Source organism: Strongylocentrotus purpuratus, unplaced genomic scaffold (genome assembly GCF_000002235.5).
Source record: "Strongylocentrotus purpuratus isolate Spur 01 unplaced genomic scaffold, Spur_5.0 spur5_scaffold_3, whole genome shotgun sequence".
Classification (NCBI taxonomy): domain Eukaryota; kingdom Metazoa; phylum Echinodermata; class Echinoidea; order Camarodonta; family Strongylocentrotidae; genus Strongylocentrotus; species Strongylocentrotus purpuratus.
Genome location: NW_022145609.1, coordinates 20943945 through 21016033, shown reverse-complemented (window position 1 = coordinate 21016033; position 72089 = coordinate 20943945). Strand labels below are relative to the sequence as shown.

The 72089-nt window shown below is 37.0% G+C and overlaps 1 protein-coding gene across 1 annotated transcript; it reads right to left on the bottom strand.

Annotated features, from left to right (window-relative positions):
* Window positions 1-21613: 21613 nt before the first annotated feature.
* On the bottom strand, window positions 21614-39783 carry LOC752246. Its single transcript, XM_030996773.1, has 5 exons — window positions 39721-39783; window positions 26336-26386; window positions 25447-25479; window positions 24603-24650; window positions 21614-24073 (listed from the first exon to the last, which is right to left on the bottom strand). Exons 1-5 carry the CDS (start codon window positions 39749-39751, stop codon window positions 23907-23909), a joined length of 330 nt encoding a protein of 109 aa, XP_030852633.1. The 5' UTR covers window positions 39752-39783; the 3' UTR covers window positions 21614-23906.
* Between the last annotated feature and the right edge of the window lie 32306 nt (window positions 39784-72089).

The following is a 72089-nucleotide window of genomic DNA, read 5'->3' as shown; positions in this document are numbered from 1 at the left end:
TGATTTCACTATAATCTTTTAATGGTTACACTGTAGTATGGACATACTGTAATTCTCTTTGGGGCTCCACTGTGGTATGAACATTCTGTAAAATATCTATGTGTTTCCACTGTGGTAGGAACTATATGTAATCCTCTCTGGGCTCCACTGTGGTATGGACATTCTGTATCTATCTATGGGGCTCTACTGCGGTATGGACACACTGTAATTCTCTCTAGGACTCAACTGTGGTATGAACACACAGTAATTCTCTCTAGGGATCTACTGCGGTATGGACACACTGTAATTCTCTCTAGGACTCAACTGTGGTATGCACACACAGTAATTCTCTCTAGGGATCCACTGTGGTATGAACACACTGTAATTCTCTCTAGGACTCAACTGTGGTATAAACACATAGTAATTCTCTCTAGGGATCCACTGTGGTATGAACACACTGTAATTCTCTCTAGGACTTAACTGTGGTATGAACACATAGTAATTCTCTCTAGGGATCCACTGTGGTATGGACACATTTAATTCTCTCTGGGGCTCCATTGTGGTATGAACATTCTGTAATTCCCTTTTTGGCTCCACACTGGTATGGATATTATGTAATTCTCTCTGGGGCTACACTGTGGTATGAACACACCGTAGTTATTTGGGGCTCTACTGTGGTATGGTAATTCTGTAATTCTCTCTGGGGTTACACTGTGGAATGAACATTCTGTTATTAGCTCAAGGTCTCCACTGTGGTATATGGACACACTGTAATTCTCTTTGGGGCTCCACTGTGGTATGGACATTCTGTAAAATATCTATGTGTTTCCACTGTGGTATGGACACACTGTAATTCTCTCTGGGGCTCCACTGCGGTATAACCGCAGAATGTGCCCCTCCCCACCCTGAGGACATTTAAAACCTGATTTCCTTTCTTCTATTGTTTAAATTTATTTTTTCATTATTATTATTTTTTTTTTTTTTTACTTGATCGCTTGCTTTCTTGTTAGATTCTTTATGGCTAAATGGGAGCACCCGAGAAATCCGATAAAAGCATGTTAAAAAGATTCTTCAATATAAATTAAGAAAAAGGATTTTGTCATAATAATTACATTTATCATACTTCCTGCAAAGTTTCTATTTAAAGCTGAAAGAAAAAGGGAAGAAAAACATTCTTGACAAAGACATCAAATATAGACCAACTCAAGAGTATGCCCATTAAACGGAGCCCCCTCCCTTTGTTGGGAATAATATATAGGAACCAAATGACGCTTCGAAGATTCTTTGCATCCGTATTTATTTGAAAGCTAGATCTTTGCAAAAAAGAAAATGCGGTTTTTTTTCTCATAAAAATTCAATCATTTTCTTTATTTTGGGAACTTCATTGAAAAATGGTTCCTGTTCAAATTTCATCATTATTTAATAACTCCACAGTTTGCAGTCTGTATTCAAATGGTCGTCGTCATATTTCAGTGAACTATTTCCTTGTGCATTTAAGAACACAAGTTATGCTAACCAAAAAAATGATAATGAAGTTATAGCCTGGATCGCCGAAAGGGAGACTGTGATGATGCAAACCGCAATAGTTACCATGGCAACATTTCATCCCTAACCATATACATCCACCCGCACAAATAAATCACATAGCTGAAGCAGGTTAATGTTTCAAGTTGTATGTCTGTAAGATAGCCTACTGGGTTAAGTTACTACTTACATGATATTCTAATTGATTTTTTAGAATACACACTGATCTATAAACATGTTAACAAAGCATATAAATGCCATATATGACAGTGAATTTCATATTATACGGCGTCCTATGGCGGGTGGCGGCTTGAGAAACATGAGGTAGTACCAGCTTCGATCTCTCTGTGTAAATGTAGTCTACTCAATCATGTTATAAAAAATGCTGGGCATTTCATCGGGATACGAATTGCCATTGCAATGCAAGTCCGCTGTTCTGAATAATAACAATAATAATAGTGGGTTATTGTATAGCGCTCATGTCTGTCAGACGACACTCCTGCCGCTCCCGATTATTACCCGGCTTTAGCACGGCTGCCGTCACGGGGCTCTAGCATTTCAAGGAATTAATCCCTGCCAGGTACCCATTAACATCACCTGGGTAGAGTGTGGCAAATGTAGATCAATGTCTTGCCATATGACATTCGTGCCGCGGCGGGACTCGAATCACGGACCTTGTAATCGACAGTCCGGTGACATATCCACTCGACCACCACACCTCTTTTTCTTTGTCCTCTCGAGTCACTATACAAGCCCGGTTCAGTGCAGGACGCAGGGTCCGGTTTGGACTGAAACTCTTCTACACTTCTGGGAGGTACAGGTGTTTTATCGTTTGTTTCTTCCCATGACTATTCAAAATATTGCCCCATGAGATCTCTGCTCTCATTCTGATGTTAAGTTGGCTTTTTTTCAAGGTCCAACGCCGCATCCGGAGGTTGCCCAAACGGCAGGTAATTTTATATGGAACCGGTTGAGTTTTGCCTCACGGATAAGGTAATGTCGCACCGTTGTCGGCTCCCATTGAGTCTGCAGTACCGTTACTGCATCAGTTTCGACGAGTATAACACGTTCAACTAAAGATTAAGGTAACTAAGTGTTCCCTCGAAATAATTGTATGCGAGGTTTTAAAAAAAAAGATGAGAGGATATAAAGATCATGTTGAAATAAATTGCATTTTCGCACCACGTACGTCAACCGAATTTTTAAAAATGTAACGGAAGACTAGGCATTGATAGATACATATCGTTCGGCCGGATAACAAACTTACAAATACGATTGATTTGCAGTTTTTATTGACGGCCCTGTAAATTGCCGTAGGCATGCCCCACATAGCAATTTCTAATCAGTTTCCAAGGTGGTTTCTATCGATAGAAGTTTTGGCATCTGTATCATGTGGCCGGATAATACAATTAATCCTTACTCACCGGGGGCTTTATAGGAAGGAATTTTCTTTATTTTAGAATACTATATATAAAATTGTCTTTTCTTTCAATTCCTTACTCTACATTTTGTATTATTATTATCCGGGGATAGTCTGAGTGGATATATCTTTGGAAACAAATTATATTTAATTTCCCGAAAGCGGGGTATTCTTTGAGAATCGGGTGATAACACTGCGATGGGAAAAGGCTGGAAAAAGGTTATATAATTACTTTCTTAGGCGGTTCACGGAGGAAAATATTAAAGGTAAAGACCAGTTCTGGTCATGCGATTGCATTGTGAAAGAAACGTTGTGGAATCGATCAGAAAAGATTGATCATCTAGCATGTACAGTAAGGATTGGTGTGTACTGCAAGGTTCTGGAATCATCACAAATGATGATAAGAAATTTGGCCCAGTCTTGGTAAAGTTAGAAGCACTTTACACAGAAAGATGTATATGGGACTACGCGACACGTGAGCGATATTTATCCGGTCCGGCCCTCGATATGACCGAGGCGAGGATACTTTGTCCGCGCGCCATAGTAAAGGATGTTATCATTTGCTATATATCCCACATCGACAATGTCTTGTCCGACGAGTAGATGAAGGGTGAATTCAAAAAGAGGCAACGCTAACCACATTTAACTGTACAGTTAGTGTGCTGATTCTAAGGGTGCATTGTTACACGTTCGCGCCTCGCATTTACCTACGTCACGATAACCTACGCGTGTTTCGCAAAACCGTGGCCCATAAGCTCCTAGCTTGAATGACAGTGCGGTATCAACATAAAAAGACTATCGCACTCCGACAAAAGGGGACATTGTCCAATAAGACTTATCGTAGTTATATTATAAATTTACTGTGAGCTGCAGAAGGGAATTCATTGCCCTCTCCTTGCGATGGTGTTGTCTTGGTTTATTTTTTCCTGTCTGTCGCCAACACAGTCGGGAACATTAACGTTATCATTAAAAAAATGTATAAGTGTTCAATAAATCGGGTAATACGGTAATGATGACAATATTTTTTATTATTTAAGGTCCTACGTTTGACTACTAAATAATACCTGAAGAATGGCTTAACCCTTCACCCCCACCCCTCCTTGAATACTACCACGAAATAGATTGGATGGACCATCTTCTTAGAAAGATATGTAATTAAAATACCTCTCGTTGATGTCCCCATCGGTATCTACATCTTCCCCTCTCTCCCTCACTCTTTCAGTCTCTTATCCTTCCCCCGCTTCCTATCTTCATGCTTCAAACTTCAAACCTATAAACTTCAAAAAACTGCCTTTATACTAATGGACCTTCATCTTTGTATTTTACATCCTCTGTGTACTTCTTTCTCCCTTTTTCGTCCACTGTCAAGGAAAATTAAAAATGTCCTTCTCTGTGTAGTTTTCATCTTCAGCCGGAGGTTAGGATACGTCACAATACAAGACGTCCCTGGACTCGGATCTCCGGGTCCAAACCTATTTTGTAGAGCACAAAACCTCTGGAGGCAGTAAGAGGATTACTGGCAAGTCGACGAAAACGAAGAAAGGAAATCCATTAATAAATGAGCAACACACACCGCCGAGTAGAGTTTGACTGGAGGGGTCCGGCGTTGTACTAACCATATAGATGTATATATATATATATATGACCAAGATATATAGTTGCATTTCCCCTATCCTATACTTCTCGTTGAATATATAATTCATTTCCTAACTCATTAGCAGGATTTTCCTTCCATTTCGTTCGCTTTGTAATTCCCCTGTCGCTTTTTCTTTTTTCTTTCTCTCGTACACTCTAACTCGAACAGTATTTGATACACATTTTGGGTATTGTAATCGTATTGTTATTATATAGGCCGGTTGGGTTACCTCTGTCATTGGCTTTCCTTTCCATCAATTTTTAACAAACACTAGTGATTTTGATATAAAGTTTAACAAAAAGAAAAAAAGTAAGACATGTTCCAGAAGAATGTTTTGTATTGTTTCAAACCATGTCAATAATTGAGGAAAATGAGAAGAGAAAAAAACGGAGGTAAAGAAGATGGATGTAAAAGTGAAAGAAATCTATATCCCTCCAATTTCTCTCTCCTTCCCATCTCTCTCTCTCTTTCTCTCTCTCTCTCTCTCCATCTCATTCTCTCTTCTAATCATTCAAACTGTAAGCGCTATTCTCCCCCTGCTTGGTTGTCTGTACGTGGTATAGCTCTTTTTAAACTGTTTGCAAAATAATGTTGGAGGGCCATTTGATTTTATTTTTTAACTTCATTAATATCGCTCTGTGCCGGTTTCTCAAATGGTGAATAAAAAGCAATCCAACCTTTGTAATAAGTTCATTTGTATGAAAGCAAACAAATAAGAAAAGCAGAATTGCGAAAGTATGAAATGAATGTTAATAAACCTATGAATGGTTGAATATGAGATCACTAAATCTCATCATGAATTGGCAATTAGGTCACAGCATTGTGACGTAGTCGCGGTTAACTCTCCCGTTTGTTGTTTACACAAATTCCATAAATTTCTGTTTTTCTCCTAGGTGACATCTCTCTTGGAGCACTGCTAAAAATATATTATGAATAAAATATTATAGTTTCTGTTCTCTTCTAAAAATATATACCAGATTCATACAGTTTAAAAAAAAAATCATTTTGTCACCTTGTGTGCTGGAACAAATGGGAAAGTTCTCCGCTACTACGTCACAGACACATTACCGATTCAATTTGAAGAGCCCATTCCTGTCATTTTGGAATAGCTTGGACATAACAAAAACCGAACCACTGTTGCTATATTCCTCTCAGCATAAGCTCAGAAATTCCTGTATTCCCCATATTGAACATTATTATTCTTTTATGTTACATGTTTATTATTGCCTCATGAAGCATTCTCTTTTAAATCTTTTATCTGAGACAATTTTATTATTTGGAATGTGAAACAATAAAATTAAAATTTAAAAAAAAGTGACTGCAACTTTCAAAAGGTCATAACTTTCTCACGCTTCGTTCGATTTCATTCAAATTTTCACCAGTCTGCTTTTCCTATTCCCTACGTACTTCTAGCGTTGTTTATTACCAAGGTTAGATTTCCCTTTAACACCGATATCATTCATTTTTATGACAGAACCAAGACGCATTAAATAAGTAATTATACCCAGAAAAAATAATTAAATGAATCCCCAGGGTACGAGATAATATATAACTTCCCTGGAACATATAATATATTATTATATTTGAAGAAGTAACTCATTTAGGTAATTAAGTTTATACGAGGTTCAATGCCCGTTCTGAGAAATGTCATGTGACTTTTACGTGTGTGATAAGAAATAATTAAGACTCGCGGAGTTAATTTGAAGGGGAATTGTTTCTGCCCATTTTACTTCTGGTTAGAGCAAAGATTCAGTTTGGGTTAATACTTGAATTCTGAAGCAAAACATTTAGTTTGAGTGTTATCAATTAATATTTAGATAAATGACCTCATATTACAAATGTTATAGTATAGTATTTATTAAGAAAATCGACCCCTTCTCGTGGTATTAGAGTGCAACAAAAAGAAAACATGTTAATAAAAGTATCACACTTACATTATGAATGTGCACAACCGTCCTAGAGGGTGGTTGCCCTAGGGGGTAGTTGACCGGGGGTGGTTATCCGGGGGTGGATGTCCAGCGGGTAGGTATCCGGATACGGCTTCAATATCGGCGCGCCCCAGGGTCATAGCAGGATGTAACATCCCCTCGAGCCTATAGAAACAGTGATGCCTCTCATAGCAGTCAAAATATCTATACCAATACTCTTAGGTTCTCTACCATGGAATTGTTTGCTCTTTACTTGTTGGTGTCTAAGAAAAATTGCATCATAATAGTTCTAGAAAGTTTTGCTATTTTGTAAGATGGCAAGTTCTAGCAGAATTAAATAACTGTGGCATCTGTGACACTGTGAGTCTATTTTTATACATTTATATTGTTAAATACATGCGCCTTTTTTCTCTGAACCATTGTAAAAAAATTCGATGTCACATGCTTGATCGGTCCAACATACGCCTATTTATGAGTATCGTGACGTTGTAAACTGTGTGATTTCCACAAACCTGGCATAAAAACTTCTCTATTAAAACTTTTAAAAATTATAATGTAATCTCATGACCACTATTCAAAACGGCATCTGTCTCTAGGATTCGAATTATGACGAATTTTTCATTCTTTCATTTAAAATTAAGCGAAAATTCATTTTATATCATTGATTCATTTGTCGATGTTTATTTGTCAATTCGAATGCGTCGTCATTTGCTCACACCTTGAATTGTTGAAATTCCCAATAATTCTCGCGAACCCCCCCCCCCCTAAACATTATCACATTCGGAATTCTTCAGTGAATCAACTACGATAGTTCGGAAAGCATTCGATTAGGTTCGGTTAAGTTCAGCCGAAAAAAAAATAAGAAGAATGTTCATTGTATGGGGAGATCCTTCCGAAGTTTGTCGTTAAGGATTCTGCCGCGACATTAATGCCTTTGGCAAGACATAAATCCCCACTTGCAGCACTCTACCCAGGTGAGATAAATGGGTACCTGGCAGAAATTAATAATTTCCTTGAAATGCTAGAGCGCCTTAATGGCAGCCATGCTAAACCCGGGGTAATAAATGTGGAGTACCAGGAGTATCATTTATCACATTTTGCGCTGTACTAATATTATTATTAAAAGAGATACAACAATTTGGCTTATAATGCTGCTCATTTACCATAGCAATATTTTTTTAGGAAACTTTTATTTGGTGTTGGTTTTTTTAGTTGTATTTGGATTTTAAATGGTAAATGAATTTCTCGGAGTTTCCATAAAAATATATTAAAATCATTGTGTATTCAAAATGTATTTTACACTGCATAATTTATCTAGATTTGGGTGTGAATTGGAAACTAGCCAAAACTTGGCTGTGGTGGGTTCGTGTTTTTTCTTTTTCTTCTATTTTTTTAAAACTCATATTCGACGGAATGGTATTAAATTACCTTTTGAATACTTCACATCTGTTCATTACAAATCCCCTAGCCCCTCATAACATCAGCACCTCTTCAGTGGCTGGGGCCAAGCTCAACTTCTAGGAGAACCGACGATCGAGCTAAGATCACTCTCATTTCTGCCAGGGTGAACGGGCCGTCCTTCTTCCCCACCAAATAGAGATGTCTCGCAAATGAAAGACCAAAGCCCTACCCCCCCCCCCCCCCCATGATATCAGTTCCTCTTAAATGGCTGGATGCACTCTAAATTTCTAGGAGAACTAACGATCTTTCCAAGATCGCTGATATTTGTCGAGTGTGAACAGGGCCTTTCTTTCTTTCTTTTTTCCCCTGCAGATAGAGATGTCATGCAATTTGAGGGGGCCCGTTATTGTGTATGCTTGTAAGAACAAACGACCTTTCTAAGATCGCTGATATTTGTCGAGTGTGAACAGGGCCGTTCTTTCTTTTTTTACCCCGTCAGATAGAGATGTCATGCAGGTGTGAACGAGTGATTGAAATTAGGAATTCTGACTCGGATCCGATTCCAACGCCGTGACCGGGCGCGCGTCAGGAAAACGGCGAGGAATACTACATCAAATAAAACCCCCTCGGCTTGGTTTCACTTCTCAGTTGTTGCATGCGTGATGGCCCGGTGAAAAAGCTACATAGTGGTTCAAAATAACCATAAGGGACTACGCGTCTTTGCCCGCAATGCTACATTCCAATTTGAAAAGAAAAAAGAAAGAAAGAAAAACATGGCTATGTCTCACTTCTCGATTGTCGCATGCGTGGTGGCAATTATACAAGGTGTTTCACAAGGACAACTAAAATCAGGTATATTTGCCCATTATACAACATGACATTTAAAAAATGGGTATGGCTTGGGTTCACTCCTATATTTTTCTGTATGTGGGGTTGCCTGGCGTCAGTTTTACACGGTGCTTTAAAAAAAACTGTTCATTTTTAGCTTCTTATTTGTATCTTGCGTGATGTCAAGCGGACAGTTATACAGGGTGTGCGATAAAAAACAAATAAATGCAAATTTAGAAGAAATTCGGAAAAAAAAACTGCACCTATTTGCTTACTCAGCACGATATACAGAACATTTCACTTTGTCAGTGAATGCTGAATGGAATTGAATGAAATTTCGTTTTTCATTAGTGAAATAGTCTGCAGGCTATTTCTGGCATAATCTTCCATATATTCCTTACAACCCGACCTGGTAAACCATATGGTGAGGATACTTGCCACAGCCATTTGTCAAGGTTATATGTTTGGTGACTGTACCACTGATTTGATTTATAATTCGAAGCGAAAATCAATGAATCTGCATCTTCATCCAAATACGTATCGAGATTATATTTTGCTTTGTTCCACTCAAACGAGAATTATACGTAGAACAACGGTCGCAAAGATTTTCAAGAAATCAACTGAATGTGATTTTAAAACCGCTGTGGTATCATCCCATAGCCATTATGTTCGAGTTACATAATACAACATGGTATATACTGTATGGAGATATCAAAAGGGGATGGATAAGGTCATTGAACTTGCTTTAGGGCGATTTTTAGAAATTCATTACGATCGTTTTGCAGATTTGCAAAAACTTTAGGCACCGCCTCTTGCATATTAATGTATTTTTAGCTATGATGAAACTTTAGGTTTTATAGCTTGTATCTTGTAAATAAGTCGAGAATTTACAAAGGACTGAAAATAGATAGTCGGGATACGTTCGGTAGTCCTTAGTAAAAGAACAGAGAGAAAGAAAGGCTACAGAAAGAGAAAAGAGATGGAAAGAGAGAAAGAAAGAAAAAATTAAAATAAAGAAAGAAAGAAAAAAGAATGAATGAATGAGTTGAGTGAAAGAATGAAAGTAAGAATGAAAAAATGAGAAAAAAGGCGCCTTATTCATGTAATCATTTGACCCCCGGTATGAAAAACAAAAAACAAACTAGACATATAATACTTGTTTGGAACAAGTATAGGTGGGCTGGTCAACTAAAATTTGAGACAAAATAGAGCAAAAATAAGCGACATACTGCTTACAAATTCTTAAAAACAATATCATGTAGATTCATAACGTGAACTAAATTCACCTTCAATAGGCATAACACGCAAATTATGAAGTTTTTGACATGAGGCCTTTAATCAAAATTTTCACTATGATGACGTCATCAAAATGAAAAATGGTTATTACTGCGCTTGTAGAAAATTGTCTTAGCTACAACATATCGAAATTTTGAAGAAAATTGATCAATATTTACAGAGATACAATCAATTTTACATAAATATGCTGACGTCATAATATGCAAATTCGTATTTTGAGTTCCAAGGCCATTGTGATGATGTCACGATACACTTAATAGCCAAATGAGACATGGAATCATATTTCCGTCTCATACTCTATCTAAATATGAAAAAAAATTGAGGATCCCGGTTCATTCCAAAGAGCTATAACGGATTTTGTATAGGCATGTTTTTGCCCATATATGCTATGTATTAAAAGAGCTCGCGCGCACTGACATTTATCTTGAATTTACGCTCATCTTGTTAATAATGGTCATAAAGAGATAAACATGGTATCAAGTTCCTTGAAAAAATATGAGAAATATCATGAAAGAAAAAAAAATGGCGATTCTATGTTTTGTAATGGTGTTACGCGCGAATACGGGCGCGCATGCTCGTACGCGCGATTTTTTATAAAATGCTTAAAATGACCTGAAACGTATGCAAAATAAATTTGAGACGATTTTGAGCATTTAAAAATTTTGCGCGCGCACTGACGCGCGGACGTACGCGCACGCGCGCGTTTTTTGACATGAATTTGACCGGACTGATATTGACCTTGATCATGATAAATATGAATGAGAAATGATTTACCGTTATGAAAATATGATCATGAGTAAATTTTCAGAAAATTTCACAAAATGGCGCCTAGATGACGTCATCAGTCAAGGTCAAGGTTTAAAACCTTACCGTGTTTTCTCCATATGCCTATACATATGTGTGCCAAATTTTAAGTTTCTTGATTTAGCCATTTTCAAGTTATCTTGTTAACAAAAAAGTGGTTAGAAATAAAATAAATAAATAATAATAAAGGCAATTTTAACAAAATTATAAGGTGGTCTGTATAGATACAGCCCACCTGAAAAGCGCACCTCATGACAACGCTCCCTGAACTCGACAAAAATGTACTGGTCGATCATGGGATAAAAATGCGGTATAACAGGAGGGGGAAAGGCCAATGCAAACAAAGCACGTATGATCTCGACAAAAGTGTGCAACGTGCTTTGGGAACCAATGCAGAGTCACATTGTATAGTATTACCACATGACCGGACGGCTCGACGTGCAAAGTGTTACAGATTTTAAGATCTGACCAAAAGCGAAGTGTTGAGAATGAAATATCGCAGTGGTGTTGTCTTTTACCAATCCAAAGAGTAAAAAAAATAGGAAGATGATAGATTTTAAAGAGACTTTCAAAATAACCGTCTTTAAAGTAACGAAAAGGTATAGTTCGGTCAAAAGGCAATGTAAGAAATCTCTGGGTATTTTTAAGTCGGGCCAAAATAGGTTTTGGGGAATTTCGTTTACCCATTCCGAGAGCCTAAACAAAATATTAGAAAGGAAACGATTTCGTTAAAAAATTCCCTTCATAAACAAAGCCAAAGGTAAGTTTTAACAAAACAAATACAAAAAATCTCTGTTGAAATTTTCATCATAAAGCTTTAAAAAGAGTTATTGCCCTTTGCGACCGATCCATAGATTGTGAAATATCTACGGTTGGCTTTTATTCTGATTAAAAAAATATGTATTAAAGCATTTAAAACTGAAAAGTATCAACCAAAAAAGGAAAAAAACAACAACAGGAAAATCGACTGACCACCCAGGTGCTGGCACCTAAAGGGCAATACAACGTCTTTCTTGTTCAGGCCTAATGGAAGCCAAAAAAGGTTTAAGATGGTAATTATAAAAGCTCTGTTAACCTCATTTTCATTAGAAAAGCCATTCAAATGCCATAGAAGCCTTACATCTACAGTATTATTGCATACTAGAGCGTACAAATTCACCACAACTTAATTCTCTCTTTAAAACTATTTAACATATCTAATGTAAAAGTTGAAATGAAATACGATTAAAAATCGGTAAGTATTGTATGCAGATGCCGCGTCCAACAGCATTGGAAGTAAGCGTCATGGTAATTGATTACTCAAGATCTTAAAGCCTACCTTTAACGTTCTGATGAAAAAATGCATCTTGAGGGAACCTGGCTTAATTTGTTTTGATAGTATAGTATTAATGACTGCTTTGAGAGAAATAGTTGTTTTATTACGCTCAAGGGAAGGTTAGAATTGTGCTATTCCCCGAGGCTTGCCGAGGGGAATAGCCCAATTGTAACCTTCCCGAGAGCGTATGAAAACAACTATTTCTCGAATATTAAAGCAGTCATTAATACTTTTATATGCCGAAAAAAAATAGACTAAAAAATAAAAAATAAAAAATAGTTTACATTTTTGTCGAAGACGGGATTCGAACTCTTGCGTACAACAAGAGGTGTATCGAAAACCAACGCTTAGACCACTCGGCTATCGCGCGCCGTTAACATGCTTGGCAGTTTTCTCCAATATATACATTAAAATGGATGGAAAACGGCTCCGCGTGAGGGATGCTTCGCAAAAGCTCCATGAAACGGACCCTTCTTTTACTTTTGCAATGCATATTGGCACGAACTTAGATCAAGATCTATCGGCAGATGTTGTTTTTTTTGTTTTTGAGAGTTAATTTTCGTCTTCATGTCAACAATGCAAGATAAAATTGTCGGTAAGATCGATCGAGATTCAATTGTATTGAAATTGCCGACCAATTTTTCGCACACGTATGGTATCCTCCATCGCTCAAACCATTTTTTAACATGTAAACCTATGGGGTAAACATGGAGACTGACCTATTTTTTTAATAACCATGGTTATTAAAAATATTGAAATGTTTTAAGCATGGTTACCGGGAATTTTACAGGAACAGTTGAAGTTTATGAATGCAATTCGACCAATCAGATGGCTGGATTTCTTAAGTGAGGTATATAATTTATCATATGGATCATAATTTATCACCACAAGATAAATAATAACAATAATGAATATTTGTAAAGCGCCATATCCATTCCGCAAAACGCTAAGGGCGCTAAAAGTACACTTGAAAAAGATGAACTTATTATTAGATGTAAATTACAATACAGAGTACATGGAGAAAAGAACATTTTAAAAAAAACTAAGTTGATACAAATATACACGAATGACAAAGATGAAATATGGAAATATAGAATTTTTCAAAAAGGGATTTTGAACAGGTGCATTTTAAGGGAAGACTTGAATGAGTTTACCGTCGAAATATGCAGTATTTTTTTTACTCTCATGAATATTCACTTTAAAGACAAAGTTGAGTACTGGTCCTGCGATTGCATTGTGAAAAAACGGTGTGGAATCGATCATAAAGGGTTGATCATCTAGCATACGATGTATAAGCATTGTTGTGTACTGCAAGGTTCTGGAATCATCAAAATGATAATAAATGTGGCCCAGTCTTGGTAACGTTACAAGCACTATACATAGAAAGATGTATATGGGACTACACAAATGGTGTCGGGGTTACTTACCTTGATGTGTTTCCTTTTATGCTCATTACTCAGCCAGTACACATTTCTACCAAAATTGTTCGGCAAATGACATTTATTTTTAATCTTGAACATTCATTGTAAGTTTCGTTTGATTCTGTGAGAATCCGTTTTCTTTTTTTTAAAACCAGAACTCGAGTTTATCTTTAAAGAAATACATAACAAAGAGGGGGACGGGGTACTTAAGATTACTAAACGGCCGATAATCATGTTGAAAAATAAAAAAAATTGGTCTCGTTTACACAGGATAGCCACATTAATATTGATACTCTTCTTCGAGCAGGCCATACAATCATTATATCCCTAATCCCTTAGCCCTTGACAAGCACCCATTTTTACCTGGGTGAAGAGTGGCAAATGTTGCTTAATGTCCTTGCCATCAGTGTCGGGTTGGGATTCGAACCCGCAACCCTTGGATTGAGAGTCAAGTGAACGAACCACTATACCACCACACCTCGACAGTAGATAAGCTGCATAAATAACTTAGGCCATGTGTTCTGTTTATTGTAATATCTGTACGATTTCCTGTTGTCTCCCTTTGTTTTATCCTCAGTTATGTTTTCCGTCAAATTCGCAGATGACTCGATGCGAGAACCAACAACCCAACTAGTGACGGCACAATGCTGCTACAGGTGGCCTGAGATGGCACTAGAGGTGACCTGAGATGCTTCTACTACGGTGAGGGTTTAAAAACGTAAAACAAATGTGGAGGAGGGTGCTTTGGGGACAATCTAATGTTAGAAATACATTTGTTGTCAATGTATGTGATTCAATCGTTGAACAAGAATAACCCTACGAATTGTGCAAAACTGTTACAGATGTCTAAATCAAATACCATAGGGTTTAAATCATGTACCCCCCCCCCCCCAAAAAAAAAAATGGAAGAGAAAAAAAAGAAATTCTCTCTCTGAGTATGTGTGCGTGTGTGTGTATGTGTGTGTGTGCGTGTGTGCGTGTGTGTGTGTGTGTCTCTCTCTCTCTCTCTCCTCTCTTTCTTTCCCTCTCACACTTCCTTTGCCTCCCTCCATCCCTCCACCCCCTTCTTTTGCTTTCTCTATTCACATGCCGTTTTTTAAAATTTAATTTTGTATTTCTCCCTTTGGTCCTTGGTTGACCCCCTCCGCCCCCACGTAAATATTTGAAATACTACTCAGTGACACGGCAAAGAGTTATATATAACTGACGCATAAATGATACTCTACGTGTTTGCATTATGCATCTTGCCCCGAAACAAGAAATATGAGGAGACCACAAAAATGATCGTCCTGATGTTGCCATTAATTTTGTGAGCATCTTCCGTCGTTGGAGCCCTCCACCAGTAGATGGCGCTAGACCTCTACATTGATTCCCAGCGACGGATGTTTAGAGTGTTTCACACTACAGGCACGACCGGTCGCCGACACCCGACAACCACTGGTTGCGGAAGGGTTTCTCTTGGTATTCCTATGGTAGGCAACAGTTCTCAGACTGATCGACGACTGATTACGGACTGATCACTAGTGGTTGCGACTATTACCGGGTGATATTTGGTTGAAAAAAGGTGGGCAGTTGATTTGTAAATGATGTACGATCAGTTACCAATCAAACTTGTACATCGACAAACAGAAAAGGATTTAATTTTGAAATTTGAAAACATATTATTGCTTTTACTGCTGGTTCACAAATTCGATTTGTTTGATACTTTTTTACATTGAAAGAAAGAGGAGGGAAGACAAAAAGGAAACTTAATTGCTCATACCGTTTCTTGATCTACATGTATACTGAGATCATGTTATTCTTTGATTTTTTATTGATGAAATAAAATAGTTTTTCCTGTTGCAGCGGTCTGGTAACCAGCATTGATACATGTTACGTATGCTATTTATATGGATCCGGGAAAAGTCCATCCATTTTATCCAAAGCTACTTCGGAAATAGCACAAGTAAAAATGAGCCCCAAATATCCACAAATCTTTTGCATAATGCAGACGTCCCACTTTGTACATTCTAGAACAATTACCGCCAAAATGATGGAGTTGCTTCACGAATACCTGTTGTTTGCCTTCTTGAAAAGAGGGCATATATATTTTTGTTGGGGTTCTCATAAATTGAAATTTTGGCCGATCGATATTTCGTTTCGTTGGGGGGGAGGGGGGGGGGGAGGTCAGCTTTTTTGGGCCACCCATTACCACAATTTTTATAATTTTTTTATAATTTTTTTTTATTAAAAAAATAAATAAAGAGGGGTTCAAGTCCCCCCCCCCCCCCCCATGCGTACGCGCCTGCTCCAACCTTTATTGTTAACTTATCGCCCACTCCATATCTTTGCTAAACTAGTGTTGTCATAAGTCTGCAAACAGTCGTACCACTAGTGTGACTTCTGGCTTTACGTAGAGAGTCGGAGAGTATAAAATGAATGAAAAATGAAATAATTTTTAAGTTTATGTCACTTTTCTAGCCTTTATAATCCCTTACTAAATTTCCCTTCGTTTTTGTTTGTATGTTTGTTAGTGTGTTTCTTTATGCTTATTTTATCTTATTTCTTATTTTGTTTTGTGTTTATTATTATAATTTTGTTACTTTTGTTGTTATTGATGTTGCTTCTATTCTGGGGTGATTGGCTTGGTTGAGTGCGTATGTGCATCTATCATCTATGTTGTTCATTACAAAAGAAATAAGAGCAGCGATGCATTATTACATCTTGATTATGTATCCTTATTTTATTAAGAAAAAAAGATAACGTCCAAAAAAATAACAAATCCTGGTGTCATAATCCACTGGTCTGAATTTAGATATACCTACGAGAGCGGGTGGGATATGTAATGTCCAGTGGCGTAGCATGGGTCCAGGAATTGGGGGGGGGCGGCACTGGTATCACTGGGGATAAAACTGCATACATAATATATACATATCTAACAGGATATTCCAAAGTCAGTACGTGATTGGAGAGTCTTCCCTTTCTTTATCTTCTTTACTATAATCTCTCAGTTTTTTTTTTTTTTTTGGTGTTTGTCAATAAATGGGGGCAATTGCACCCATGCCCTTCCCTTCATCTTCACTACTGGTACATGTAATTAGTGTCTTGGGCATCTCGTGGAAGTCTTGTTTTTCTCTCTCGCTCAATTGAATACATGTATATTATGCTTATGTTCCTCAATCACCGCTACATGCTCGTATTCCAAATGATTTATGGCCATATATCTAATGGGGAAAATAATCCGAGTCTAAGAGAAACATAAGATTAATGATTGGAGAATATTATGTTACGCGATGTAAATGTCTATCGCAATTGTGATATATGTTTGTATGTAGGTTGTATATATCTCTTTAATTTCCTCATGTTGCTTCTCCTACTTCTTCTTTTTTTAAATGTGTATCTGTTTTTACATAATTATGTGAAAGTATTTTTCAAGGATTTGTCTTATAATTTAGTTTCGGTTTACAAAAGGATCATGCTTCATGTGAAAGAATATTTTTTGAAATAGTTTTCTTCTCAGGCTTTCTTTTTCGTCAGCTTGCTTTGGCTTTTTATTATTGTGTTGGATATGATACCATATCCTCTACTCACGGCCGCCTTCAAATTACAATTTTTTTTTTTTTATTTTGATTTAGTTTATAAAAATACTTTTGTGGGGTTTTATTTTTAGTTTGTCGGCATAATAATGACCACTTATGATGAAGTGGTTTCTACATTTTTAAGGTTAGAAACTACGACACGGGCACAACCGAGAGACTTATTTTTAGGGGTGTATGTAAGGTATGACAGACTTGATTTTCAAACGAGCTCATTTCTCCCAAACCCCTCGACTCTTGATTTGAATACTACGTGGAAAGTGTTGGAGTACTACAAATACTCTTGCTTAAGCTATTGCTCTTCAATCTCTATTTCTTTCTAAATTATTTTTTTCAAAGGACACGCATAACGAATAAGCCTGTTCACTCTCTGCACCGCACCCCACCCCCTCTCCCCATTTCGCTACACCCCACCTTCCGTCAAGCGACTCTTACGCCACTCGCCGTTCCTCGTTCCTCTATACACAGCCCCCGGGCGCGAGATAATGATGGCTATTTTGACAGCGTGTGTCAATGTGTCGTCCCAACTTCTTGCATAAGAACGAAAGGAGAAGAGAAACCATCGACGGCATCGGAAATACAAAGGGCATCCTTCTGCATCCTTGTCATGCGCGCTGGAAGACCCCCAGGCCATAGCCGTCATTGCAGACGAGAGAAAGAGACGTCAAATACCTTGTCCCACTATCACCATGGCGACCGAGCATCTTCATCATCAGGTTATATGGCGGGAAGCGTTAGTCAAGCGTGTGTATTATGCGCGGAACGCCTGTTTTATTCGGACGATATTATAACTCAATTCTATCTTAAGGTTGTATACTCATTTAAAAATGACACAGATTTTGTATAGTATGCAGCCATGGTGTGTGTATTGTAATGTATTCTAAGATATTTCAGCAGAAGAAGGAAAAAAACGTTTAAATGATGCGTTTTGTTCAAATTATTATCATATTCATTATTTTATATTATAGCACTGCCGAATTCTTATAGCAACATTGATATTACCAAGTAACTGTTCAGATCCAAAATATCATTTACCGGTTCAACTAAAGAATAAATAGAACAAATACATTTCAGGCAAAAATTTACGAAGAAATCAAAGCAATTTAATGAAAACACGGAATCGTTCTTAAACATTCAATCTACAAAGACTCCCGACTTTTGTAAACATAATCTCGTTTTTTATTATGAAATCGAGATGAAATTTTGTCTGACTAATACGTGTTTATAATAATTATGTATTTGTTTGTATTGGGTAACGATATAATGCACATAGCCTATTCATGCAAAGTCTTAAATAGCATGGGCCTTATGAATAAATGAATGCCTTGTTTTTGAATGAATAATTTTCAACTTACTTACCTTTAAAACTATATCATTTAAAAATATATTTATTTCTGGGGAGGGGGATTAAAAATCAGACTATCAGACCCACTATCTTTAGATAACATGCTTCGATAATCTAACAATATCACTGTCATATTCGCACATTTCAAAACATGATGCGCAAGGCTATTGACATTTCTTGAAGGTCTTTGCGATTGTGTTTAAGCCTGTACTGGTTTGGCCATGAGAGATTAGACCTCCCTGCATGGTCAGTGACAGGTGGTTATCTCTTCAAATCAGCTCTCAATTAACATTAGAAATAGGGGACATTGTTTGTTATATAGAGGGCGCAAGTAGCGATACGTAGCGCAGTGGGGCTTGAAAATGAGTAAAACACCCGCGTACCTTCATGAACTGCTAAAAATTGCTGTGTGCTTGAACCAAAGAGATATCCTCCTTGCTTGAACTAGGGTGTTGTAACTCCCGGGTTGAACCTATCCCAAAGCAATCTCGTGAACTAATCCTCACTAATGCACTCGGAGTAGTAAACGCATTGCAATTAGCTATATTATCATATTTTGTAGCGCCATGAATACGGAACGGGAAATGTAAAGTTAAAGGTGCGCACTCTTTTTAAAGGGATATTAGGTATCTTTGTCCCAGATTCTAAAACAAAATCCTGGATTTAGCTCATCCTGAAATCATAATTATAAACCTTTAGGTCAATCAGGAATCCCGTGACTTTTACAAGCAAATCACATGTTTGGTTATCAAGATATTTATGATTGGAGTTCGAAATTTCAAAAAACATTTTTCCCAATGATAAAAGGACTACAATCTATTGAGGAAAATGAGTATGGTAAAACCGTCACTCACAGATTTTTACTTTTTCGAAGCACATTTTGAAGCGCAATTTGTTTAGGGCTTCAATATTACACCATATCATAGACACGTAGGGTCATGCATCTCAGATTTTTATACTGGAAACATTGTTAAACAATGCCTTTAAACCTTGATATTACCCTTTGTGAATTCGGATAACTTGTAAGTATCACCAGAAGCGATTTAAAAAATCTATGAGAACCCGAGAGGGCGACATATCACTTTCTGTACAACTAAATGCTGACTCCCCGCACGAAACAATTTTGGGGGTTCGGGTGTTTGTACTCATATTGCTCTGATTGTCTCATTTTCGCTCGCGTGAACATTGCCAGCACAAACCACTGACCTCTGCCTCCTGAACGGATCATCGCCCATTCCATTCACTATACGTTACGTACTATAAAGGCTGTATTGTCTGACCGTTCATGAATATTCATGTTTTTGCTAAACTCGGCAAAATGTTTGCTTTTACTAAATGGAAAAATTACGGTGGGGGGTTGGATGAAATGGACATAATGAAATAGGCAGAAGTGATCTATGATAATTCATGCTTTTTATGTTTCGTGTGCTCGACCTATAACCTTCAAATCGCTTGGTAAACTGAGTCCAAAGTTAGACTTGTTTCACACGTGTATTATAGGCAATGACGAGCTTGCAACCTATTTTGAAAAATTACGGTGGGTGAACTTTCAAAAGTCAATGAGACATGAGGGCTCCAATGGAAGAGCTAGTGATAACGTACGTCGGGGTGGATGTGCTTTTCGTTTAAACAAAAAATGAATTTTTAACGATTTTTTAAAAAAACGTCCATAGGCTAACATGTTAGGCTGCCGACTCAGATCATGCTCTGACGATAGGGGGCGTTGTGAAATGAGACTAACCAGAGCCATATGTCCAAAAATGGGGTACAAATGGAAAAGGAAAGGGTAGGGTAAAATGTGGTTGTTGTTGTTGGGTTTATCGGCGCTATCCATCGATTCCGATGATTTCCGCCAGGCTGTGTGTGAGGGCGTCTTGCTCTCACTTCTGCTGCTCTACGTTTCTGTGACTCTGATACTTCCCCGGTGTGTGAGATAAAGATTTACCTGACCTATGTTATTGGCGAAGTGCAAGATTATGGGGGGTTAATGTGCTCGTTACTTATTATTTTTTAGTCATTTAATGTTAGAGCAGGTTGGAATTCATATCATGAAGTTTCGCTGTCAATTTATAGAGTTAATGATAAATAATGTGTCTCATGTTTAATAGTATGCGCATATAATTATCGGCTGCCATCATTTATTCAGGCTTTCGTATGTCCATCATCTCCTCCGTCACTCTGTTACTTTTGTGGTGATCTAGATCGAGAAGTTAAATCGTGAGGAACGTAGTTCTGAGACAGTTAGTATTCCTCTGTTGAGTAGCTTTGAAAGAGAATTCCAAATTACAGTATTTTTTCGTGAAAAGAAGTATTATCTGTCTGCGTTTCAAAAAAGTGTGCTCTGTTCGACGTCTGGAGATTCAGTTTTCTGACCACGAACAGAGTACATTTCCTCACTTTTTTATTCTCCTCTCCGTTTTCCCTCTCTCTCTCTCTCTCTCTTTCTTTCTTTTCATCCCAATCACTCCCTCTCACGTCCCCTCCACCACCCCCTCCCCTCCCCCCCCCCAAAAAAAAAATCTCTCTCTCTCTCTCTCTCTTTCTCCCTACCCTTTAGGATTTTACGCTTCACTTTCATGTATCTGTGCTCGGTTTCTAATATCCATACCTCTCGTTTTATGTTTTCCATATTACCCATCCACACATTTTCCTCTCTCTCTCTCTCTCCTACCCTCCATTTCTCTGTATATGTTTTTCTCTCTCACTCTTTATCCCCTTCCATCACACACACTCACACACAATCACACACACACACACACACACACACCACCTCCATCTGTCTCTCCCGACTCTCTCTATTTATCCCACCCAATATCTCTCTCTCTCTCTCACACACACACACACAAGCACACACAAACGCTCTCTCTCTCTCCCACGCACACACACACTACACTACTCCATATCTCTCTGTCTCTCTCTCTATTTATCCCACCTAATATCTCTCTCTCTCTCTCTCACACACACACACACCCACCACCACCCCATATATATATGTCACTCACACACACACACACACACGCACACACACACACACACGAACACTCCATATGTCTCTCTCTCTCTCTCTCTCTAGCTCTCTATTATAGTATTTTGTTTGCATTGATAAACCTCTGTGAAAGGAACATAGCCGTGCAAACCATCCAAGTAAACTTCAATCTTTAATCAACTATTATAATCTGCAAAAACAATTTCCAAAGTAATGTACATATTTACCCAAAAGTAGATGGAAAACTCTCAAAATGTATTCCTATTAAGTTTGTGAAAGCCGTACGTATACAACACATTTCCCTTATTAGATTTTTAATTTTTCTCTGAAAGGGAATGTTAAAAAGAACAACATTGCCTCATATACAAGGAATGATTTTCATTCGTTAGATGCCGTTATACCTCTTTTTTTAATAAATCATGGCAAGTATAATAATCATTACCACATCCCCAAAATTGGTTATGATTCGGGAAAGAGTTAATAACTTTGTTCCGTAGTATTTCATCATTGCTCAGTACTATGTAAATATACTGTTGCATTAACCCACCCGTCCTCTGAACAAAAATATCTACAAAATGAAAGTATATCAATTTCTGTAAACAGGCAGAGACGTTTCCTTTACGATAATATTTAACCTAAACTGTTATGTTCATTATAACGATAGTTTGTAACGAGATCATCGAACACTTGTATTTATTCATCAGTTTTGTAGTATAGTATAAGTTTCCTTATCATGCCTAAGTTTCCACCAAATAAAGAGGAAGTTGATTTCTCGGTTACTTCGTTTGTTTTGTTTGTTCGTTTTGTATTTACATGAAACCAGATTAACAACTTTCTCTTATAAACGGATTTTCTCTATTAGCAGAGGCCCAACTGTCATGTAATAAACTTCTCTTTTTCTCAAACGTCAACCATTTCCACAAAAAATCTTTGAATTGTTTCTAATATTTTCACGAAATAACGAGAATTGTTATTTCTCTCATACAGGAACGTGATGTTTCCAATTTAAATTGATTATAAAAACAACTGTACATAAATAATTCAAACTTATTTATGGACATTTTTGTGTTTTTATTCTTCAAATAGCATGCTATAAAGTTTGGATTCGTTTTCTTGGTTGAAATAATATGAAAGCAGTGTACAAATTATCTTTTTCCACATACAGGGACGTAATATCGTCAATATCAACTTTCCGAACGAGTTTACATTTTGAAAATGAAGCTAATTAGATTACTTTGTGAGTGTTTCCCCGGGCATGATTGTTCGAAAATCAGAATATCAGTCACTTCCAAAATATTGACTTTGTAAGTAGGATATTTTTTCTCCACAAACAGAGGCGTTCCTTCAACAGTATGCATTATTATCCAAACTGCCGTACAGCTTTTTATGAAGTGGAGTGGAACGAGACACATGAAGACCATATGAGAAAGTACAGTCTTCGGGAGCCTCCCAATCTAATCGAACAATCACTACTGCTTAAATGATAAAAATCTAATTCTACTATAGTTTATATATCTCATTGTAAAATTATTTGGATCAGATATTTACACATTTGCCTACCAACAACTCAAAGAAGTTAGAATGACGTTGCTATTAAGTTGGATAAAAGCTTTCAATATTGCCAAAAGACATTGCATGATTCAATTGCACCGTACGTAATTTAGGATGTATTAAAATTATTTTGTATTTAGTATTTAGACGGGGGCAAGGTACAAAGCAAGTATCTACTACTAATCAATTTTTTTTCCATACAAGCAGTTTGTATGATTTATTCTTCTGTTTTTCCTTTCATCTTTTTTTTTTGAGGCAACATTAAATAAAAGAGAGATATCCATAGCTATACCATTATGTCACAAAGTGGCATGAAGTACCGATTTGGACGGAGAACCTTCGAATTCTTGAGATCGAAGTTGCTTTCTTTCACGCTCTTTGAAACGTCAAACTGTCACCAATCACATCGACCATATGTAAACAGATAAGAGGTTCAACATTCAAAGGTGCCTTAATTTATAATGAGGTGCGAGACAAGTTACAAATACACGCCATTCCATAATCATTATATATATATTTTGTTTTACTTCTTGCATTTTCTTTACATCGTATTGCAAAATACGAAAATAAAATAACTGTGCTCCGCAGATATGGCATACATAGGCGTCACTGAAGAGTTGCCTTTTTAAGGTCTTAAGAATGTGTAATATAATAATTGCAATACAAAATCGTTGTTGATATTTTTTTATTCATAAAATTAAAGTACACAACAAGTGACGTTCCGAGATAGCATTGATAAGTTTGTGAAGAAAACAAAAGCCTATGTTCTTGATGCAGATGAGGCGTTAGCCTTTAATAGCATAAACTAAATGTATTTTCTTTCATTCCAAAAAGGGGTCAGTTTGCGATTTTAATTTTCATTTTTCTTAAGGGCTGATTTATTTTCATTTTTTCTTCTCAATGCACGCTATCACTGACATCCACGTCGTATCTCTTGAAGCACTGAACACTACAGATAGATCTTGTATGACGACATGTTGGCAGGCAGGTATTTCCGTTTTCGTAGAACAAGCACTTCTTTGCGCAGTTGACGAAATCTGCTATGCACACTTCGACGAAGCAATCTAAAGAAGAAAGAAAAGGGATACAAATTGCACTAAAACAACACAAAATGAACTTGACAGTTTACATTTTTATATTGTAGGTTTGTCATATTTGTGTTACCGTTTTGAAAGAGCTCACCTCGGGGTCCAACAAGTTATGGCCAATATCGGTTTTCCGCTATCGCAAAAATGTCTCGAGAACTACAAATAGGGGTACACATTTTTTCATGACAATAACAGGAAAATTTCATACTATTATATGAAATGCGGAATGTTAGCGTTTGCAATTTCGTAAATGAATTGGGAATATTTTGCCAGCAAGTGTAAAAGCATGTATTCTTAATTTAACATGTTTACTGTGGGTGTTTTTTTTTTTTCGTTCTACTTATCTGTTTAATTAGCCGACAATAATTTGGAGAGAGTACACAGTTTTAAGAACTGCGGAGGGGCATAAAACTTCCCCAACCCCCCTACAACCCTCTCCCGCCCCTCCTGCTACGTTTCTTGAGTTGCCCCTGTGGCATTAATCATTACGTAACCATTTACACACCTAGAACCTCCTCGGCGTCGTTGGCCCTCACTGTGAAAAAGTCAGTGTCTGAAATGAAAGAGAGAAAGGCAAAAAGAAATCAGTAAAGGACATGCATGCTATTTCGTATTGGCATACATTTTTACAGGTTTAAATGTTAGCAATGTATATTAAAGTTGGTAAAGTGGACAAGTATTTGGCCTGCTTTTACGACGACCCCTAGTTTTGATAGCATACTTCAAGCGGAGACATTAAAGTGACTCGGTAACATTGCCTCAGATTCTGAAACAAAATCCTGAATTTAGCCCATGCTGCAATCTTTAGGTCAGTCAGGAATCCCATGACTTTTACAAGCCTGTCGGATTATCAAGATGTTTATGATTGGAAATCGAAATTTAATTTTCCCTTTTCCTAACTGTAAAAAAAAATAAAACTACAGTCTATTGAGGAAAGTAAGAATGGTATTAAAACCCGGTCACCCGAACATTTTTTACTTTTTTGAGACACTTCATGATCATTTTAAAGCGCATTTGTTCGGGGCTTCAATATGATATCACAGATGCTGATAACACGTAGGGCCATGCATGTCAGATTTGGCATTGTTAAACAATGTCTTTAAAGAGCGTATTGACGGTTTTAACACACAAACAAGAAAGTTTAATTCCCAATTCGAAACTGTCACCTGTGAATTTCATGTGATTTCAATCTCTTTCTGCGAAAGCATCTACTAGGTGATAAGGATAACACGTAGGGCCATGCATCTCAGATTTTAACATTGTTAGACGATGCCTTTAAAGCTCATTGGTTATTTACGAGTTTATTTTCTGCAGGTAACTACTGGTTGACGTTTATCAAGGTGACTTACCTACTGGATGGTCCTTCTTGTCTACCCAGAACACTGCAATATAAGAGAAAATAACAATAATGACAACAACAACAAAATAATAATAATAAAAATAATAATATAATTAGTGGTAGTAGTAGTAGTAGTAGTAGTAGTAATAGTTGTAGTAGCAGTTGTAGTTTTCTGTTCTTGCAAAGCGCATAACAAATCTCTTCGTGCTTTCAAAGTTCTTTGGACATTATTGCCCTGGGTGTTTTGATAGCTCCAGCACCCACACAGAAACCACACAACAATACACCCGGGTCGAGAGAGGCAAGTGTATATTAGCGTCTTTATAAATTGAGGTAGTGCTGTGGCATGGAATCGGACCCCGTAAGAAAGACACAAATTATCAGACAAAAATAGCATCGATTATTCGGTAAAGTAAGAAGGGTTATGTGATATTATTTTCTAACTGTATTCGGCGCCATTGACATGCATCGCGTGAGGATTTTAAATGGTACTTTGGTTAACCATTCATTCGGACTGAATTGATATGGCGCCCTCAAAGATAATAGCAGAGTAAAACCATTCTTCCCATCAACTCTCTCTCTCTATATTCTGTTCCTATTTTTCGATTTTCCTTATTTCTCTCTTTTTATTTTATATAATCCATAATCATCTTCGCCTACTGGCATATGACGGGAATGTGACTTTCTTAATGTAAAAATAATTCCTCAACCTTCTGTTTCCATCTCTTTCTTTACTTCTGTATTCGACGAACTCTCAAATGAATAGCAGCTGACGTATTTCCAGCTTTTTGTTTCACTTGAACATTATTAGGAAGTAGGCTAACCCGAAGCATTTACATGATACATAATAATGTTGTTCTTTTTTTAACATGCGGGCCTAATGAAAGCTTTGTACTTACGTCTTTTTGCCGGAACTCTGTCTTGTGTTGTTTCAAATTGTAGACTGCAAACTGTAGATACAAAGATAAGAAATGCCTAATGAGTACATTTATGCAAGAATCTCGTATTTAATTACGTTCACTTCAATTCCATTCACCATAGACACAATTGTTCTTTATCAGAAAAGGCAATTTTATTTAGATATTATCTATACCTCTCTCCAATTCTCTCATATTGCTCTCTTAAAGCTACGGTCACAAAGGTTCGCACGAACGATAACTTCGTACGAATCTCCCTGTTTTTCCATTGTCTTCCCGAATTTCCATTGTCTGATAATCGTTCGTACGGCGCTCGTAGCAGTTCGTAATGGCATTTGTGACCGAGGCTTAAACCATGCGTTAACATGATATTAGGGTTGCAACATAGCAATATGTCTTTTTAACAACTATCACTGCAAAGATGATCTATGTGCTAAAGTGATCTATGTGTAAAGATCATTCTTGTGCAAATTTCCTCGTTCATCATGATGGCATCGAACATATTTTTTCCCCAACCCCCTCTTCCTCTTGACACCACAGTCACACCGCAGAACCAACGCCAGCCCGACTCCTATGCCTGGATTACATTTGGCCTGCGATTAGTCTACGGAGCCCGTATCCTGCCCGTATCCCCTTTTCCGTGCGGCCTCTGTGCGGAGGCAGGAGGCGGCCGTGAGATTTTCGTACGGATTCACGGGCTCCGCAGCCTTGACGATTTTGTTTCGCGAGAAGTTAAACAAATTTGAAAAAAATCGTAACCCGTAACCCGTATACATTTCGTAGGTGACATTGCACAATCCCCGCACGGGCATCGCCCGGAGGCCTCGCACTGATTGTGCTGCAAAGATTTTTCGGTGAACATGGGGGCAAAAAAAAAAAAACGTACAGAGATTGTAGACTCGTGGGGCATTCGCACGGCCATTGCACAGCTATCGCAAGGTTGCTGCCCGCTGCCCGTGCAGTATCCGTGATATTGAGCAGTCATCCCGCGCCTTCTCCGCGCAACCTTTGCACGGAAGCTGCACGGGCTCCGTACGATTTCCGTGCGGAGGCTGCGGAGACTGCACGGCTACTGCATTCAAATTGCACGATTTCCGTACAATCTCCAAGCAGCCTCTGTACGGATTTGCTCCGGCCTGCCCCCGAGGGTCAATTTAATAAATGGCACGATGCTCGTAGATAATGTAAACACAAACATCGTAGCCCGTAGCCTCCTACGATGTCTACGAAAAATCGTAGACTAATTTATCGTACGGCGTCCGGGGCAAATGTTATCTAGGTTTCTTTGCCATTCGGGGTTATGTTAATTTTTGTTCGGTAAAACGTCAGTCTGGTGTCGGTCTCGTATGTGTTACTGGAGAATAAATAAGGAAGGTTGTCGGTTTTGAAACACTAGGCACACTGCCAAACAAAATCCTAACCAACTCCTTTTTTTTACCATAGCTGATGTTTTCTTCGGTTTGTTATCGGAGTGATATCGGTCTTGTCGGTGTGAATCCACACCACCTAGATGTTAGGGCATTGAGGATAATTTTGTTCGTTCTGGTGTCGGTCTCGTCGGTGTGATTGACGTATAGATAAGGAAACGAATATTGCCATTGGCGATCCCGTCACACCGCAATACCAACCAATTCTTGCCCATGCAAGATAAATGTAATCTTTCGTTCGACCTGTTAACATCGGCTTGCTGTGACTGGGGTGTAAATGATGACATCGCGTTGCTCGGTTTCCTTTGCAAAATCTATTGACGCATTGCGCTATATACGACTTCCGTAAGTCACACGCCATTCGCAATATCATCGCGTAATCATCATCCATATCACCAAAACAAAACAACAAAATGTAGCTTTAAGACATATCGATGGAACAGATTCCCTTTCGGCCATAATCCGAAACGAAACTAGGACAACAAGTTCTTTGATTTATACTTTTCCATCTAGGTTGGTTGAACCGAGATGAAATTTTAGTTCGTCCTTTTCTGAAACTCTATCCCAAAGGTAAAAAATGGTATTGATCGTGCGATGAAGATATTGAGGACATTCCTTATTCTTTCTGATGGTTCTTTCCACTTTGTCGTTGTCGTTTTGATGTTCTCTTTCCGCTGTTCGTTTCAGGTTGGGAAGTAAATTGAAGTGTGATTTTTGAAGGATGGTCGGGCAGGGGAGATTAATTTGATTTATTTCATTATGTCGTGAGATCAATCCAGTCTGGACTCATATCATTACCCAAACGCTTGCCAAGTTTTCTTCATACACCCAATGCACGGTTCATCTCCTGTTACGCCTGCATCTTTCCAAAGTCCAATTGTAAATTCATGAATATAGATTTATAAAGTGCTCCAACTACTGGCAGTGAAGAAACGCACGCTATTAAAAAGAGAACCCGTTTCTAGAATACCAACATACTTACTGCATTTTTCGAGCTGCATTAATGGGAAATCATGCCCATTTAATAAAGCAGTCCGTTTGTTGGATGGGGTTTTGTTGTAAGCGTTGTTGATGATGATGATGATGATGATGGTGATGTTGATGATGATGATGATGATGATGATGAATAAGATGATGGTGATGGCGATGAAGAAGAAGAAGAAGATGATGATGATGATGATGATGATGATGATGTATATGAAGAAGATGATGATAACAAATAATAATGATGATGGTGGGGGCGATGATGATGACGATGGCGATGATGATGATATAATGATTTTGAATTCCTTTAGGGTGCAAACATGTTAGAAATGGTTCACATTTGCACCCTGCCCCTACAGAATATTAGTGCAGGGTTTTGATATTGTTTGTTGATGATTAAACCTGTAGGATGACTTTAAATGTTCAATACATTTTCTGTAAACTCAAATACTTAGGAAGTAGGCGCAGTAGAACCAATAAGTAAAACTTCATTATTAGTTTATCGCTCGAGTGTGTGCTTCAAAGAATCATCAATTGTAAGGGGGCCACATTGAGGGCGCTGTTGAGTCATTTCTTGTGTCGAGGATCGAAGGAGGCTGTTGTCAGGAGGACAAGACAATATTTTGTGAAACCAGAAAAGGAAAGTAGATCGAAGGTAGTGTAACATTTTCAGGATATGGGGTGGATTCTTTTTAAAAGGAAAGCCATCATGTTCTTTGTGCTATGATTTTCCTAACGGGGGGGGGGGGTGGTGTTTTCATAATACCAACTGATTGAATTGTGACTGTTCCGTCATAATTATATATATACATTCTTTAGGATTTTTGTCTTTTGTTCTTCATGTCCACTCTTTAGATGTTGATAAATATTATTTTGTTTAAATAATGGTTCACTTTATTTGTTTACAGTTTAACCATGTTAGCCAGTGATTTTTTTTTCCATTTCATTTTAGATTCAATCCTTTTTTTATCCAAGGTGCTTTCTCAATATCAAAGAATTTAATTTAAGATTCTTTTTATGAGGTTAAATCCGTGCTCCAAAGAGCCTATGTGCCCTCTAAATAGCCGTGTTGCATGGTGACGACGAAAGTCAATGCCCAATTTAGATCCAGTAAAAAATTAATTGATTCCCATTCGTCGCTGTAATGCTTTCTTGTATGATCGCTAGGGGATTTCCTAAAATCATTAAAACCGTAACATGCGTATAAAATATTTTACAGAGCAATTCAGTGGTATTTTGTGACTAAATGACTCCGTTTAACATTCTAAACAGGTAGTGCAGCTGTGCTGATCATTGAAATTCATAATTTAATGAACTGTATCCAACTCATGTTCAAAATAATTTCTAGTTCAAGGAAGGGTTTCAAAATAATTTGTGAACTTTGTCGGGGTCTTTCTTGTCAGTGTGGAAGAAATTCATAATAGAATGGTCTCCTAAAAACAGTCATTCATGAAACGCCCTCATAAAAAAAAACATAATGAATACATAAGTTTGTACCGAATTTCCCGCCCACATGCATAATGTGGTCCTATATACATATTGTTGTGTGACGTGCATTTTACCGTATGTGAATCCCCCCTTTATATCATTGCGATAATTGCACAATCTTAAATAAATACTGATTCTTACAACCAAACAATCCAATAAACCTCTCCCGATAGCCTGTAGACACAACCTGTCAAATTGTAATTACATGACCAAAACTTTACTTTATCTTTAAAACTTAATTCAAGAAGATACAGTCTGTATGACGTCCAAAACGTCAGTCACGTGGTAGGGACCAGATGGCATTTGCAGAATCGATTATTATTTTATATACAGTATTGTCCAAATACCCTGTAAAATGTGTAATTTTTCCATTTCTCCCCTTCTCCATCTGCCATCCATCGTTCAAAGAACATTGATTTTTTCTCATTTTTTCTTCTGAAACATGAAGAGCCTGTTCCCTTGAGTAATCGCAATATATTTGGCGTACTGCCATACATGAGGGAAGAGAATTGATTATTATGACGCCGGGCATAATTGAGACTCGTTTTGAATGCAATTACGGACGGGATTTCGGTCACTGAGAGGGAGGTCTCCGAAGGACTGTTTAATACGGGAGGTAACCAGTGAGAGCTTGTGAAAGATGAGTTGTCTTTGAAGGGTGCAATCCATCTCACTATCATCTTAAGAAGAAGGGTAAACCTCTCGCTTGAAGTATCCTCCCTCATACACCTCTTTTATGACAGATCTGTGATACTGACTTCGACTTTTAATCAATATTTTTTCTTCCCACCTAATGCTCGAACACACATGGTCTTACGAAACAGCGTCTCTTTACATGATCGATGGTTTCCATGTTTTTGAAGGTCTATAATTCCCCTCTCTGGTTTTCTAGAGTGGTGCGATTGTGTTCGCAAAGTTTAAGCTGGTGAAGAATGATTAATGAGTTCCGTTAAGAGTCATTCGATAGTCAGATACTCGTCACCATTGCGGTAACCTTGTATCTCTGAAAATGTGACCTCGGGAAAGTGACATGATTTAATTTTTCCTTCAAACCCCGTACCTCTTTTTTGTTTCAATCTTGATACTCAATACCCTTTTCAAGAGATGAAAAGTAGTTTTTGAACAGTATTCTTCGTACAACAGACTCCGATATGACGTCTCGCTATATACGTCATTTCGAGACAAGAACAATTTTTCTTCTCACAATGTATGGTATCACTAAACGAAAATTCGGTTAACAGCTATTCTGAATTTGCTGACCTCTGCATTTCGATGGTTCACAAAGGAAGATGCCACGCGCTTTTCAATCACAATCCAACAGCCAGGAAAATATTCGTAAAGACATGGAAGAACGCCGGGTTTTTGAAATTGGAGATGTTTGGGTACAACCTAATGTAATTTATTTGAAAATCTTCCATTTGTATAATTAGACGAGTTTTGAAGTTTCATATCCTTTTCTGCTCACTTTTTCTGGAGCGTCGACAATACTTCTTTGCCCGTCGCGGACTATGAAATGGACACAAGAAAACGAAACATTTTGTGAATACAAATTTCGATATTTTGTTTTTTCTGTTGACAGTAATGGAGTGAGGGTTACTCGATACCTCCATGTGTAAACACACTGGCGGATGCAATTTGTCAAGACACACTAAAAGAGTTTGTAGAAAATAGGTCGAACAGATTTAAAACCCAAGCACATAGGAATTTAAACGAAGAAGAAAACAGGTTTTTATAATACCACGATGATCCTGAAACACATAATTCTTGCTAATCAGTGATAAAGTCACAAAAATATACATATTGATATGGATTGTTAATTTCAAAATAACCACACTTTCCGTAAACTTCACCCGATAAATGATACAAAAAGAAAGAAAAAGGAAAGGCATGTTTGTTGGATAAAAACCTCAAATATTGGTTAAATTTTACCTAACTTGGCTACACTTTAACGAATTAAAGCTTACCCAACTAACAATCATCTATTCCTTCCACACGCAGGAATCTTTGTCCTAAAAACCAACGCAATTCTGTTAGAGTTTTTTTTATATTTTGAATCACCAGGCTCGCTCAGGTACATCTCCCAAAATGCAATGAGACATTTTCGGGGCTATTTCGTACTGAACGTCATTATGAGTTTGTATGACACGGACTACTCATCACCCACGGTTAAGTCAAACATGTTGTTGTAATGGCATTTTTAATTTCAACATGTTTTCCTACAATGAACAGCTTGCACACTTATAGAGTTGTAAAACGCGGGAAATAACTGAATGAATTCCTTTTCTTTACCCCCACGTGATTGGCGACGCTTTTGGCCATTCTCGCTCAAGAACGAAACACGCCAAATAGGTAACGGAAGCTCCGTCAGATCACATTTCTGATAACGCCCCTGAAAGCTTTGTTCTCAATCAACTTGTCAATCAGATTAGATGGCCTCATTTTTCTTTTACCGGAAAGTACGGAATAGAGTGATTGTAACGGAACTGTAAAACAGTCCTGCTTTTGCGACAACTGCACCAAGGTAAGTTCATACACTAGCCGACGATTGTCGATGTGTCCTTTTTTTTAGTGGTTCGTTCACTTGAAACTTAATCCAAGGGTTGAAGGTTCGAAGCCCAGCCCGGAACTTATATCTCTTTAGCAATATATTATAGACTATACGTATTAGTATTAGTATTAGTATGATACTACAACGAATTCCAAACTTCAATCATGGAGCCCCATCTTATATCTAACCTAAACCCACTAGCAACCTTAACCCTAATACATTTGACAAAAATGAATCCAGGAGCAATTGTCGCCGGAGAAAATTATGGATCACCAACTCGGCGAATGGGGAACTGCCGCAATCGGTCTGGCCATGTGGCTATACTGACCTCTTTTTGGTATGCGCATGGTCAATGGCTGACTTCAAAAGAAGATGTTCAAAGAGAAAGAGATTGATTTTTGCGACTGTTCGTGATAAATTACTGCATATGCAAATGGATCGATATCAGTGTTCAATGCACGGGGGATTTTAAATTTCACGGAGCACGTGATTAGAGGTAAATCGTTGACATGCAGGATCTTTAAAATGTCTGCTGGGATTCAGATAAATTCATAATGATTTAAGTCCATATCTATCTTTGTAATGAATTCGTTTCGCAGTGAACAGTAATTATTTTCACTTATAATATTGGCACAAAGACTTCTTCAGACAAGTTAATGATGTCTGGTTTGCCCATGTACTCCATTAGATGTTGAGTATACATGTCGTGGCGTGCTAATAAAAGCGGAATGCAGCGTGATATAATCGGCTTACTTCGGTTCATCGGGTCCGCGCGTCCGGCCGGGTTGTCGCGTTACACGACCTTTCGTAAAATGAACGCGGACGATCATGTGAAGATGCACGTTCAATAAGATTGCGACCTTTTCTCGATTCGCAGTAAGATTTTCACAAAGCGTCGGGTAAATTGGACCAGACCAATTATATATTACAAGGGTTGAATTCACAAACACAAACATTACTCCCGACATTTCGTGAATAGAGGAGCATATTTTCACAAAAGGTCGGGTAACGCGACCACCCGACCCAATGATTCGAAATTAGCCGATATATCATGATATCATGTAGATATCAAAAGGACGTTTGATTTTGTCCGCAGGTACGTATGTCCTTCCGAAACACATATTTAACGTACCATGATTCCGAATGATCGTTGCGTTATTCCGAAAAAAAGATACGTGGTCATTTCCTAAATTTTGAGCCTTATTTCATTGTTGGCAATAAGAACTTTTGAAATTATGAACCTCTGGGGTAACATACCTTTGGAATCATGAACCTTCTGAAAAACGATATTTCACGATATTTTGATAGTGCTGTCGTGATGGCTGGAGATGTCCAAACCTGATTCAACTCTTCCAAAATCACCCAAACTATATAGTTTAAGACTCAAGATAATGATGCATTTTTCAAAGGATGTAACAAGATAAAATAATTGATCATAAAATATTTACAACATGTTTAATTTTGGTACTGATATATTGTTACAAATGAATTAACCAGTTTACTACTGAATTTCCTTATTGGATTAATCTAGGAACCACCATCTTCCAGCAAGAAATAAGCTGAGGAATTGTATTAATATGTTTTTGGAAATATCCTTTAGATATCTGATAATTTGGTAGTTCATGAATTCTAAAAATGGCTGAAGCAACATCATCACTCTTGTCATTATGTTAATGGTGTAAAGCCCTTATTCGGTGCAGTGTTCGGGAAGATCTCGACTAGAATCACCAACCCTTTTTTACAAGCCTTCTTAGCTTGATGATTAATGGGTACTTGAGCGTAATTTAGCGGTAGTCTCACGGGTCATAATCAATAAAACAAACACTCATTATTTTCTTGAACGATTAGACCTTCGCTTTCGTAACGAGCTAATGTCACCGAGTGACAGTTCTATTATTGGCACGATGGAGAGTCGCGATAGGAAGCTCACACACCCAGAAAGGAATAAGAATTTTGAGATAGATAATGAAAAAAAAATGCGTGTGTTTGTAAAAAGCAGTCATTGTGTAAATATACAGAACACTTAACGTGTAAACTTTATCCCTGTAGTAAGTATCAACAGGTTTTTTTCCAAAATTTCAGGGAACGTTATTGCGACTGGATACGAGACCCCAAAATAGCTTTAGATTTAACACATTGGCCGCATGGTTTCGCAATGGGACTGATGTCTCTTGCCCGACTGGTAACATTCATTTGCGAGTGAGCAAAGCGAACGATTGAATATAGTTTAATATTTTAGTGACAAAAAGCTCTCACCATCAATGTATATTAGATAAAAATGATGTCAATAAGCTAAGCAAGCCCCCTTCCCCTCCCATGCCCCTCTTCATATGCATGTTATTAAACCCAGTGGAAATACACGTTAATGGAAGATAAAGACTCTAAAACAATGTCTCCCTCTATATTAAACAGAAAATCCGTTTTGAATAATTTTGAATATAGACATAAAGTACACGTTTTTTAAAAATAAATATGGGTAAGTTGAAAATTGAAAAACATACAGGTTTTTTTTTGTTTATTCAATAAAGAGTTGTTTTTTGTAATTGTTATCCTCATTATCATTTACATTTTAATTTCTGATTTCTCAACCTGCTTTCTGTGATATTGTGTGCGAAATCGTTATTCATTTGATTTTTTTCGACACTACGAAAGCTAGAATCAATGAAATACTATGGCTGGGTACGACCAGGGTCTCACTTTAAAAATATATATATTAAAAAGGGCTAGGATTAATTAAATATATTGTAAAGTCATAGAAATAAACAAAAGTTTTTCGCGTAGCTTTTAGCCATATGCTTGATCCATGGCTACTGAATGTTTCAATAACACCGTGGTAGCTAGGGTCCATGATAAAACAAAGAGACCGATACACACTTCCTTTCTCAAACGACCGAGGATGAAATTAGCGATCATTCTTGTAAATTCGTATTGACCAAACCCACTGTCATGATGAGTTCGGGGAAAGTCGAGAAGTAGTCAGTCTGCACTATCAAATATCGTCGCTTAATTCAATTCTCCAGCGAGTTGCCCGAATTTGTTTACGCCAGCTCTGTCAACGAAGCAAGAATTATCGCGTCTTGCATGTCAAACACACTGTGTACACCATGTTCGTTTCGAATGTGTTTGGTGTTTCACTGTTTCCAGACATAATGGTCGAATTCACCTGGCAAAAACGTGGAAACCGATGGCAAATAAAAAGCATTGCTTTCTTTCTTTTTAGCAATTGCTTTCCTGAATAGAGATAATTTGTTTGTAATCATGTATCCTTAATTGTCTTGCTTTTGTTTAAACGAATTCATGGTAAACTTACGATTTCACTTGAAATTCAGTCATCAAAGAATAAATACTTACACCTTTGATTGCCCCGTTCCATTTTTCGGACAATAACAAAATTCACACTGTCTCCACTTTAATCTCACATTCACAAAAGGATGTAAAGATGATAAACCTAAATCTAGTATCACATTATACGAGAATATGTACATGCTTTCCATTTTAACATTAAGTTTCGCGAGGGAGCAGAATATTTAAAGTTGTGATTTTTATTTTTGGCCATCCTCCATAATCTGTTCATTATGTCCAAAGTCATGCGTCGGATATCCACATTTGTAACTAACTTCTACGGGTTTCCATTTACCCACTTTTGAACATTTACTATTCTTGTAGACATGTGTCTATTCCTGGTGGGGACAAAAAAAACTTGTTTACCTAGCTGAACGTGATGCAATCGGTTGACGTTTTGCATGATTACTGAGTGTCCGTGTACTAAAATTGATCCGAATCTTTTTATTAAACATGAAATCAATATTATGACTCAAATTACATAGTCAAGATTTGCTGGACACTCATCGGGGAGAGGGGGATTAGCATCCCGATGCGACGTCGTTCAAGATTCTATTTTCAGAAACGATTCCGTTTACCAGTGGGAGATAAGCGCTTGGAACTGAAATATGATTTTCTGTTTTAAATCATATTCCCCCCCCCCCCCATTCTTCTTCTTATTTCCGAATGGCCCAATATGTTGAAATGGGGGGGGGGGACAATAAACGAAACGATTACTTGTCTCTTGTCATATTCATTATTCTAGTTTTGTTATTATTTTTAAAATGTTTTTCATCCTTCAGAAGTTATTATTCTACGTCTGCTTTTTCCACGAAAAGCTAATAATTCGATCGGTGTTTTATTCACATCACGTCCCCATAGCAACAACATAATTGAAACTAACGTGTGGTGAGTCTTAAATGCCTAATGTGAATGTATCCTCATGCTATTTACGAGTGTAATCTAGAGTGAAACTCACTACTTGACGTCTATTTTCCTGTACTGTTGCAAACAAAAACAAAACAAAAATCTTCATTGAAAGAAGATGAAACACGTGCTTAGCACCTTACGATGAATGCTATGCTTCAATGACTCCATTTGCGCTTTCAAGAAGTTTAGATACTTTTTCAAAAATTCAATTTTCAGTTGTAAAAATCTTGCAAATCGTCTTGATATGGAATTACATGAGCTGTTTCATTCTATTACAAGGATGACTCTGTCTTTACTTTATAATATTCAAAATAACGTCAATTATAGTCTAACATTGAGGGGAGCAGTATTTTCAAATGTTTATGCAGTATAGAGCATAGGCACTCCTAACCCAAGCTGAAAACAATGCATTCCATAGCATATTATGGGATTTAAAAAAAAAACGATAATATTAAACATTTTAAATCAAGCAAAATTTAAAAAAAAAAATCTAATTTTCAAACTTAAATGTACTCTGGAAACTTATTTTGTTTCGTAGATACTGATCAATATTCGTTACTTGTATAGCTCGTTTGTTCTATTGTATGGTTTATGCATTTAATTTTAATTTTGTATATTTGAGTGGAAAAATAAATAAACCAAATCAAATCAAAAGTATGCCGATGATGTGAGGATGATATCATTCCTATACTTCGGCCTCTATCATGTCCGAACAGACTACACGAGGGAAAATGGTTCAGATGAACTATATTTCTGATATTGCCTTTAGAATCAGGGGACCAGAAACGTTCTAGTGCCCTGGGGTATGGTGACGGTATTTTATAATCATGTGTTATCTCGTCTCGGATATAATCGAGAATACAAGGTTCTCCTATTACCTTTCCATCAGACCCCCCCCCCCCCTCCCTTCCATGTTTGTTTGATGTTGTTGTTGTCTTGTCTGCGGCATTTCCATGTACATTATTTATGTTTGTTAATGGATTCGAAGTAAGAGGAACTTTCTTAAAGCTTTTTTTCAAAGAATTCGTGATAATTATGAAAAATCATTGAGATATCTGATAGGGAGTTTAGCAAATATAAAATTTAAATAATGAAAACCTAATAAAAATAAAAAAAATCATCAATAGCAAGGACAACTAAATGGCTATCAAATGGGTTCACCCGTTTTGGTACATTACATCGGAATGGATACTTGCAATGCGAAATCAAATAATCGACTGACTTGGTAATATCTCGTACTGGAATACCACGAAAATGGTTCATATCACTTTCTTTCCACATTGTTTTTCTCAACCCGTTGTTATCGAACTAGATAAATGTCATTGCCTAGTTCGGAAGCCATTATATTGAGGGGGGATATGTGCCCCCGCCTACGCCACTCTTTACGGTATCCACATAACCATACATTTGGTGTTTTTGTTGTTGTTTTAGTTTTTACTTATTTCTCATATATCGAGCATCTTTAGTCCTGTATTGTAGAGTATAAACCAAAGCATGAGTTTATCGTTATGAATAGGTGAATGAAAAATCATGCTGAACTTATGCTCAACAGATTCCCCAAACTTCTGTGTTTGTCGACGAAATTCCTCGCGGTGAACAGCAATAAGATCCCACGTTGATTTTTTTTCATTATTACGCCACGCAGACACTTATATTAGTTTTCATATTTCTACTATTCCTCGTTGTCGTCTAATTAGTAAAAGCATAAGCATATTTCTCACGTTATTCAAACAGATTGATTATCGAGTCCCTAATTATTTGTACCCTTTCCCGTAGGTATGTCTGTAACTCCACAAAGTATTGAAAGATTCCATGGACTGTTTCGTCATATCGAAAAAGAAATTTAGCCAGATGCGAGCATGGCTAATGTGGACAGCCCCTTTCTTGTATTATGCCAAATTCGAGACGACTTGCAATTCATGCAATTCAAGAACACATGATTAAGATTTATTGAAGGCAAAAAAATTAAATTTAAGATGTCCAACGTCCATTCTTTTCTCGGAATTTTTTCTCAGATTTTGAGAGCTCGCGTTCGTGACCACTTAAGCTGCCCGTTCAAAAAGATTATTAGTATGCGTATACACTACACGCACAAAGAACAATATAAATGTCGTCAAGGACAAATCTTTACAAAACGCCGTTTTAAGTGCTAAATATGTATTGAAAATCATTTCCATTCACAGTAATTTTTATATAAAATATACATGAACCTGATAAAAAGTTGCTTTTTTTCATTAGACCAAATGTATATTTTTTTAATTCAGGCCTGAAAATATAGTGACGAAACAAACTTAAATTAAATCTTGTTTCAAATAGAGACTTCCTTCACTATGCAACCCTCAGAACATTGCCTGTCTTGTTTTTGTGTTTGCTACTTTATATTCTGATACTAGAATGGTGTACATAGCTAATAATGAACCTACATTTATTTCAACGGGAACATTTTTTACCATTTCTTCTACAATTAGGAATGCTTTTTGTTATTTATAACATAATTGTTGAGAATGTCGTTATGTACATATGGCGTATATATAATTGTTGCCTTTTTTGTTTCTTAGCTTCTGTACGAGATAATCATTTATATAAAGTTTCTTTGAGACAGTTGTCAGTATGACGTAACAATGAACTAAATATAAATGTTGCCAATTTGAGGAATTTGAGATACGTACCGGCTTGTGTGAAGAGAGTTGCTAATGTCATCACGACTGCTACTGAAATTATGCTGTTGGGCTGCATCTATAAAAAGGAACGTAATAGACAATAAAATAAATCATTTAGTAAGGCTGCATAATGAAAAATAAAAAAAAAAAATATTCCATAAGCATTTCGATGATGATGTATCAAAACGGTTTAATCGGTAATATCTGTTTAAAGAATCTTATCATCAAATTTATTAATTGCTGTAGCAAAATATGTACTGAAAACAATTAATAGGGGCATTTTGAGGAAGTTTACTGTCTATAAATATTGGGTCTCGTTTTCAGGCAATAGTACCTTATTGTTAAGCACTTGTAATTGGGCGTTATTTCAACAGTTTAATCTGATACATAGTGAGTTACAGAATGACTAAAATTAGACGGGACAAAGTTAAGAAAATAATAGGTTTCAAATTGCAAATCAGCGTCAGGTATTTATGTTTCTTCTTCTCTTCCAGAGTACTCGATTTATACAAGGACAGTTTAAATCTCAAGTTAATTTGCAGTAGTAGGCGTACATGTCATCCAATGGCACGAAAAAACATTTCATTGGGTGAGGCTTTTAATCAATTTATACAATGTACACTGTACCAAGAATAATGTCTGAAATAGCTGTGCTTTCGACGAAGTCTTCTCAGATAAAGCAATTAATTTAGTTTCCTTTTATGCCAGAGGAGGATCCAGGCAATGTAATAAAGGGGGGGGGGCGCCTCTCGCGCTGATTTAAACGTACAGTACAAAGAAAAAAGTTTTGTGCGCGTCCCTGCACATATTTCCAGGCTAGCTTTCATAGGAATATGTACAAGGTATGGGGGTTCCCCGAACTTTTGCCTCCCCCTATGTTCCGTAAACAGATATCCGTTTCACATAATTCACCTCTCAAGTTACATCTTAATCAACTTTAAAATGTCGGGAGAAGGTTAAGAAAACGAAAGAGTTTCTTGCCGCGATTTACCCATTAGGCTTAACAAGTCAATTCTAAATATATAACTTCTATATTACCTGATTTTACTATGCTTATAATAGTCTATTCGTACATTCTACCTACCCTCTCTCTCTCTCTCTCTCTCTCTCTTTCTCCCTCCCTCTGTCTCTCTTTCTCTTTTCTCGTTTCTCTGTCTCTCTCTCTCACTCTCTCTTTCTCTCTTTCTCTCTATATTTCTCTTACTATTTCTCTCTCTCTCTCTCTCTCTCTCTCTTTCTCTTCAATTCCATTTTCCCGAAGTCTCTATCTCTCCGAATTCCTTCCAACTCTTCTTTGTTCATTTGTACTTTATCGTTTTTTTCCCGCTGCATCTGTTTCCGGTGCTAAAATGTTCTTTTACCAACACATTCTCATGCAGACTCACACTCTAATGAAATTAGATGTCGAAATTTCCGAAACGCGCGTCGATATTTTCTTATTCGTTGACCACCTCCAAAGTCTTATCATCCAAGTGTCTCGGGGAGCCGGTGGAAGATAATTGAAGTGATTTTGTGGGAAATCTAAGGATATAATGAGGAGGGACGTCTGGGACCCCCTGAGATAAAAAGTTAAAAAAGAAAAAATATTCCCAGGGAGCTCATTTCCAACTGCCAGAAAATATACCACATTAACATGCGAGATGAGCGAAAGATGCATTCATGGGCGGAGCTTTTTTAGGCGCGCATTTCGCCTTCAAATTCATCGAGGATAAAGAAATCATTTTGAAAATGTGATTCTCCTGTTCTCGTCTCTCTTTCAAACTATTTGTTCCCTTTCGTACTAGCATCTCATTTTTACCTCTTCTCCTCGGTTAATGACAATGGCTCCGATTTTTTTCCTGACTGAGTACGTTTTTTTCTTTATTTGGGGGGAGGGGGTCATTTCGGTGTTGTTTTTTTGTTTATTTTTAAATCATCATCAGTGTATTAGTAAATCATAAAGATCTTAAACATATAATATGCTTACATGTTCTGTTGATTTAACGTTTCATTTCCACGCTTTTTTAATGTTTTATTTCTTGTCTAGGTTATTTCTTTAAAATATACAATTTCTGTTATGAATTTAATTCTAGATAAATGACATTTATAGTACAGTATATCATTTATTATATAATTTGTACTATTTTTGTCTAATTTCAGATTTTAATTAGAGATCGTTACGTCACATCGTACGCAACCGTGTCCTCGCAAAAAACAGAGTCATACTAGGGCATATCAACATCGACAGGAAATAACTTAGTTATTTCATTTCTTCTCTCTCTCTCTCTCTCTCTCTCTCTCTCTTTCTCTCTCTTTCAATGAGTCTGAATTCTCATTCCAAATTCTCATCTTTGTAAATGTCTATAATTACTTCTCTCATTATTCTTGGGTTAAAATTTAACTCTCATTTTGTCTCTCGTAAAGAGAACAGATTTATCAAGAGATATTATTCTGTGCATCCGTTTAGGCATCTCTCTCCCTCCCTATCTAGTGGAAAAAAATATGAAGAGCGTTGCTAAGGAATGAAACAAAGAGAATCTTATCTTAGGAGAAGGCTCTTGGGAACTTTAATTAGAGCCAACCCAGTTCGCCAATGATGAATTGGGAATTTTTGTCATATCATTTTGGACATGGAAACGGGGTATTTTGTTAATATCCAGAATTAGGGGAAATGTCAAAAGTGTAGAACAAATACTTGAGATGGGAGGTTGGGCTTCAGTTTGTTTTCAGCGTAAGGGCTTCACAGAATGCCTCACTAGGTGGTTTGAACATTGCTCAAGATGTGGCAAAGATAAACAATTTAATATGGCTCACGATATTTTTATTCACCATCATTTATTTTTTCTTCTCCATTTTCTTCTTCCTTTTCTTCTCCTCCTTCTTCTTTTTCTACTTCATTTTGTTCCTCAATTCAAAAGCATTTATTTTAAATTTACACTTTAAAATACAAAATGACGTCGAGTTACAAAAATCAACGTTAGAGTTGGCAAGATATTTGTAGGAAATGAAAGGCATTAAACACTTTTGTCTTTCGTTTGTTCCTTACTGCATAAGTATTTAGCTTTTCCATTTTGGGTTCTCTATCTTTGCTTTTCCCTTCCTGTCTCTCTTTATACCTTGAAACTCTTTAAATAAAATATACCAATAAAACAAATGTACAAATGAACATGCATATAATGGAAATGTATTCTCATGCGTACGTTCCGTATTAGTGTTATATAAGTATTCACCGCTCTATTACCCTTAATTACCTATAAAAATTTTTTTTAAGCCAAAGTTACTACTTTTTAACCCATTTTCATTTACGTCATACTGTTACCGCACATTCATTACAATCACAATGCCCTTCAATTAGAGATCCTGAAAATACATTCCACAACAATATGTCCTTAATTATTCTGCCTTGTCTTAGGTTCTTTATGATTGGGGTTATTACGTTTCTGATGATTATACAATCATTTCCATTTCCATCGTCCTCCCTCTGTAATAATGCCTGTTGCTTTTTTTGGTTTGGGTTAATGCACAGGCGACGCTCATTACGAGTGCTCTCTGTGACGTAGATTTGACGCCAAGCTTGTTGATGTTAAATTTCTTTGATTCTCTGTCCAAACAGCGACTCCCATCATCAACCATGATTCGTATTATTAGAAGAAATCAAAAATGGGGCCAGATTAAAAAATGAGAGAGACTGAGGAGAAAATCAGTTTTGCACAGTCGTATCTAAAGATATTTCATCCCGTAATTTGGTAAAAGGACAACAGAGCCTCACTCAGACCCGGCCTCACTCTACAATTGGTAATGATTATTGTTGATTTCAATGAAGCCAGTTTGAAGAGTAAACATATTTTCGATCGTCTGCGCGGATATTACAGACATCGGTTTCGTTAAAGCGCGATTTATCAGCTTATGGCTTCATTAAAATTAATAAAAGCGGCACCCGGTTCTTTACCGTGATAAGAAATATAATGAAATCGACCTTTTAAGGCATCACTAAAGTCATTTAGAGTATATATCTTATTTTTGAAATGTAATGAATTAGTTGCTTCCGGAGGATGTTAGGAATGTGAAGTTATAAATTGAATGTAATTCCATTGCAAAACAAGGGTAAACCATAAACCCCTTACACCGTTTCATATCGTATGCATGTGTGTGTTTGAGAGGATGTGTGTGACGGTGCAACATAGCTATGACGTGCAACGTGTGCACACCCATTTGGACATTTCTTTATTAGTACCTACAAGTTGGAGTTTCTCATATTTTCACATTCTCTGTCATTATCCATCTTTTTTCGCCAGTTTTCCTTTCCATATACCTCTTCATTTTCTCCTTTTACATCTCTCTCTCTCTCTCTCCCTCAATAGATTGATAGATAGATAGATATGTATATATATCTCGTTCTAACGAATATTTGCATTTTTGTATTAAATTGATTGAAAACCATTCCTGAACATAATTATATTTTTTGTCCATGTTTATCGTTCTGTTTTTATTTTTCCGTGTAAAATGTTAGTTTCTTGCGCCTTAACTTCCGCTGGCATGTCAGAAACTGTTCTAAAGAAACGAAAAGGGACCCCTTTTTGTTAATATCTTCCTAGAAGAGATATTGAGGTAAATGGTGCAAATGTGGCCTGAATTCAGAAGAAGCATCCAAGGGCTCTCAGTGTTCCCCCGGGAGTCCTTGGTCCCTCACTCACAACTAAACAACACACCGAGGAGCAGTTGAGGATCCGGGCAGGGAGAAGTACCTCTTTGGCAAAAGGCATAAAACGAACAGTTACAAGATGCATTTCAAAATTGCGCGAGTTCTTAAAACGTGACATCCCGTACCACCGCGTCTTTTCTTTTTTTTTTGTTCGACCTTAGTTATGATTGACATTCAAAACTTAAATGGGGTACACTTTCCGAACGAAACAGTTTAACACGTATTTTTCAAATTTGAAGGGGACGCGCATGTAGTGTATTTTTGCGGTGTCAAGCACTTGCATTTTGAGGCTGAATTGCTGGTTGAATCGGCGCAAAGTAGCCGAACGGCATTCTGTTGCATAATTCATTATAATCTTAATTTGATTTGGTTGAATTCGAAACGTACGACTTTAATAAAGTAAGTAAGTGCCTTGAACATGTTGAAAGCCTCTCCTGTGGCTTGCAATAAAGTTGAGTGCTGCACATTAGGATTGTATCTTAAGCTGGTAGGAAGTTATTTAGACAGTTTGAAGTTGTAGTACACAAAAATACTTGTGTATTTTGAGAAGTACAGGTAAAGATTCGAACGAATTATCCAACAATTCTGTCAGCGAATTGGACCATAGTTGCTACTGTCCGTGAGGTTACAAGAGGAGGGTGCTACAAAATTGGAAAGTGGTCAATGCCCGAAACATGGTAGGCCTGGCTTGTGATGGTCAGTTTGATAAGAGATGGCCATCAGTGGTCATCGAATTGAAGAAACAAGTTGACCAGTTGACCAATCATGAATATGTTCAACTAAATTGTATTATTGCGTGTCCTCGCTTCTAAAAATATACAACTGCATGTTTATCCAATTTCCTATGGCAAATACAAGCAAACTGGAGTGCATAAAGACTTTAGCCTAGATAGGCAAAGATTTGCTACATGTAATATTAGAATATCTAAACAAAAAATGCTGGAAGATCGATCCACAGTATTGGGGAAACATTATAAACTGCAAGCTGAAAATGCTCACTAAAGAACAATCTGTGTTTTTTTAAATGAAAAGAATTTTACATTACTGCGAGACGTTTTAAGCCACGCCCGTCAACATCTGTTCGACAAATTTAATCGCGCGGCTGTTAATGGTAAAGAGATTTTTTTTTAATCCTTTAACCTTACCATGAATCCTTTTGATAAACTGTTTTCCTTCCACATTACACTGGATAGATGGGGAAGGCTCTCACCCAATAGTTTATTACTTGTTGTTGTTTTCAAACGCACAGATAGTAAACACTTAGCACCAATGATACTAATGATTATTATTGATTTACTTCGCTGTATTTAATTTGCAGTAGATGCCTACACTTTTTTCTTCAAAATTTACATTTTAAAATTCTAGCTATCTTCTTTAAGCTGAACTCTTTACAAATATTTTCTTCTATTCTTCTCTCCGAATCCCCAGAGCTGGCTATAAGACATACAGTGTTCCTCTGGGGAAACTAATACCCTGGATTTTGTTTTCACTACGATTCAACCCCTTTTCGCACTTTCTTTCCAGCGAGATTCAATCACTTTCTGACGAGAGAGAGATTCGTAAACTACCAGTGAAAAAAAAAGAAACAGGAGATACTTGTGGTTAATTTTATTAACGCATGCAAAATTTGAAAGACTTAAGTCAGGACTCGCTGAATAGTTGGCATGAGTGAATGATGCACTTTCTTTTGATAACATCTAAAATTGCGTTTATCACACCAAATAATTGAAAGGAAGACAGATACATTACGAACCTATAACTGCGCTTGGCTGCATTTCAGATTGGCATGCAGACAAAAAACAAGATTTATATATCAACTTTGAATCTCAGGAAAGATGTACACCCAAAATGGGAGCTCTAGTACCCATATAGTTTGTCACATTGAACCTACATTGTACTAATTCGATTGGCGGACTCCTCTTTATTACATCGATCACGTTTGGCACGCTTAGAACGATTGCTTTAAAATAAAGGTTGGAATAATTGAAAGGTGAAAATAATGCGATGACAGGGATGCCACTGAAATTTGATTATTTAGGAGTAACAGAATGCATCTTTGTATTGAAGCTATATTTGTGGAACGATTTATTCCAGTGTGAAATTTCAAATTATAAAATCTTGAAACATTTGTTTAGATGTGTAAGGAAATTTATTTCATGATTGACAGTGCACAGCTTGATAATAGAATAGAAACATATTCGACGGGATACGCCATTAAACAATGGTACATTATATTGGTCATGACAGACAATATTTAAAGTTTCTGCAACATTTCGGATATATGGAAAAAGATTTTATTTTATCATGATATTTTTTGTGTTCTATTATGATAAATTATTTCTCTTTGTGAATTTTATGTACCGACCCAAAAAAAATCGGTTGTACAAAACAAATGCTTCCAATATAAAACAAAGAAATAACAAGAGAATTTAAAACTTTTGCACCATTCCGAATAGTCTATTGTTTATATGTTTTTTCTTTCAAGTTAGTCAATGCCTTTCATTTCTCACATTATTTTCAACGATTAAGTTCCTTTGCGAGTTCAAGTCGTCAACAGTTTTTTTTTAAATCATTTAATGTCTTTTTCATTCTATGTCATTTTAAGTTTCATGATTTTCATACAATTAATATTGTAATTGATGTTATGCCTTTAACGGAATTTCGCCTCCTCCCAATATTGTTAATATATATTTCATGACATGATAATTTGTTTGGTTTCATAACAGGAATAAGTCTACTAAATTAAGTTTTATAATAAGCAGGATGGCATTGGTTTACGAGGGAAAGAAAATGGGGAAAACGCATACTTTCAGAGCCACTTTATCAAAGAACGAATTGTGCACTTGTAAACGAAGCAGTTGAAAAGTAATGATGTAGAAATGGAGAGGATTAAGTTTAAGATATACGCCCATGTAATATGCATTATATGCCTTTCAACTTTGATTGATTTAACTTCACACAAGTTAGGCCATGTTACATTGGAAAACCCCAAATTAATAAGGATCCATCGAATATATTAAGGTCAGCCCCCTTTATCCGTTCCCACATCTCTGTTTCGGCGTGCCATGCGCATGCTATTATGTATCATTTTACAATTTTAGTAGTCCTAAAAATTCTCCCTTTGAAATGTAAATGCCAAAATACCCCATTTCCAGTTGACGCTATCATAATTTATTTCATTCGGTTTCGATTTCTCTCTTTCTCTCTCTCTCTCTCTCTCCCCCACCCTCTTTCTCTTTCTCTCAGTATCTTTCCCTATGTACACCTATTTCTTATCTCTCATAGACTGAGATCCCCAGTCCACTCTACAATTTTCTTTTTTTGCAGGCTACGGTGTGTGTGTGCGTGGGTGCGTGCGTGCGTGTGCGTATATACGTGTGGGTGCGTTATGTGTGTGTGTTGTGTGTTTGTGTTGGCGTAAAGTTCCAAAATAGTTCATCAACTCTTTCCGAAATTTCCAGATACGTACATTTCTTTGCTCCGTTTCCCCCGAAATGTACGCCCTTGAATTTGACGAAAATTGCGCGTATAATACTCCGTTTCCAGGACAACCTTGTCACCAGATACCTCATCCTCTTTCTCTAGGTAAAACATCAGGGATCATGTTTCTCACGGTACAGAAGATGTTTTTTTAGTTGTCAGTTCTGATTTAGCGTCACCTACTTCACAACCGCATTCCTACCTAACCCTCTTTCAAAGAAGCCGAGCTTTAAGAGTCAGTAGGCTTTTTGAGATGATGGACACAATTCATAAAACTAGCAAATGCTAGAGAAGAAAAGGAACAGCGTGCTACTTGGTGATAGATATTTTCCCCACGGGTAGAAATTGCTTGCTCGAATAGACAGAATAATCTTACATCATCACACATCTGGTTATATTTTTTTTCAAGATCCTAGCTCTTTTGGTACTTTACGCATTTATATCTAGAGAGTTGTTGTTTTTCTTGTGTATGGTAATTTTGGCTTCTATATCGCACATGTCTGTCACGCCGTGACAATTTAGCGCTCAAACATTATTAACCCGGTCATATATGGAGTTCACAAATGTAGCGCTCTCGCATATTGGGGACCCATTCACACCTTGGTGAAGAGTGGCAAAAGAGGATTAATGTCTGACCAAAGAACGTTAGTGCCGGGCTTGGACTTGAACCATCAACCTCTGAATTAAGAGTCAAGTGAATGAACCCCTTTACCACGTCCCTCTTTCTTTATCAAAGAATATATATCCTTTTTTTTTTTGCGTGACTAATTGTTATTTGGGGTAGTAGATTGCCTTTAATTTATGACTTGTAAACTTAAGAGATAATTCAATCAACTTGAACTAGTTTGTCTCATTCCATACCTCAGTCGCACAGACAAGGCCGACACCAGAACGACAAGAGAATGTTCAAAATCATACATTACCTTTTGTTACAAATACTTCGTCTGTTATCGGTAGGCTTTGAGTTCATTTGGCGGTGTTACAAGGGGTTTGGCAGCAATATTATCTAACTGCTCTCTGTGACAATTTAGGAAAATGTGCCTGAATGAAAAATTAGTTTGACTTTGCTGTCTAGACATTTTTTTCAAGTTACATGCACTTCCGTTCCTCGTCGTTGTACCCATTAATAAATAAAGCTAATGTTGCAAACTGAAGCATTTCCCTTGAGGTTAACGTTTTACTTTTAAGTGATTGATTGTATAATGAATTTAATTCATTATTTGTCCATTCATCCAATCAGAAATACCCCACCCCTAATATAATGTTATGTGTATACAAGTGTGGGTTTGTGTGTGTGAGTGTGTGTTACCGTGAATACTCTTCTTGCATTAAAGCTTAAGTTGTGGCAATAGAGCGCCTTGAGCATGCATGTCGACTGAGCACTATACCAGAAACCAATGGCATTTATAGTAGTAACCAGCCCTGGTAGTAACAGTTGTAGTAGTAGTAGTAGTAGCAGTATTAGTAGTAGTAGTGATAGTCATAGTAGTAGGTGTATGTAGAAGTAGTAGTAATAGTAGAAGAAAAAGAAGAATTAATGTCATCAGTCATCACCATCATCGTCACTAGTATTATCATTATCGTGAACATCATCATCATCATCATCCTCATCGATATCATTATTATCATCAACATAACGGTTAACTAGTCAAATAAGGGATCGCTTAATATAAAAGGGATTAGGTTTGTATAAGGACAAAGATGCGTATTCGTCTTTGTAGGCGACTTTCAATTCATCCTCCCACCGTCTTCAATGAAATGATGTACAACCTTTCGGCTCTTCATCCCCTTACAAGATCTAAAAATAATTCGTGAACTCTTCAAAAATGAGACTAAGCCTGGATTAGCAGACTATTGACTGGCTTCCGAGGCTCAGTTCTTTTAGCCGCCGATTGATATCAAAATAACATCCGAATTGAAAGTAGATCACCCCCCCCCCTCTCTCTCTTTCTCTCTCTTCGTTGATATAATCCTGTAAACTTAAATAATTTTTATTTTTATTTTCAGACTTACATACTTTACAGACAAATTATGAACATGGCTCATGTATTCTTGTAAAACATCAAACCATATTTTGCAAGATTTTTGTACCTGTCGGTTATTATTATTATTATTATTATTATTATTATTATTTATTTGACCAATCGGAAAAACATACAGTGAGTATAGCAATCAGATAATACATAGACATTTCATAATACATTTAAACAGCTTTAGGTTATGACGACTATCACAGCCATGTTCGCATGGATGTAATATTTTGATATTAGGGATACGGTGCCTCTCAAAACAATGTCATGAGGTTGAAATGTAATTAGCCGTCACAAAATTGCAAGGTTTTTTGGTTTTTGATGAACTAAAGCGATATCCAGATCTGGTTATCTAATGTTCGCAATTTTCTCTTCTTTAATGTCTGAAACTTCCCCGGAATTATATGTTCGCCCAATTAAATCACGATTGCTTTAAGATGTTGCGCTTATGTGTCACCTTAACGGATAAATATATGTTTTTTTCGTGGAATATGTTTTTTGTTAAGTTTCCCCAATAGATAAACCCCTCATATTCCGGAAATAGTGACCATTTGCATTTTATATGCTCCTGGTTACTCTCCGAGGGGCAACCAAGAAAGCACGTCACAATTCCATTAACAAAGGCTGTGTTTATACGCTGATTCAAAACTTAACTCGACATAGTTACATTTAATTCTTATTTTACTATTTGTACCCCGGGAGTTATCGGGTTACATACACAAACACACCAAACTTAGCCTTTTGTTGTCCATACGACGGAAAATGTGCTAAGGAATATGCGTGTGATTCCGTACAAACACAGCCCCCTTTCTTATTAAAAACAGGCGACCTTACGAATTGGGTTAACTCGAACATGAATTGCAAGGGGTATTAACCCCAATGGAAGTGTGACCACTAAAGCAATTTGATGTTCAATGGGGGTAGAAAGTAAAAATGCCACATCTCACCTCTCCACCCCCTCCCTCGCCACCCCCACCTTCCCGATCCCACCTTCTCTCTTACTATTTCTCTATCTGTGCTTTATACCTCCCCAACTACATACTTCAAAAAGCCCTGTGCTCTTACAGTTCGATGTATTTAAACGATGTGTTTGGAAGTCAACTGAATTCTGCTCCATATATCGATAGTCTATTCCCCCTTTTTATTTAGTAAATCAAAAGTACAAAAAGTCTTGACTTCTAATTCCTTCGAATGCTCCGCATGAACGGAAGTGTCAAATATATTTATAGGTCTGCGTCTTTGTATCGAATCGCCTTATGAAGTGCAAGTTACTAACCAAAAACACTTTTTGAAATGAGTTTTGAATTGACAGTTGCATCGAATTTGCAGGTTGTGAAATCCGATATATAATATAGCGCTGTCTAACAGGCAAGGAATCGTACTGTCCACTCGTAACAAAATAGGCTGCTATATCTATACAAAAATATAAAAAAAATCACTCGTACCAACCACACACACACACACGAAAAGAATTGTTTGGTATTTCAGATAATCATGACATTGGGTCCTGGCATAAAAAGAAAACAGTTGCGAATTCAGAAGTAGATTGGGCAGGTGCTCTTTCCTCCCTTCAAGTCAGTTTTCGTTGGTTTGCTTGTCACAGTATATAATAATAATAATAATAATATTTAATTTGTATATAGCGCTTAATACAAATGTCTCTAAGCGCTTTACAAATATACTATTTGTTTAATGTTTGAGACTCGTACCCCTCCCCCCCCCCCCACCCCTTTGAGAGTGTGGTTTGTTTTCTTTCCTTGTGTTCGTTTTCTATTCTTCTTGTCAGCTATTTTATATTCCTATAGGTGCCCCCTCCCCCCACCAACAAAATAAATAATAATAATCCTAATAATCTTCAGTTAAAATGGCGAACTAGCTCCGTGATAATGAAGACGGAATATTCACAAGTAGAACCTTATTTCAATGATTCATTTCTGCATCCTCATCAAAATGACAGCCCCTACACGGAATGTTTCAAAATTTCGAACAATTAATCATTTACTCTTTTAATAACCCCAAACATGCCATCCCATCGCTAGGAGGGAAAACAAACAAACAGTGGTTTTGCGAACATTTATTGATATAATTAATCACCTGCTATACAAACGTTGTGGCTGCCTGTGATGAATCGTTTTAATCAAATCTCATACGCCATCATAATTCATTCAGTGCTAACTTGGATTGCCAGGAGATGGACATACGTGTAACGGTGTAAATCCACAAGTGCGACAGTCAATATGTTTTCCATCCTTCTTATATCAACCGTCAATGTGTTTGAATGTGTATATTTGTTTTACCATCGTTCTCTACACCCTCTTGCAGTCGGTACACATATTCCTCCCCGTCTCTATATCTCTCGCCTTATTCATTTTGCGCGCGCTCTCTTTCCTTAATTTGATTTATAGTTTCTCGTTCTCTTATAATGATATTAATAATAAAAATAATGATAATAATAAAAATAATATTAATACACATAATAATAATAACAATAATAATAATAATAATAATAATAGTAATAATAATAATAATGATAATGATGAGCATAGTAAGAACAATAATGTATGAGATTTGTGAAGTGCCGAAACCACTTGAAATCAAATACTGAAGGTGTGCTCGTGAAACCCCCTCCAAAAACAAAACAAAAAGAATCAGGGATGACATAATTCAATTTTCTCTTTCTCTCTCTCTCTCTCTCGCATATATTCACAAACACACACACACTTTTTACTCATTCCCGTTTTCTCTTTCTCTTCCTCCTTTTTCCAATATATCATATTTTATTCCCGAAATATATTATCCTTGTCCTACCCTCCACATATTTACAATTGCTTTCGTCTTACGACTTACTCAACTGCTTTTTTTTCTTCTCACCCTCTTTCCTGAAAATGATTAAAAATGACTGACGACCTCATGAATTTGCTAACATTACATTACATCAACCAATAAAAACCTTCGCGCAATGTTGGTTGTCTGTATATTCACTCCTCCCTATAAAGCTATAAGACGCTGGAATAACAATTAATCCGATTAAAAATACGTACAAACGCACGAAGTGACCTTATGTATGAAGCAAGAATTATTTATATTTCTGTTCCCTAAGTACTCTTATAATACATTATTTTCTTATTGGAAAGCGTATTCCTTTTAAGAGCCAAACTAATGTTAACGCAGTTCCGAGATAAGGCGATGTCAAGTTTTTGCTTCCTTTTTTCGTCATTCCACCCTTTTTACACTTTTTTTTTTGCATTCTTGAGAGCAAAGAGCTTTTATCTTATTTACTTTATGGTCAGTATGGCGTTCATGAGCTTTTAAGCAGGTGGACCCGTACGAAGAGAAATTATCTTACTATCTTCCGTGTTCGAATAATTGTTAACGTTCATCTTGAAAATGTATGTACAGAAACAGCCAAATTAGTGTTATTTCTTTTATACTTGGTTATAATACTAGCATTGCAACATTTGAAACATAGGGCCTACGTATTTCAGTTTTGAATGTGTTTTTCACTTCTTTTCGTTCATTTTGAGTGCATTTGCTTAATTGAAATTCCATGTAAATGAGAAGTAACATGATAAAGACATACGTTATAATTTACTGATGAGCTCTTTTTTAAAGAAAGGTAACATACCCTTTACGTCATACCGAATCAAAGTATCGATGTTTATCTATCTGTTCTATGCAAATGATTTCGATCTAGTTTACAGCTCAGCATTAGTTTACTTCTTTTTGTTTGTTTTATGTTGCGTCTCGTATTACTGGAACGCAATTACTCACATTTTCTTCAAACATTAACGAAAGGAACGATGGGCATAGGAGTTCTCAATACTTTCTGAAGGACATCTGCAGATGACGGCAAATACAAAAACCAAGGACCTAAAAGGGTCACTAATTTATTAGACACTGAAAACAGCTCTAGGGGATGTCGGTATGCTTTTAGTTTGTGAAAAAGACCAGAAGGATTGAAGCAAAACATTATATATATTTTTTCTTTTTTACTCCTCAGTGCCTTTACAAGATTTTCATTATACCGCCGTTTATACTTTTTGTGGTTTCTTAATGTTGAATTCTGTCTTTGAGCCTCTGTTCTCATTAAGATTGCATTCATCGTTAATTTTGTATTCTTGTCAATGTTGTCTCGTAAAATGAAATTAGTTTCTTAACCATTTGCTATATTCGGATATAATTACCTCTATATTGGACAATTTTAACCCAATTTTTATAACAGAATTTAATTATTATTATCAATCTGCATAATCAAAACCTCTCAAAAAAATCTTGTGATGTTTGATTTGGACGTTAACAAATGGCATAACATGCTTCATTATGACCACCATTCTTTATCAATCGTCCGCGTTGTTTGCCATACCATATTTGCATGTTTGATTTATATATCTCCTTCTTTCCCTCTGACACGCACCTTTTGTTTTGTCTTCTCTTGTATTTGCTGATAAGGACTGATTATATCCTCATCAAAAGAGCTTTGTCTGAAAATTCCACGTCTATGAAGATCTTTTTGTACACTTGTTACACGTCCCTATCATACTCTTAACCCCAACAGCGTGATTTTGATGGTGTCCAAAATTATATTAAAATGTTGACAGCAAGATTTACAATACGCAGTGTATTAAAGTGTTTTAAGAAAGAGGGGACTCGCTCAATAATCATATTGAAGGAGGGGAAATCATAATCTGTATATTTTCTTGCCTTGTTGACAAAGGGTACGAGAGCACACATGTGACGAAAACTATGACAACAAAAAGTTTGCCAACATAAATTGGAATGGTGAGCTTCACACCCCCCCCCCCCCTCCTCTACCCCACCCTCCATCTAGCGACGATCCTAGTATTTTTGCTTATTTAACAACCTTTTCAACGAATATATTCCGATATTTGGAGTGATGAACACTCAAGTGGTGGTCAAAAAGGACGTAGGAAAGGAGAACTGTTTAACCAAAAATATGCCCGTTTCCAGTAAAAAGTTGTTTCCCCTGAGTTTCGCACACTTTTACGCCCGTGACTAGCAAGCAGTAAGATCCGTAATTTGATTTGGTAAAGTATCATGTAATTGTGGTGACAGAGCCGTCAGCATATATGAGGCATAATGAATGAGGAACATCATTTACTGTCTGAAAAGTGATCTCTCTGAACGTAACGTTTCCCTGAAATGGTGATACTGCAACATGAATCTTCCTCATCTCTTCGCTTGTCTCAATTGCCCTACAAGATGTAATTACCAAAATGGATGTTTCATTTGCAGAAGAAGAAAAACACCGCAGGCAACTAATGTAAATGAACTGTGTGTTGAATGACTAATAAAATAATGCGTTATACGATTGATCAAGATTCTCATTTACAGATAACGTAAGAATAATTATATCCCATTATTTTAATGCGACTTTGTTGTATTGTGTGTGGGCGGAAGCGAGCGTGCGTGCTTCTGCGCATCTAGTTGTGGGTGTGCCTGAGTGGGTGTTATCATTTTCCATCTTTCATGAAGACATTTCAAGAGATACAGCTGATATCACTATTTATTTCAGGTAATGAGCGATCGACATAATATCAAGCTTGGATTGCAATGTTTATAAGTGCAGAGCGTATAATTTAAACAAGCCCCATTACATGATGATAAACACTCGCTGAGATTATAGGCAACTGTATGGCATGCCCATTGGAGATGAAAATTGAAATTATACGGTCACGTTAGGAGATCAAACGGACCGCCAAACCGGCCAAGGAAAGACAAGCCAAGCCACAAATAGAAACAAAATGTGGATTGAATATACAAGACATTTTCGGCGGATATTCAGACCTTTCTATCAAACACTAATAGGGATTCCCCCTTTATCTTAGCCCGCCAGGCTTCATAATTATTAAAAGCAAAAATAGCCTGATGCGTTTTACGTATCGGTTTACTTGATAAGAATTTAAGTATATGTATTTCATAACTTATTACATATTGCAATATGTTTACACTTACTTTTGAAAGTAGGAAATCCTCGAGAATAACATGTGATATTTTTTACATTTCTATTTTAACATGAGAAAAAAACTGAAGTTGCTCAATCTGTTCATTGTAAGATATCAACTATCAGCCGTTTGTTGAAGTCACATTTTACTATAAACAACATTTAAAAACTGGATAATATTACATTTTGAAATTGCACTATAATATAGCAAAGGGACATTTTTGTTCATGTCGAGCGATACGAAAGTTGTTGATCACGACTAATGGCGTGTTTTGATGCCTATGTTATTGGCAGCTATATACTTGGAAACATATTAAATGCACTATGTGACAAGCTCGCATTTACTTTATGGATAAATGGGGGCTCTGATGTAGGAACCCTTCCAAAAATCGAACTTTTAAGTAACGAACAATTGGAATTGAATAAAGTTCAAAATAACGAGCCATCAGAATCATGAACTTTCGGAAAAGAGAACATTGTAATAACGAGCCTAAAAAATAAAAGACATTTGGGATGATGATGGTTCTGAATAACACACCTTGCTAAAACAAAACTTCCTGAAAACTTATTTGATTAAACAGAGTCAAAGTTACTTCAGAGTCATGAACCTTCAAACAAAAATCGGAACAACAACCTTCACAGCAACATCAACACGAAATATCGGGGGAAAGAACGAATATCTTAAATGGGAAAAAAAAATCGGAATTCTAATAAATATTGAGAAAAACAAATCTTTAGAATGGACCTTCGGGATAGTAGTACCCCTCCCACTCCATTTCTCTGTTTTTCATCAGCATCATGGCGTGGATGATGATATTATTATTACGAGACTAGCTACTCGTTGCGTCTCTAATTGTTTTCACGCTGCCGTGAATGGTGTGCGTTTGGGAATACTTTGATGACGATCGACAGACAATAACATCGATTAAAACCGACATGAGATAAACCTACACCAGCCTCATTATTCCCCCATTATTGACATACCCGACGTCAAAGGAGAACAGAGATCTATTAACGCCCTTTATATGTTTTCAGTGTCACGCTCAGCGTTTCGAATCTCACTTTGATTGATTTAGCAGTATCCGGCAACTGTTTCTTCCGATTTAACTGAAACCAAAATGAATCTAGTGATATAGAGCCATCGGACGCTAGCAGATTCTTTTGAGATAATATCGCATTTTTACATATTAAAATGTTTTAAAGCAAAGTTCCATACTGTTGACTGTTGTTTTCTTGGCAAATTTAGCGTGTCACAGTAAACCACTCCTGCAGGTGATTAAACTGTTTCTTTTATCTGCGTGCATTACTACCAAACTATCTCTTGCAAATAAGTGGTTTTCAGATTTATTAAGATTCTTACTTTAGTTTACAAAGGTTTACAAAAGACTCTCGAAGTTGCTATTAAGTGCGACTCCCGAAATTGAACACAAATTGACTGGTAAACAAAACACAGTCAATCGTCTAGGACTCAATTGTTTAAGTTGCTTTAATTTAGAGGCAAATATGCACACATCTTCTTGGAAAAATAGTGCCGTGTATAACTTTTAAATGTCTTCATTGTCTTAGAGGCGTAGACTAAATTACATTGAAGTCAATTTTGTAACCAACGGTAATGGTACGAAATGATATTCGGTCTTTCTGGTATTTGCCTCAATTCCCAGCAGAGGAAATGAAAACCGGATGCCGTCGCTAGAACATTTTGATGCCTAGATGGTAGGGCAAAATGCCACCAAGAATGGCAAGAAAATCAACAGCAACAAAAAAGAGTATTGGCGCCAAAAAAGAAACGATTGATTGAATGTGGTTAGAAAGAGAACATGGGGGCATTACAACAAATTGAAGGACGATTTTGGGGTGACAATTATGAAGCGTCGGGTGTCTGTTAAGCAATATTAACTTCAATTGTGAAGGATGACATCAGGGAATAATAATATTGATCTCTAACAGATATACAACACAAAAGTATTGAACAACTTGAAGAAAATAGGGAGTATTATTCTAATCATGTCCCATGGTCTTGTCTTTAAAAATATGTCTCGGCTTGTGTGAGAAAAGGCACATTTTCATGTCATGCATAGAGCATTCTTACACGCGAGATAAATAAATGATTAGACTGATTTGAATTGAATGGAAATTAATAACCATATGAAATAATGCACGTGGCTGTACAGCGGGGGGGGGGGTGGCAAAATTGATCTTTCTTTCGTTTTTAGCAATATTTCAGCTCATATTATGCCATGTTATATGTGAATCTTTATCTTTATCTTTATCTTTCTCCAAATGAAACTTAACGTTGCTTTATAACTAAATGTTAAAAGTGGTACTAAAGAATTTTTCCAGAAGTTAATTATATAATTGAATTGAAGCACTTGTTGAATCTGGGACCTGTTTCATAAAAACTTGTTATCAGTAAAAGAAGAAGAATTTTTTTTTTTTAAAGCTCAATTTTTATGACGAATCTCTTCTCAGCCAATCAAATGCTACAATTTCAGTAGCTTATAATAGTTATTGTAACTTGATTGTAAGTTTTATTAAAGAGAGCCCTGATTCTGAGGTGCGAAAGCTTATGTGTAATAAGTTCACATCGAGACCACATGTAATGGCTATGACCCCTATTTGGGGCTTAAGTTGTTCATATTCAGGGGGACGGTGCCCCTGACCACCGTCACTCTGACACCGCTTAATGCTTTTAAGTCAATCGTGTTTGTAGAGAATGTGGGATGGAAGTTAATGATGGGGGGGGGCATGCAAGGGGGTTTGGGTGCTTTTGCTCGGTTATTCTAGCAGCAGGATACGGCAGGCGTGTTGATTCTCATGAATGAGTTAAGTGGATAATGGCAGCTCGCATGACCGGGAATACCATCCCAACATGAAAACTGAGACGCTCTCTTAGGCTTCGACTTCTCCTCCGTGGGGTCTTTGCAGTCCCACGGCGTGCAAAGGGTAAAGGAGGTCAGTAGATAAAATCACCAACTCTCCAACAAAAAATTAAAAGAGGATTGTAAGAGATTATGCCTACATGTTAACCACCTTTTAAACAATATATACAGTTTTGTTGCCATTTTTGTCCAAGCTCAATGATCTTACCGCTTCGTTGCCTGATGGTCTTCGCAGTGCAATTTGTCCTGTCTCTCTGTCTGGTTGTTGGGGCCAGGGATGTCCTCCGAGAATGGCATGCCATTATCCTCAATGCTGAATTTCCACAAATAAAACTCTACAAACCAGAAGAAATTGAATAATTCTTCTGAACTTTAAATATTTCTGGATCACATTTTTTCCCTCCTCTTTAAACAATACAAGTTATCATCCCGGCTGAATATAACCTAGTCTTGTGCAGAATATGGAAACTACTCAGTCACATTCACATCTTTTTAACTAAGAAAAACAGAGCTGAAGACTGATTATGACTGAAAGATGCATTATGAGCATTGTACAGCTTAGAACAAATTGTAAATTAGCACATTTTTGTTCCCAAGTTTCTTCTCTACTTTTTACAATTCTTTTTGATTGTTTGTTTATTTGTTTTACCTCACTGCTAAGCAAGCATGTGTTTGCTTGTAGGTAAGCAATCAGAGGACCAACGGCTTTCAGTCCTCTTCGAGGGACTTGGTAATGAGGATTAATGCCTTACCAAAGGGCACTAGCGCATCGACTTGGTTTCGAACCTGGCAACCACTGAGCCATCGCGCATCTTGCCGTTCACTATACGATTTTGGTTAAAGACTTCGTTGAGGGCTTTCGCTTCCGTTCATTTAGTTAAATATAATATTAATATACTATTGCCACTCTCGACTCAGGTTTACATAACGGGCACCTGATAGTGCTATGGTTGCCAGATTTAAAGCCGAGGTGACAACACCAACTGCCGTCTGGAAGCGGATTGGGACCTTCATATCTGGGATTTGTTTTCTTCAATAGAGAAAGATTACCACTACCATCATCACTATCACATTAAAGTTATATTGTGGAGTAATCTTTCACAGTTTTTCCAAGTATAAACGCTCCGTCAGAGTGTTGTAGGTCAATGTTTTATCAACATTTATTTCTTTTTGTTTATATAATGCAATGCACGCACTTCACAGCAGGTAGTCTACATTTGTTGTTCTCAATGTTTTGAACTAAGTTCCAATTTCCACAATCCTCCTTTAGTAGAACTATTTCATTTTTCTTCTCCCTCTCACCATCACCATCACCATCATCATCCGAAAAAGTAGAGAATGGATGTAGAATCGATGGCTGAGCTAACAAACCCGAACAGGTGGACGTCATGTCCTTTTAAGAAACTGATGAACCATCCTGGAAACCTTAGTGATCCTAACTGAGATTGATACTCGCCAAGTGCCTCTTGAAGAGCTCTCCTTGGAGTTAGTCGAGCCCTTCAAACCGTACATTAATCTGGTCATAGAGAGAGCAATTTACCTTACATCGATGGCAATGTCAGCAATGTCACCGCTGCCCTTGGCTTAAAGATACTATGTCCCATTTGCAGCCAACATCAAATTCTACAGAACGTTGCAGGAATTATGAATATGCCACGTATGTCCTATCTGTGAAATTTAAACGTTGGCAGTGTTCTAGTATTCAAATTAAGCAAGAAAACCCGTTTACTTTCTGGGCTTCACTGTCAGACACTGTTGAGTGAGGGACTGACTTCGTTTTTCTTTGGTAATGACATACATAAAATGAGCTGTAAAGGGTACATGAGCATTAATTTTGTCTACAACAACAACACACTTCTTGTAATGGCCAAAATCAAATCGATTGAATCTTTGCGCAGCACAAAGCATACCCCATTCGGTACAAGGGTCTGATAATCAGGCTATTTAATAAAATAATTGCAATCCTAAAGTCGATTCGACAAGTAGCGGTCGATATTTTCCAACACAAAAATGCCATTTTCAAGCCCTTTCGTTTCGAGGGAAGTTCTAAATTAGTATTTGTAACCTTTTCATTTTACTCTTGTGTCACCTCACAAAATATATTTTAAACCTGACTTAATTTGCCTGTTATTGCCTTAGTCATATTGGTTATGAATTTTGTTATGAATTTTGTTATACTGTATACTGTATATTATACTTTGTGAGAATGTCAAACCACATTTGAATGTATTATTGCCAATGTAAATTGCTCATAGTTCAGCCATCTGGCTGCGAAGTGCAATAAATAAAACCTGTTCAATCTCAATCTCAAATCGGACATAGTACCTTATAATCATTTACATTATAAATCTCAATTTAATGTATTTGTGTAGGGGAGACTTTTTTTTACAGAAAGGTCACTTATAGCTACGCAAAGAAAATTTTGGAAAGAAGACCGTCTCTTTTAAAATATCATATTGTAGGCCAACTGTTATGAGACGGAGTTTAATAGCCATTGCGTTTATCCCGTTCGTTCGCGTTTGATGCCGTTTGATCACGATTGGAATGTATTCATAGAATATCGTTTTACAGTGGAAAGATATCCTCTGATGTGAAGCACATTCATTTATTTCTGTTAAAATAATTGCTTATTTAAACGATTTTATGAGTAGCGCTGAATTTGCTTTGCCTTGCATCCCGTTGGCGGCTTACACGTGTTGATTTGTTCATCCGTTGTATTATCCTTAATTATATTTGTATACTCTTTCGTCTTTAGTCCATCCTTGAAATATTCATATTCTTTGGTTGTTTTACCTTCGGCTGCAGTGAGCCATTGTTATGAAGATGAAGTTAGAGATAATTTATTCCCTACTCTACATGAGCAATGAATGATTACAATTCCCGGCATTAAACCTTAACGCTTTAATACTTCGATTGTGATATGTTTGAAGAAGTAAATCATGTTTGTTCGTTTCCATCTAATAAAGATATCACAAATTAGGAGGTAGGTAATTGAAGATACCTGTCATTGTACTCTACTTATATATTGTCCAGGTTAGACCAATGCAATTTTCTTTTAACAGCTGTTCCCCAGCTACACCGGAAGCCTTATTACCAATTTGATTACCAATTGTATTACAAACAATGAAATAATTAACCGAAATAGTTCTATAGACGGAATTAAGAGACATGTTTTAATATATATTTATCTCCGGGTATATTACATAGAATTTCAGGAGAAACACGTTAAAATGGGGCATCCGTTACCGCACACAGAATTAGAAATGCATTAAACAATTATACATGTATGTTTAAACCGCACGCAAATGCGTGGGCCAAACTCGCGTATTGTAAGTTTCCCACCACAACTTATTAGGGTGTTTCCATACGAAGATTGTTCGATTCAGTTCATGAAATGCAATATTTGTTCTAATTGATTCGTTTCAAAGGTCCACATGGAAACTGAAAATGCCCAAGCCTTATCCAGTGATGATAACATAATTATATTATGTATAAATCATCGCCCTGAAGGTAGCATTGGCAAGGTACGCGAAAGAGAAAATGTATGGCCGACTCAAAATCTCAATGCCATAATTAAGTCTTTCTCTGCATTTGAAGGGAGAATTTTTGTATTCGGAAGACAAATTCTCTTCATACATTTTGCCTATTTACGATAAAGTTCATATCAATACATCTCAGATGAGGTATCAAAGGATTTATTTGTTCCCAGGATAGTTTAAAATTACCAATATATTAGGTCCTAGGGGTTGAAATCTTTCTTCATAAAGATGCCGTCACTTTATTCAACCAATAATCTAATAGACCCTTGACGGTTAAGGCCGCCGTTTTAATTTGCGAGTAAACATTGCGTTTTCACTTTTTTCAGACGCGCATATATTGTTGCGTCACTGCCTGCGCTGCGCTCATATCATATCGATACATGCGCTTTGCATGCTGCATCAAAAAAAAATGTTACTCGTAATTTAAAATGGCGCTCATGTCCGCGCATGCGCACTTTTGTAACCATTAAAGGGTGTGTCCCCTGTTTGCATTTGTTCGAGTTAGGAGTGAAATCTCAATGCCGTAATTGTATCTTCTTGCATTTGAAGGAGGACATAACTCTTAAACACGACACAAAACTTCGCATGGATACACCACTATAATATTGAGGTCCGTCGTTGTTCATATGCAAGTCCAATAAGAGTTTCTACCGTTTCCTTATGCAAGGAGGGGGAAGTGGTGTATCCTCCGCGCTCGGATTTTTTTTGGCGTGATTCCTACCCGATGACACCTTACATGTTTCAGGGTCATACATGTTGCGGTCGATTGTCCGTGGTCAGCAGATCTTCGACCAGTCCTCGACCAAATCTTCATTACACTCCCTCCGCCTCCTCTTCCTCCTCAAAGACTGTCCCCTATTGTGCGATTAACACTCCCGTCCTTAAGTTGTGGCCTGGTATAAATACATATTAAGCGCGCATTTAAAAAATTTACTGCTTCTTTCTCTTTATAGGCGCCGCTGAAACATAAAGTTGAATTCGGGTCTCACGATTGTCGATTACATTGTAAAGGGACTTGACTAGAAGTTATCGGGAAGGAAAGAATGTGTAGTACGTGAGAATGGATCTTATTGTGAGGTTTTGGATGCATGGAAATTACAATAAATTTACTTCAATCTAATCTTGTTGAAAATCACATAATAAAATGCACTGTATACGAGTGTATAGGACTACACACACATGTTGCATCCAATTTGGTATAAAGCTTTAAGCTATTTCATGTCATAATCTGTTTCGATTATATCTATTGGTGGGGTTAGTATCTCCGATAATGCCTACATGTTTGACCACCCCCCCCCTCCTCTCTGTCTCTCTCGATCCCTCATTCTCTTTATCTCTCTTCTCCTCTTTTTCTTTCACTCACTTCGTCTCTTTCTCTTTCTTTCTCACCCTCTCTCTCACCTCATCCCGTTCTTCCCTCAAATGTAATATGCCTTAAACACTACCACAAATAGCCCACATATTTCCTTTTTGACACCATATTTAGTGTAACACCTCTTTTTTGTCATAAAACGATAGTCCTGTGGGTCACACGTAACCAGTCCTCAAAACAGTGGAAAACGGCCTAAAGTCAAATCGGTATTGAGTAACCAATCACGATAGGACATCGTAACGTTAAACCAAAAGGTCTCTTTAAGAACAGAAGGTACATTGACATGTGTAATCACAGTCTTGGGGGCTTCCAGGAAAACTGACTCCAATTTCACTTTTCTATTCAAAAGCTGTTTACCGTCGTTCTGGAAATGGAAAGCAGATGGAAGAACAAATATAAGTTTAAATAAAAGAAGAACAGGTAAAGGGGGATATGAAGGGAAATGGGAGAAGGATAAAAAATACTTTCCCTAAATAAGTTTTTAAAAAGGCGTTTGTCTGTTGGAATGTTCTATAGAAGTCACATCAATGTGCCCCCTCTCTAAAAGTTTCGATTAAAACATTTAAATAATTGTTTGTAGAAATAAAGCAAAGACTTTACACGCATGATTCGTTTGTGTAGGTGATGTAAACAACACTGTTTAGCATTTCTTTAATTAGAAAGGATAGTAGATTAACAATTTCTTGGAATCTTTCTTTCTTATTGGAATTTTGGAAAATTGTTTGCAAAATTAAACTGGTCATCGAGCTCTCGACTTTGATTAAAAGAGGACTCCGTCCTAAGAGTCTAAAGCAACCTTTTGTTTAGGAAATATTTTGTAAATACTTTCTAAATATTTGAATACTCAGGAGATGTCTTCCTTTTGTGTTTACTTCCGTTTACATTTTTTGATTATTGTTTTTGTTCTAAAATGATCCCCGAATCCAAAAGTGAACCAAATATTGCGTTGTTGTGTATGTTCAAATATCTCGCATTATTTTTGATTAACCCCGATTTAATTGAAAAAAGCGTCAATTCAAAATGCTTTTTGGGCTCAATGGAAGGAAATGTGAGATTTACATCGTATCTAATGTAACTGAACTTTATGTTCATTTCCTTTTCTCCAAGATTATGAGGAAATAATGGGGAATTTCCAGAACACCAGGGGTTTCGATTCCAAACATTTATGTGATTTGGAGTAATAATCACTATCGACTATCATAATGTTAAGAAATATAACCTAAGGTCTAAACAAAAGCTAGTTTTTCCTCAATTGTGGTATTATGGCAACTTTAAGGTACAGGTGAAAGAGTCATATGACTGCTCTATCTGTATATGGATTAATAATGTGTTTTCTTCTCAACTTTCTGATATCAAATCTTTCACAATATCTGATACATCCGGCTATCTTAAGAAAATAAACATTACTTCGTCTTATAGTTAAAATTGAATATTAAAATAAGTGTTAGGCTTATCTAAAAAAAAAGGTGAGACATATTTTGTTCTCCTATTTCTAAAAGGGCAGGTTACAGGGAGATGGTCATTAGTTTCCTTGTGCAGATGGTAGTAATTCGCTGACACCCATACTTGGTGGAAATACCATTAATCGGTGTACATGTCTCGCACAATGCGAACCCGTAGTCCCATCAAGAAATACCCCCTAGTCTCTCAGAGAGTCTTTGGGTGATGGAAATGTAAATTAATGACTTAACCATAAAGAAGGATCGATGCAAAAAGGACGATCATTACACAAGGCCTGTTGGTCATAAAACTGATGGCTAATCATGGTGATTGACAACACACGTTATTGTGCTAACACCCAATTGGTGTCGAATCCTCCATGAGAGCCCGGCCACTACTATGCGCCTTTAAAAAAATTTGTCGCATGCGCAACAAATAGGGGGAATAAAATAATTTAACTTGTACTTTTATGGAGTTTATGACTTCACTATAGTGATGACCTTTCATGCTCGCTCCTTTGCCACACACATGCAGATTAGCGCAAAACAATAGACATTGATTAACCGAAGGTTTGCTTTGTGAAGGACAGTGGCTTTGCAAAATTGGCCATGTCCAGTCCTGATTGGCTTCATGACAACCCTATTGACACTGACAAAGATTGATCGTACACTGGCAATATTAAAATATTCCTGAAGTCTTTGATAAGTTAAGCCCCAGTCCCATATAAAGCCGGACCAGCACGGACGAGCACGGACCACTCCGGACCATCCCGGACCATGGTCTGGGGTGATCCGGGATGGTCCGGGATGTTTTGTTCAAAAAAGTGTGATGCTTTAAAAGCTACAGTCCCATATACGTCCCGGACCGTCCCGGACCATCCCGGACCCCATCCGGGGTGATCCGGGATTCGGTCCGTGTTGACACCGTGTTGGCACCGGGGTGGTCCTGGATGGTCCTGGATGGTCCTGGATGGTCCTGGATGGTCCTGGATGGTCCTGGGCGGTCAATAACTCACTCCCGGACTGCCACGGATCAACACGGACCGCCCCGGCGCCACTACGGATGACCCCGGACCCAGCACGGTGGCTACACGGATCACCCCGGATCAAACTATTGTCCCGGACCGTCCCGGACTACCCCGGCAGTTTTTGACCGTCAAAAACATCCGGGGTCGACTCCCGGACCGCCCAGGACCATCCAGGACCATCCAGGACCATCCAGGACCATCCAGGACCACCCCGGTGCCAACACGGTGTCAACACGGACCGAATCCCGGATCACCCCGGATGGGGTCCGGGATGGTCCGGGACGGTCCGGGACGTATATGGGACTGTAGCTTTAGGCCTATCTCATAATACTGATTATGTTGCAAGGGGGAGGGGTTATTTGTTGTAAAGAAGGGCTAGTAAAAGGGTAAAAGGCCTGAGTCAGGCTTAAAACAAAAAATGACATTATCTGAACGTCACCACTCGTCACATGGCAAATATATGGTCAGTGCTTGGATAAAGGTGAAATGTCGGGGCCTAAGTTAGAGTTAGATTATTCATAAATCACCGGTTTTACAATGGCGGCCTATCGCTCAAATTCCAGGCACCAAACGATTAGATTGGCTTGACCACTCCCTCGTTCACCGCTCCCGTTATGTACGATTATGATCGTATGGCACGAGGTTCAGATATTGCATTTATGATTACTTTTTCTTTTTTTGAAAAAACAAACACTCAGTTATTTTGTATTTTGAAATGCGGTAGGATGTGGAAATAGAATCAATACTGCAATCAATCATTGACAAGATGGAGTCAAATATTCCTGATGAAATCGCAAGAAAATATTATTTTTGATCTCCGCCCGCGCAAAATCAATTTACGTTATCTTAAAATACATTTTCACATTTTAAACATTTAGATTGGACACTGACATTCTTTTCTAGAACCTACCGGTACATAGTTTTGTCGACGTGTGGTAAATTACGATTGCTTTTTAAATAATCAATCGCCTTATCAATATAGCAGTAGTGATTAATAAACAGCAGCCGTGGATTACTTGTATAACGCATGGAAATCATGTGTTATTCCCACATTTGAAAAGGTGACGTTCAAAGCTTATTTTCGAAAGTATTTGCAACCGTGTTGTTTTCTTGGGGGATCAATGAATATCTGCAAACTATGAACAGAGTATAGCATCTTCAAAAAGATTCGGGGCCACAGCTAAAATAATGTCAGATGTGTTCAAATCAAATCAAATATAAAATTTTGTCCGCTGAGCGGATCCAGTTAATAGCCTTTTAGAGCGTGGACATGATTTAAGATTAAGTAGAATTATACTTTTTGTATCTAAATTCTTATATCTAATAAAGTATAATTCCCTACTCTAAAATTCTAAGACCTTTTGTTCAGTCTGTAGGATTTGTTTTTTAATTTCAGGAGAGTTTCAAACCTGGGACTGAACTTTTGTATTTTAAACAAGACTTTCGTCACATTTAAAATATTGAACCCCTAAAATTAATTCAAAATTGATTTCGAATGGATTTAGGTTCTCAAGTCAAGTAAGATTTACTTTCGGCCTGCATGACATCATTTTAACAACGAACATTGGCGAGACAATTTAAGTGATTATTGAAGATCTATTTGCAATTTAAGATTTATTTGCAAAAGTCAATAAAATAACCGTCTATTCAGTTAAATAGATCCTAAGACTTAATATTTATTAAAGTCTAAACAAGGATTCAAAATGTAATTCCTAGGATTAAGAGAGTACCTACTGCAACATAATCATTATTCATCTTGGATTTCCCCCTCAAACAAATCGGTAACTACTAATGGGAGTGAACACTTCTAGTGGGACGTCTGATGGTGATTTGCTAATCTCCCTTGACACTTTAGTATTTCCATTAATGGACTATGGTTGTAACACTAAGTATCCAAGCAACCACATTCCATACGAGAAATGTACATAACTGGAAGCTTAATACGATCGCAGGAATGCGAGATTAAAGATAAATATGAGCTCTGGTGACGTGATTTTATTTTGAAAGAAAAGGTGTGGAAGCTATTGGAAAAGGTTGATGATGTATGACATGATTATTGGTGTTTACTAGGAGGTTTGAGGAGTCATCGAAATGATGGGAATCTATCCAGTCTTGCTGACAACCACATGCATTCTACGCACAAATGTTTTGTGTAGGACTACACAGACGTGTGGCATGAAAATAGGTCTTAACACTTCAGTCATTTATTGTAATATTTCAAAAATGATGGTATTTAAAGAGTCATTCTTTTCAGGTATATTTATCCTACCAATGATTTTGTCACCACTAATATCAAGGAAATTAAAAAGCTCATAGATTGTTTCCCCTTTCCCGGACCTCAATCTTCTCTTTAAGGACCTTCAACAATGGAAATCGTTCCCTGGTATATCATGGGCAATGCTTCATAATATCCCCTCGGAGTAAAACAAAGAAACAACGTTGCCCAAAGCGATTAAACATTCAAAGAGACATTCCCCGATAGCATAGTTTAAAGGTTGACTGCGTGGTTGAAATGCTTTAACAAATTTTCAACTGTATTTGCTCAAAGGTTAATCTGTAGAAAAGCATAAAATACATTTTCTGTCTGTCCGTTGCAGGGCTAAGGCAAGCGGAAGGGCTGTAACTCATTATCTCAACCTGAATAAATATATCAAATACAAAAACCTATTCGTCTGTAGAGTTTAGAACTAGTGTACGCTTTTTGGTAACATCTACTTGGCTCAAAAAGAGAAAAAACAAAATCAAACCCTAGAAGGATGTATTTCTTAATCAAAGCGAATTAATATGATTATACATCAGACTGAGCTTCACATCATGCTACCAATATTTTCATATCCCCAAGTTAATTTTTTTCAAAACCGTCTGGTAACTAGAAGTATATTGATATAGTTTCCATCTGTCTGAAAAATTATTGAGCATTTAAAAAAAAATATTTGTTGAAGGAAAGGCAAAACATTTATTGACCCTTCAGAAATGTCATTTCATTGTCGGCATTAGATCTACCTTAGATGTGAAAGTATTATTCTCTTTTCTTCTTGTCGATTAACAATTCATTTCTTTTCTTTAAAACTTTCCTTGCTTATTAAGCTTTTACAGGGCTAAGAGGGCTTTCTCTTCACCCCTCTTAGTAGTCATTACGTAATACATTGATAAGTTGCGAGATCTCTCGACTGTCGGAGACCTTATAGCGCAGATTTATACATGAATGTGCTGATTAAGGCTTTATCTTAATGTACTTTATGTATTATCCTGGATGCGGGGAGACTATGAAGCAAACATGTCCGACTTTGATACTTTGGCTCCATCTTTAAACCGTTTGAGCATATCATTTGGAGACAAAATCATTTTATGTATGTCTGTAAACGAAAAGCACAACTTTATCGTGCCATAAGCCAGGGTTTTGGGGGTGGTGACAAGATTCAGATTCAGATTCAGATTAATTAAAACATGTCAATTTTTATACAAACACACATCTCTCTTTAGTACCAAGATATGAGAATATTCATTACGTTATATCACATAACATGAGCGGAGGTACATTTCAAATAAAGTGATGACTTACCTTAGTTTTGCGGGAGTAAACTACGTAAGTAGGATGAAAAGAAATAAAAACTGGCCCCTGACTCTCCAACGGTTGTCGGTCTGCAAATTCTTCCTTTCTGTCCCCAGTATTGCTTCTTGCTTCTGCTGCTAATCTACTGGAATTATCTTTCTGCGTTCCTCTTTTGTAATTTCGGACCGAATGCACGAGCTTTACTGCCTTTTCTTTATTGGTTATTTTTTCTTTGTCTTCTCGTCTCTAACGGATATTTTAGTACAAGATATGAGGCAAACCGCTGGAGATGTTAGGCAACTCTTATTGGGAGGGCAAATCTGCTTTCGTAAGTGACTTTACACTCGCACGGCGCCGGCGGTTTATATGAAATCTGGGCATGCGCTATTTTTTTCCACTTCTCGCCCGGCTCTCTGATTGGTCGAAAGATCTCGCAACTCATCATGGCATTACGTGCCAGGAGCTGAGAGGAGAAGAGAAAGTCAAGAAAGAACTGTTCAAATCCTCCCACATATGACGTAAGACGACGTCACACGAGGAAATTGTTTCGACTGGTTTTGGAGGGTAAGCATGATGTTGAATTGCTTGTAAAGACCATAATGTATCTTTAGAATTGTTTGCATTTACCCTACGTCTCTTATTTTGTGCTACTTTGGTTTGGTAAACAATAGAAAGCCGGGTAACGAGATTAAAAAATGGAATGCTCCATCTGAACAAGTATGATCGAATATATTGCAGTGGTGCCGCAACCTCTTTAACAATCCTCATAGTAATGAGGAGACAAATTTTTCGATAAGACATTTCGAAGAGGATGCTTAAATCTTATATTTTCCCACATGTTTAACCCTACAGCATTCGCGGTTGGTATTTCGTGACAGGAAGCATTACCTCAATCGCAGCAAATGAAATCAATCAAAAGATTTAATTTCATGGCGTCTACGATTTGTGATACACTATATTGAATACTTCCGCTATGACATTACTTAGATAAGTTAAGTAAAAGTGAGATTTATCATCTAATTTGAAATATTCCTTTTTCTTTCATTATCATATTCTACCAAATAATCCATAAATGCGCCTTTAAAGCTCTATTTCACCACTTCGCAAGCTAAAAGAAATGGAGTTGTATAATTAAAAAATATCAAATATCAAACTAGTAAAAGGAATTGGCGTCACCAAAAAATACATTATTTAGAAATTCTGTTCCCCCATCATGTGCTAAGGCAACATTTTTTCGTCAAAAATTAAGTCACGAGCGACGCTGCATTTTGTTTATAAGATAAATTTAGTTAGGGTTAGGTATACCAAAAAAACTTTAAAGATTTCGGGTTTTTTCAAACACTATGCAAATGATATGCTAAAGTTTCTCTTCTGTAATATGTTGGCCTTATTGATTCCTTTGGCTCAGAACTTGTTTTTAGCACCAAATTCCTAAAATTGGAAATGCTCATATCTTTGTAATCCACCAAAATAGCGAAATGAAAAACAATCATTTTATTTTGCTTTGGCATCAGAATTCATCGTTGTGCTTTCTGCATAAGACTAACGCACATTTATTTTGAGACATTATTTTTATTTACTTGTTCCAAGAAGTCGATTTTCTTTTTCTTTTTTTTTCTTTTTTAAATAACTTACGTTTTGCTTTCCTTTTATTTCTGTCATTTCAGTGATATCTGAAAAACCAGTCATGAACGCTAAAGAATGACAGTCTTGACAGATGAGTTATATATCATGATCATAATTAACTCAAAACCTTAGCTTACTGGAATTATACAGAGTATAAATCAATACAGCTTGAATTGATTTTTGTTTCACCGAGAAGAAGAATTTAAAGAAAACCTAGGACTTCATCACCCCCAACTAAAAACAAAACAACTAACGTTGTTTACATGTCTACGAAGGCTTTTATGAAATTAAGAATTCGCCAACAACAAAACGCAGACCTACATTATCGTGATACTCATAAACTCAAAACAGATGTATTATGATGATTATCCTTCATGAATTTGATCACCAGTAGCAGAATGTGGGTATTAGATTGTTTTATTTTCCCCGGGCCATTGCTGAGTATCAAAAGCGTTTTCTTGGTATGGTCTAAAGATGAATTTGGTTTAAATGATTGTCTTGTTTATCCGCCGTTAGATATTCATAATGGACGATTGAGCATTGTGTGTATCTCCCGGTAGATATTCATCGAGGAGAAATAGGCATTTTATGGTTTTCATTAAGTTTATTATTTTGGTTCAATTTGATTCATTTTTGTAGGCTTTTATTTAGCCCTTAAGGTGATTTTCGTAATGCGTTTAAAGAATTGCCTCGTGAAAAACAACAACCACCTGTTGCGAGATATTCTATTTCAAAAGCTGTCATGCAAAGTGCACATATATCATGTATATGATTAGTGAATCGTAAAAA

Coding starts and splice junctions, on each gene's coding strand:
- LOC752246 (XM_030996773.1), bottom strand. CDS start 39,751: ATGACATTAGCAACTCTCTTCACACAAGCCG. Junction 26,387..39,720: donor AACTCTCTTCACACAAGCCG/GTACGTATCTCA, acceptor TTGTATCTACAG/TTTGCAGTCTACAATTTGAA. Junction 24,651..25,446: donor CAAGAAGGACCATCCAGTAG/GTAAGTCACCTT, acceptor CTTTCATTTCAG/ACACTGACTTTTTCACAGTG.